We start from the raw sequence: 72,089 nt of genomic DNA, 5'->3' as shown, positions 1-72,089 counted from the left end.
TTTTTGAAATATGGCAACCCTACCTCATGTATCATGGGATCATTTGTGCAGTCCTCTCATTAGTTATTTGATGGAAAGACTGTGGTACCTCGGGTTACAAACACCTCAGGTTACAAACACCTCGGGTTACAGACTCTGCTAACCCGGAAGTAGTACCTGGGGTTAAGAACTTTACCTCAGGATGAGAATAGAAATCGTGCACCGGCAGCATGGTGGCAGCAGGAGGCCCCATTAGCTAAATTGGTACCTCAGGTTAAGAACGGTTTCAGGTTAAGAACAGACCTGCAGAACGAATTAAGTTCGTAACCAGAGGTACCACTGTACATGCATTTCATGCATGTTTCATTTGTAAATTGCTTTGAGCATTATGGGAAAGTGACATACAAATATTTTAAATAAAAAAAGTGTCATTATAAAATAACTCTATACTAGAGCAACATAATGATTCACTTCACCTTCACTATATTATAAAACATGAAATGGCAAAGAAAGACAAAATAATTATTTATGCAACAATATTTCATTTGTCCTTATTAAAGACTCCCTCCACCCAGTTCCTGCTCAATAACAGCACATCATAATTTCTCCTGAATAAAGCAAACCCAGAATTCCTGCCAACACCCACTGTAACATATGTTGTTGTAGCATATCTCTGAATTTCCTCATTTTTCACATCTTGGTAATGATAGTTAATAAAGCTAAAAGTGCAGAGGGTGTAGAGGTTTGTGACACATCAACTAAACTCTAGAAACATGTCATGGCAGAATTGAAATCTGGATGAAGTTGTATAGCTTCTTTAAGTAGCTCATTTCCTCCTTCATCCACCAGTTCCAATTCTATTTTTCTGCCTTTATGCCCCAGCATGAAATGAGCAGTTGGGAATAATTAAATTCCTTTTGCATCTCCGTGAGCAGAACTCGTTGAAAGCACCCTAGGAACCCAGAACTTACGTTTGCTCCCTCCCCACATCGTATCACATTATTGTCATCTGTACAGAGAAAAACAATAAATTTCCCTAGTAGATATTTGATTATCTATGCACGTCTGTGTGCATAATTCTCAGATACAACAACGAGAGCAACTAACTTTGTTAGTTTGATGGATGTCCTCAAAATTCCCATACCAAATAAAAGTAATGTTCCTGTTTGTTTTGTTTCTTGGGAAACATGAATTGAGTTTTCTCTAAAACTTTCTCTCAAGATTTAACTGTCCTTTGAGGCAATCAGTATACTGCAGCCATCTTTAATGTATGTAAACTTGGCTACAAGAGATTACTTCAGAACTTGTAGATTTTTCTCATCACAAACGCCTAGGAGATACTTGTTAGAATTGCAGAAAATGCATTCGCAAGCTCAAGGACATTAATAATAATAATAATAATAATAATAATAATAATAATAATAATATATTATTTAAATCTCACCCATCCGGCTGGGTTTCCTAGCATCTGCTGATGTGCTTTGCCATAGTTAATTATGGGGTTCACCAAGTGCTTCAGTTTTTAACTGTTTGCCAAATGGAATTAAGCTATTCCAAGGAACTGCAAATCTCTGACTAGTTTGTTATAGCATATTATATGTTTAAATTGTTTAAAAACAACACTGCTTTGTTTGTGTTAGGATGTGGCTCATTAAATTGTGGACAGAAACAATGCCAGCCTGGCAAAGTTTCTGTATACAATAATCATCTATCTCTCTCTCTCTCTCTCTCTCCCCCCCCCCCTGCAAGATTCTACCTGACTGGTATATTTCTGCACCTGAATGCCATTTCTCACCGTTTCTGGCATTTGTCACACATTTCTAAAGATCCAATGTTATTTTGGCTTTTTGGAGCACATTAAAGCAAATTCCTGGATGTGTGGGAACTGTATGGGTTCTCAAAGAAAACAAACAAAAAAGTGCATAGAGACAAGGAGGACTATGGACCCAGACACTGGAGCTGCCAAAAAACAAAGCCTTCTATGAAGGATTAAAGTATGAATATGACAAGGGTGATGGTGACAGTCCTGACTGCTGGACTGTATAAATGTCTTTTTCCAGTTTCTTCAATGGACATCACTTCCTTTCAGATGCTTTAGATATCAGAATGAGGTAGGGGTAGGGGGTGGACTGGGAGAAAGACAGGGAGAGGGGATGCATATTTGAGTTGTCAGATTTCCTTGCTGCCCTTGCAGCATGAAAAGACAAAAAGCTTCATTGCAGTGCAAACCATGCTGTCATTGTTCCATAAAGGACGACAGAATGAAAGTTAACTAATGTTTAAAATGAAGTACAATGAAAGGAAGGATCAGGCAGTGATTGGAATTACGGCTCTTTCCTTTTTTATGAGCTTTGCACTGTTTATATGGGCAGCGCTCCCAAGTCTCTCTTTATTATGGTTCAAAGCTGACACTAGAGGATTTCTTAGGATAAAGTGACAGGACAATGAGTGGGCTGGCTTTCTTCCCTTCAGCAACACATGTATCACTTCCTATGAGTTTTGCACATCGAAACCAAGGTCTTAGGGCCATTGCTTAGGAATGATTTCTGACTTTCTTTATTCATAAAGGGAACAATCCTGTGTTTCCCCACAGGCTGTCTATAGCAACTAAATCACCACCCACCAATCATAAGCACCATTTGATTTGCTGTTCCACAACTTGGCTGGCTCCTAAACTTTGCCTGTCATCTGAAATTATATTCTGTCGCCTACAGTCCAGTATTGCTCTACATTCTGTTCAAGTATTCCCTGCAAGTTCCCTGATCTTTCCTTATGTTATTTCCCAAATAACTGTAACAAACTTTTATAAGCTCCTTCCAGTTTCCTCCTCCTGTGTACTTGAGGGAGAAAAGGGTAGGCACCCTCAACTTCTCATGACTGTGGGAAGAGATCAGAGGCTTTGTGGGCATTGCATAAGACCTCAAGACACCATTACGTCCATGTTGGTGACCACCGGATTGGTCAGGATAAAATCAGCTTTGTGTGCTTGTGGCTGCATTTGACTGTAGAGTTATTCAGAATCCATTCTTCAATGTAGCTATGAAGGAGGAAACAGAAGAGCCCATGGGCACAGTCTCCCTGAGCTCCCCATTGACATTTATGGGACTGTTTCAACCAAAAGCCAAGCTAGACATGATGGTGCAGTCTTTGTTATATAAATGGCAGTGGTGGGGAAACCTGAGCAGCCTTCATACCAAAAGAGCGGGAAAAGGAAGTTTATTTCTATCCCTGCTGTGGCTCTGCAAATGGAAGTTTTCCCTGAAATGCAAATGGCAACCTAGGAAATGCATTATTTTGTTGTTGTTGTTGAAACTGTGGTAGAAAGAGAAAGAGTTAAACTCCTTGTCCCCCACCCCTAGCCATGAATACTCATAGTTTTCCTATTCTTTTTTCTTCTTCTAGCAATGTGTTTTAACTTTGGGGTTGCGGTGAGCTTTGTTTTCTTCTTGTATTTATGTTGCTTTTGATGTTATGCTTTATTTTATATATTTATATTTTATAAAGTTTCCATACTTATCTGTTGCAAGCCGCCCAGAAAACTTTATGCTATGGGGTGCTGTGCAAGCATCATCCACATAATCAATAAATAAAAATGTGGGCATTTTCACTTTCACCTGCACTCCATCTGAGCTTCTGGCACTCAGGAATGCAACAGCAGCCTGACAAAAAGGTGGACAGGCTGTAAAGTTTTTAATTATTATTATTGCCCTTCTCTCTAGTAATCCTAGAAAGCGGATATTCTTCATCTGAGCAACATAGGTCATTTGGTCAGGTCACTGCCTGTGATATATTAAACCAGTATTTTTCCAACTAACCTGCTTAACAAGGTTAACTGAAATGTGGTAGGGAAAGTTGGACACATGGCATTTATTATTCTGTTTAGAAATCAAGACTTTTTGGCTGAAGGACACCTCCTGTACATAAACACACGAAAATGCTGTTTTGACTAGAACTTGGCATCTCAATTCTGCAAGACCATCAACCCCCTTGAGAGATTTAGTAGCCTCCTCCTGTATTTCAACTGACTCATCTGGGAAAGTGCCAGTGTAAAAAACAGATTATATATTCACCATAGCAATGGAACTGTCAGCATGCCCCAAGTCATTGTTGAATCTTAGTGGCTTGGCTCTGCTGTGGACACATTTTGTTGGGATTAATTGCATTACCAATGGCTTTATGGACGGTGACACTAGTGAGCATTGCCACTTACACTTTTGTATCATGGGGTGAACGCCTGTCCTACATCGCTTCTATAGCAGGAATGAGGGGCCTTTTGGACCACCAATTCTCATCAGTCCTAGCCAACATAGCCATTGGCCAGGGACAATGGAAGTTCAGAAAGATCTGCATTAGGTTTAAGTTTAGGGGGAAATATCAGATCGCCAAACTAAAACCCCTTTTCCTGTTTCAGATCACCATCAGTCCATAGGCTTCAAAGTACAAATATCCACTCTTTTCTTTGGGAATAGCATCTCTCTCTCTCTCTCTCTCTCTCTCTCTCTCTCTCTCTCTCTCTCTCTCTCACACACACACACACACACACACACACACTTCAAGATGACCTGTAGACTTAGAAATCACTTAAGTAATCTAGCAGAAGTCATATTTCCCATATTATTTCTGGCCTGTATGAACACTCGCTTGAATCGTATGCCCTGTAACTGCTGCAGGTCCACATTATGAAACGCCCCCTGCAGAATGCTCTTATTTCATAACCAGCTACTCTATTGCATATATGCAGTACATCTGCCAATATGCTGGCTGTTTTTATGATGAAACAATGATAGGAGCTCCAAGAGTCCCACCTATCTGATTTTTTATGTTCCTCTCAAGATAATTTGCACACCTCACCATGAAGGAGATGTGGGAGATGTCTTTTTTTCAGAAGTCCAAAAAGAAGACAGATCACACATGAGCTCTTACTACAATGATGACAAGTTGCAATGCTAGCTTGAGTAAAACTGTGCATGAGTGTGCCTGTGGGGAGTGGGATCAAAAAAGGACTTTGCTACTGAATGCCTTTCAGATAAAAGTTTTCTGGTTAGCAAGAACCAAATGAAGTTTACCAAAGTGCCCAGGTCAACCATTCCGCTATTAACTTTCTAAGACACCTGTGGAAGTTAGCATAATGGAAATGGCTTTTTTTTCTTTTTGGTCCTGTTGAAATATACTGTTTTTATTATTGTATGGTCTTTCTTTTGGAAGATCATGACTAATTTGTATTCTAAAAAAAGCTTGTTAAACTTGCTACAAATCCCCCCCCCATTTAATGACTCTAGCTGAGTCATGGACACATTGTGTTATAAAAAGTTGCAATTACTAATTTTTTATCTCTCAATATCAGCGCTAGTAAACATGGAGGAGCAAGTGGTGACCAGGGAGTTGCAATTTGTTACAGTTCCCTTGCACACAGACATTTACAGATATGCTTCTTTTCTCCACACAGTTTACTAACAAAAATGCATCTGTTGAGTACAGTGTGTATCAGATCTCGATCTACACATGTTTTCTTCAACATTTTTATATACTGAATTTCCTCACCCATTTTGTGTATTGCAGAAGGAAGACTAAACCTTAATTCTGCAAAGCAGCTTTTGAACCATTCATTATTTCCTTGCCAGATACTAGCAGTACCTGGGCGTGGTGGTTGAAACACACATAGAGAGTTTTGTGAATAGGTATTTGTGATAAATCCTGAATTAATAAACGAACATTTGTGCATGTTTCCTGTTTCTGCCAAAAATCACAGCTGGCCAAAGAAAAAGTGGTTTGAGTACCAATGTTCCTTCTAGTGGAATATTTCTATTTTTAGCCCAGCGAGTTTTCTCTTCTAAGCCTGTGTACACACTCCAGCCTTTGAAGCACTGTGGATTGGGGTTTTCTAAAAGCACTTTTGTAGGCATTACTTTGCAAGTGTCTATACTTGCGCACAGTGAAGGCTGATGTCCATTGAAACTGGTGGGGCTACGAGTTCACAGAGGTTTGGCCAATGAGGTCACAGAGGTGTGGCCAAATTGCTCTGATTTACTCCCCATCCTATGATTTTTCAATGGGGCATCATGATTCTAAACCTGGCTACACACATACCCTACCCCACTTCAAAATCAGGACAGGCAGGCTGGAGATATACTTTTTATTGCTGTATTAACCTTCTTTAATTAACATTATTATTATTATTATTATTATTATTATTATTATTATTATTTAGAAGACATCTGAAGGCAGCCCTGTTTAGGGAAGTTTTTAATGACTGATGTTTTAATGTATTTTTAATTTCTGTTGGAAGCTGCCCAGAGTGGCTGGGGAAACCGGATGGACAGGGTACAAATGAATAACAACAACAACTACTACTACTACTACTACTTATTGAGTTTGTATCCATTCCACCTTTCCTTCAAGGAACTCAGAGTGGTATTCATGGACCTCCTCTTCCCCATGTTATCCTCACAACAACCCTGTCTGGTAGGTTAGGCTGAGAGACAGTGACTGGTCCAAGGTCACCCAGTGAACTTTATGGCAGAGTGGTGATTTTAATTTTGATCTCCCAGCTCCTAGTCCACTTAATATCCCCCCATTTTATTCTGCTTCCTGGAAAGAAGATGTAGAGGTGAATAAACTGGAGGAGGGCAGGGTAATCTTTTCCTATAGGTCTAGAAATTGTGTGTACATGGCTTAGACTGATTGTGTACAGTATACAGAGAAACCCAGGGCAAATCTGATTGACACATTTTCTTCAAGGAATGGAGAAAACACAATCATTTTCACTGTTGGGTGAAGATGTGTCTGTACACACAGTGCTAGCAGCAGTCAACTTTTTAAAGTTGGTAGACAGCGGCAGAGCTTGTATTAACTCTGAGTAGGATGAAAGAGTATACTGTCAGAGAAATTACACACAGATGAAATATGGGTAAGAGATAGAAAATTCCCACTGTTGATATCAAACGCTTCCAAGTTATTTTCCACAAGTCTTCCCCTTCAATTATTAGACATAATATTTCCAAGCCAAAGAGCTTTCTACAAAGTCTTTGTATGTTTAACCAAGTCAGAGAATCAGCTCTGCTGCTTCATCAACACCTTTCTCCTACTGCAACTATTTTCCCACTCCCTACACCACAGAACAGAAAAGGGAGTCCCTCTATTGCTTTCCCTAAGTGAGGTAATTCATGAAATCTGGTAGCAGTGGGCTTTCAATGCCAGCTACAGAGTGCTGCTTCTGTTTTAATTAAGTAGTGATTTAAAAATAAAAAAATGGAAACAAAAGAAGGGGAATGCCCAGAGCTTCTCCTTGTCCCAAAGAACCCCCTCCCTTTCTTGGGTGGTCCATAAGACCAGGTGTTTCTGGGAATTTTTTTGAGATGGGACTGCCTTACAACGCCTTGCCTTGCAGCCTCCATATAAGGGCTCCCAGCTTGCCTCACTTGGAATTTGCTGGCATGCTCCTAACCTGACTATCAAGAGCAGGGCCCTTCTATAGTGGAAATCTCATTTCCCCACTCTCTGGGACTCACCTGCTGCCAGTTTCCCAGGCTCTTTCTGCTGGCTCCACCCCTTGCTTTAGCGCATGAGAGGTTGGCCCACTAAACTGTGCTTGTCCTCAGGAGAAATGGGTGTGGTTGCCACAGTTGTTGCTTTTTTACTTTGTAAGTTCCAGAATGCCAGTGGCGTGGGAGTGTGCTTCAGAGACGGGTCAGTGCCATCTTGCAATGACTGCTTCAGCAATGCACTCAGAAATTCTTTCTTCTGTTCTCAAGCCTTCATCCAGGATTTGTCCTTTCTCTCCCCCCCAGTCTTGAGTCCCTGTGCATTTTATGATTCCACCTCCTTTTCCTTATTTTGTCTCATTGTACTAGGCTCCCTCATTCCCAGTTTATTTGAAGTGGCAATGAGTAGCCAAATGCACTTAGCTTATGCACAGGAAAGTAGCACCTTCTATTTCTTTGCGCTTGAACTGTTCAAAAGCCACCTACATATCCTCCAACATTTCTCCAGTGAAAATAGGGACGTCCCATCCCATAATGATTATTTTATTATTTATGCCCCACACATCTTACTGGGTTGCCCCAGCCACTCTGTGCAGCTTCCAACACATATAAAAACAGAATAAAACATTAAACATTAAAAGAAATTTTCCTATACAGGATTGCCTTCAGATGGCTCAGGGGTCGGATAACTTCATACCCTCCAACATTTGTCCAGTGAAAATAGGGTCATCCTAAGGAAAAGTGGGACATTCAGGGATCAAATGAGAAACCAGGATGGACATCCCTGGAAAATAGGGGCACTTGGAGCATAGCTGCCAACCTTCCCTTATTTGGTGGGAAAGTCCCTTATCCCAGCGCTGTGCCCCTAGGCTGTCCCTTATTGATGATGTACCTTAAATTTCCCGGGTTTCAAAGGAAGCAGTTCCTCTCCTTCCCTGCCTGCCAGCCAGGGAGGAGGGAAGCTCCAACTGTGTTGCTTGGCTGTGTTGCTAACCCAATAAGGAGTCTTCCCTTACTGACTTTCATTGGTGTCCGGAAGTCAGTTCTGTCCCCAGGCAGGGGGACAGATAGTCTTAACCAATGCCTAAGCAACCACTCACATTTATGTATTTCAATAAAGTTGTGGCCAAAATTATGCCAAAAACCTTAAACAAAAATTATGTGTGTGTTGTGAGTTATTTGAGGGGTGGCTTGGGGACCTCGACACGCAAACCATCTTACAAGCGTTCCTGATCATGAAGAGATTTCTAAGCAAGTTCAACAGAACATGCTTAGGAAGATCCTTTAAATGTTCACACTAAAGACATGAGGATCTAACTAGGAGCTCACATGTTTTCAGGCTGAAGCTTAATTTCTCCCAGGACAGGTAACCAGGGACATTGGCTCTGTTTACTGATAGCCATCAAAGATAAAACAAAACGAAAACAACACAAAGAGGCAACAGAAAAGTTCACTGTTCCTTTATTGTAATAACAAGACATGCCCTTTCTGTTCTGAACCTGTCACACTCATTGCTTTTCCAGGATGTTACCTGCTGAGGGGCAATGCTGTGTAAATCAACAAGGTTAGCCGCCCCTGACAGGCTATCATTCACAGGCCTCACTCAAACCCACTGACTTTTATAAGACAAGGCAATGGCTCAGCAGGGGAAAACAGACAAATGAGAGAATGTGGGGTCAAATATTTATAGCTGAGCACAACAGGTCTGAACTCCCATGGCAAAATGGAACATGGTGGTAAAGAAAACATAATATGGAGAAATGTGTAAACATAACACCATTCAGTCCAGAGATCAATTGAACACAGTATCAAATGGCAAAATTAGCAATGCTAATGGTGGCTAGTATGAAAGACACAGTGTCTATTGCCTTTAGAGCTTTGTGGTTTAAAGAAATTGGCCTTAAACTCGACAGGATCTTCTACGACAACTTCTCGGCATCAGGAACTGGCTTGTATTCTACCATTCAAACATATGAATGGCTATTCATTGAAGAAGAAGAAAACTGTCATAGAGGAATTTACAATGGGCATGCACAGCAATCTGTGTGAAACTGGCCAAGTTACAAGTCACATTATATTTGCAGCAAACTGCATTTTATACGTTGGAGATTATATACTGTGTCTGTGTTTGTGTTTGTGTGTATTCCTACAGATTTGTCCCCTTGGTACAACAAATAGTGTTTGGGAACAGAAAAGAAACCTTGATTTAATTGGGATTGGTCAAACTGGAGGGAAAACTCTTCCAAACTCTTGTTCCTAGGCACCTGATTCTGAGAGGAAGATACTACCAGTACAAGAAGCGGTTGTGGAGAGGAGTAACAATTAACCCACAAAAACCCAGCTCATACTTCTAGGCCAACTGAGCTAATGGATAAAATGGTTGACAAAGATTCTATGTTGAAGTAGTTGATAAACCATCCAGAAATCTTTCTCACTGACTAGGGAAGGCCTTCTGGAATTATTTGTTGACTCTTGTGGTGTCTGCAAATGATGAAGGACATAAAAAGTTATTCTACCCTGGCACTTTTTTTTTTATTAGGTTAGTAGTGTTTTCACTCTTTTGGCTGTTGGCAGACCTAAGCCATGGCTATTAACTTGTGATATTTGAAAGAGCCTTTTCGGATAAGTTTTCAAACAGGAAATTTCTGTTGCCAGCTTCCCTTTGTTATCATCACCTTGGTCTTTATCAGTTAATTGGAGCCATTCTTCTATAACTTATTCTTCCTAGACAGTGTCTCATTATTTCAGACAATTAGCTGAAGCACCTGGTAAAACCTGTCCCATTTCTGAGAAAAAATGTTCTCTTTCACAACATGGCTCTTTTTCTTAAGATGGATGAGACTTGGTTCAGGCTTTTACGAGGAGACTAATGATGGGAAACAAAAGACAGTTTTTTTAAAATATTCATATTAAAGATAATATTTGCACATGATGTGAAAGCAGATGTGCAAGTGAGTCACATATCATAGTTCTATAAACTGAGTGAAAAGGGGGATTCATGTATCTTCCCTATAGGCGATGAATGATTTTCTGTAGGGAATTGATGTGGGAGCTACTACTTCATAAGACTGGGGGAAATGATGTTTCCATAGTGCATGTAAAGTCACACAAAGATACCAAGAAACATAAATGAAGGGGGATCTGCAAACTGATTCCCAAGGTTGACTTGGGTTGCCAGAGCTGGCAGCAGCAAGCAAATCTAGGAAGGAATAATGCACTTCCGTCCTGTGAGGCTTCCTCCAGGCTGATCTCCCCTGATTTGTTGAACAGCTCTCGCTGCAAACTGTTTTAAGGGTTCCTCTTTTCACCATGCTCTGTGATTTGGATCTATCCCTACCACAGTAGCCAAAGACTAGGCTAGTCAATTCAAATAATTGTGTGAAATTTAGCATCCCCAGTTCTTTGGGATTCTCACCAGCTCTGCTTTGCACCCCAAGTGTTTGGAAAAGTGTCCTTGAACTGTGAAAACACCTCTTGCTAGTCCGTTTGGAGGAGAAAGAAGGATGTGTGAGTGTGTGTCAAACTAGCTTACTGCACAAAAGTGAAATGTACATTCGTTGCTTCCTTCCCTTTTGCCTCTGTTGGCCCCCACCACTGTTGTGTGGCCCTCAGAAGGTTGCACAGAAGGCAATGTGGCCCTCAAGCCCAACCACTCTCTAGCTAATATCACAGTGCATCACATGAAAATACTAAATTACAGTGCTAGAAATAAAGTGAGGGTTTTATTTCAAAAATGTAATGTATATATATTAAATGTATTGTTTTAAAATCCACACGGTTGGCCTGAATAGGTCCCCCCTCCGTAAAACACATGCAAAGAAGTATGCAAATAATAATTATCATTTCCCTTTCAACAGAGTTATCTGCTCAACTTCAGAATGACATTTGAAGATGACACTTTATTCATCATTGCCACTATTGCACACTAATTAAACTAACTGAGGACCTCTATAACTCTACATTGAATTCAACAGGAATGACTCCCCTTGATTATTAATGATCTTTTCATTTTTAGGGAAAGAACAAAGTTATCGTCAGGAAAAACTGGTGATTAATTACAAATCTATTTGCCCAGAAGCAACAGAAAAACAATAGAAGGCACCTTTGCCAGATAGCAGCAAAGCTATTCTTTTAATGGTGTCAGGAAAACTGTGAAATGAAGACTTCTGGGGCTACAGATCCTCAAACGTCCATCATTCTACTCAGCATATTATTTTTTATGCTTATATTCTAGACCTTTCAGGTTTACATGTATTTTGGCATTTCTGTTATACTGTGATACTATTTCTCCAAAAATGAAATATTAAAATTCACTGCTGCTCTTCTAGGGTACTAATGGTTTTTGTCCATGAACAGCCAGAAGGACTGCAGACAGATGGGACATTGGAAGTAATCACATAACTTCTGAAATTCAGTTTTGCGGGAGGAATACAGAAAGGGCAGCCACATAATTCCTACTTTTTAAAAGACCCACTCCATAATAAGGTACATTGTACACGGAGAATGACCACAACCCAACATAAAATTAAGAATGTTTAAGCCCATTGTAATGAATAGACTAAAGCCTGCTTAATCCTGTATTAGACTGTGGCAATTCCAATGCTCTGTCTCTTTTCAGTTTCCAGCTTCAGCACAGACCAAAACAAATGCTAGATTTTGGCCTATTGTTCTCCTTCCTACAAAAAAATGACATGGTCTCCAGACAAGTTTGGAGGGCTAGGGGAAAACCTACCTAGTCATTCTTATGGCAATATGGCCAACTAATGTAGATTGGGTGCTTGTCTTGGGCTATAAATTTAACAAAGAGATGATTTGACCACTTCAGCAGTCCTTTCTTCTACAAGCTGCAGCCTTACAAGGGCACAGGCTTGGTCTGGACCTCGGGTTAAGAACTTCATTTGTTCTGGAGGATCGTTCTTAACCTGAAACTGTTCTTAACCTGAGGTACCACTTTAGCTAATGGGGCCTCCTGCTGCCGCCGGAGCACGATTTTTGTTCTCATCCTGAAGCAAAGTTCTTAACCCGAGGTACTATTTCTGGGTTAGCAGGGTCTGTAACCTGAAGCGTATGTAATCTGAAGCGTATGTAACCCGAGGTACCACTGTATTATAGACAAAAGAGGGACACAAATATGGATACAAAGTGATCTCTCTCTCTCTCTCTCTCTCTCTCTCTCTCTCTCTCTCTCTCTCTCTCTCTCAACAAATTTAGTAAAGCCAAAGGGAATATGCCTGCAAGATGTAAATCCTGCTTGCTACTTTGTTAGAATATACTGGTAGTTTGAAGTTCTAAAACTAGCCAAACCCATTGCTTCCAGTCCGTGAATTATGTTTACTGTTTAGCGCTTTTGCATCCCACCCCTCCGCTACACAACTCAGGGTTGTATACTTTAGGGTAATCCCGGCTGCCGAATCTCATTTTATCCCCACAACAAACCTATGAGGTAGGTTGACAGTAACTTGCCCAAAGCTACCTAATGAGCTTCTTAGCTGAGGAGGAATTTAAATCCGGATTACTGAAGTCAAAGTTTAGCAGTCTATCAACTATATCACATTGTCTTGCAACATGTGACTTTGTAAAATACTTCTGTCAGCTAATCAGCAGAAGCATGCTACAAGTGCTTTTTACCTGCATTTCCCATATCGTATTGATCTCTTCAAAATGTTGTCATACGGGTGCTATATTTTAAGCGAAAATGCTTCATCCCTCTTCAGCCATAGTGAAAGGCAAAACTTCATCATCACTTCATAAAGATTTGGACTATAGGTTAGCACAAGAGTCTGAAAAGTGTTTGATTCCATTGAAATAAATACAAAATCCTTAGCATGAAATAAAACCTAACTAGATTACTCATTCCTAGGCCTCTTCTCATGATGATCCAGTAATAAAACTTGAATCTTCCCCTCATAAGAGATTAATAGAGTAGATATTTACCTAGTAGGCTTAATTTTTATATAATACAGTTTAATTGATTTTGTTTCTGTCATGTTTCAATTAAAGTGTTTATCCATGATTATTTACTTTGGTTTAATTATTCCCTTGCTCAATTTAAAGTTCTTTAAGGAGTCACATCTAGTGCACTTAAAGTGGGGTTATGGACTTCTAAGAGGTTGTTCACTGGAGATTTTCAGTAAAAGGTCTTCAAGTTGCCACGTAACCATTTTTAATTCTCTCAAACAGTTGGGATTTCTGATAAGAAAAGATAAACTGGGAATGCGGCAGCTTTAGAAAGCTATGATTTGTGTGACAGATCTAGTAGGGCAAACATGATTCTCACATCTTCAGAATACAAAATTGCTGGAACTGAAAGGCAGTGACAATGAGATCAAGAAAATCCTGGTCCTAGTTCAAGGAGGGATATTCTCATGTAACACATAAGGAGTGTTCAAGTGCTTACCTGAACATGTGAAGGTGAATCAGGGGCGCACACAGAACCTTGCCCCCAACATCCTGGTGCACATCACCCTATGTGCTCAATCTCCTGCAGGAGAAATTCTGCAAGAGACTTTGACCCATATCTGTCTACGCAATCTGAGAATCTGATAAAGTTGTGTGACATGTTCCTCTCACATTTAAGCAGATATGAATGGGGACGCAGAAACTTAGCAAGAGATAGCTGACTTATTCTGAGTCCGACTACTAATCTAGCTCAGGATTGTCCACAGTTATTGATCATGGTTATCCAGGGTTTCAGTTTTTCTGGAGATACTGAACCTCAAACCTGAGGCCTTCTGCATGAAAAGCAGTTGCTTGAAAAGCAGTTACTTCTGCATGCAAAGCAGCTGCCAAGCTGTCGCCAAACATATTGCTCTGCTTTCCTTTGAACCACATCTGCAAGGCCAAGAGAGGGAGGTCTTGTCATCTGGGCAGCCCGGGACCTCTATTCACGCTGTCCATGCTTATGCCTGGTGTAGGTCCCTTCTGTGCTACTAACACAGCAGTTTGATGTCACCCCTGGAGGCACACTCCATTGCCTCTTGAGACAGACGGATTCCAACACCTGTAATTTCTAATGGGTGTTATTGTAAATCGCCTTGAGGTGCTTTCATAATTGGCAGCATATAATGGGACACGGATGGCGCTGTGGGTTAAACCACAGAGCCTAGGACTTGCCGATCAGAAGGTCGGTGGTTCGAATCCACACGACGGGGTGAGCTCTCATTGTTTGGTCCCAGCTCCTGCCAACCTAGCAGTTCAAAAGTACGTCAAAGTGCAAGCAGATAAATAGGGAAGGTAAACGGCGTTTCCGTGCACTGCTCTGGTTCGCCAGAAGTGGCTTAGTCATGCTGGCCACATGACCCGGAAGCTGTACACTGGCTCCCTCGGCCAATAAAGCGAGATGAGCATCGCAACCCCAGAGTCGGTCACGACTGGACCTAACGGTCAGGGGTCCCTTTACCTTTAACTTTACATAGGTAAACTAATTAATTAAATAATAGATGTGATAGCCAAAAAGTATAATCTTCATGCTTAGGAACAGTTCACACTGTTTTAGCAGAAGCAGGGGATGAATTTTGACACTGAAGCTAAGAAGAATGCGTCAAAAAATGGTTTCCCCCTTACAAAACATGGTTGAGTTCGTTCTTTTAGGCAGTTGCTGTTCACATATCAGGATAAGACTGATGGCCTTTCCCCATCCCGATGTTTTACCTGCTCAGGTGGTCTAGCATCCTCCTGAAAACAGCACAGCCACACAGTCAAGAGACAAGATTGATTCATGCTTCTCTCCAAATAGATCACAATAGATCTACCCTCCACAGAATGGAGAATAGAAAGTAGAAAGGTGAATGGACTCTGAGTGTCTTTTCACTACAGCTAGCAGTATAAAGTTGTGAAACAGAAAAGAACTGAGAGTCAACCCTCTACACTTCTGTGTAGTATAAAGGTATCCGGTATATTGCATAACCTGGAGAAAATTGCACTGCTTGGTCCCTGCATTCTTTTATTGTACTACACTGCCCTCTGCAGGAGAAATCCAGAATATGTGTCACTGAAAATACATCCGTTTCATAAGTGCCATCCTGAAATGTTTAATGCTACTCAGTTTGTGATAAAATTATTTTTATCATATATATGCCAGCATTTCATTTTAACTTTATTGCATTTATTTATTGCATGTTACGAAATCACATGCATAAATCAAATGATAATAGCATGTTATATAAAATTGATAGGTCTGGATTGTGTGTGTGTGTGTGTGTGTGTGTGTGTGTTACCTGTGCTGGGAAATGCAGAGTCAGACTCAGGTAGAAAATCAAATATTTTAATCACCACTGTGTTTCTTTTGTTTCTGCAAAAATAACCTAGAATTAATTAAATTATTATTGTATTTGTACAAGTATCTTATAACGGCATATTTCCCCTCGGAGTTACATGATTTAAAAATAAAGAAAGAACAAGCAATACAATTAACCATTTACCAGTTCTCACCAAACTGAAGAATCTGTGCCACTCTGAATTTTGATATTTCAAATGCTTAACTGCAAATAAGGGCTCACATGTTGGTTGAAACCAGGAACGGGGTCCATGGTGCCATCTTGTTTATGTAAACTATGCCCACCTGTCACCCAGATGACATCACCTAATGCCACCTGTCAATAACCATGGAGACCCCCTGTTGAACTTGATGATCTACACCTCACTGCAGTACTTACCAGGCTACCTCACCCCTAGTTTAAACACTTGTCTCTGTCATTTAGCATTCTATGTGGAGAATACACACACACACACACACACACACACACACACACACACACACACACACGGGTGGGTGTGTGTGTATGTGTGTGTGTATGCACAGCACTTTTTTGGGGGGGCACATTTTGTGAATCTAAGTTTGGTCTCATTAAGGGGCAGTATTTCAATATGAGTAGGAAAATGAGAGTACCCCTAAACTTTTTTTAATATATATATATATATAAAAGCACTGTATATATGCATTCTGTCATGTGAGGCCCTACCACCAACTTGTGCCAATAACTGTTATATGTGCAGGAATTAGAAGCAGTGGAAAGCTTCAATTGCTGGTCCCCCCCCCCCAATGTTAAAATTGTGTTGAAAACACAGAAGGAAGCGAGGCCTTTTTTGTTTTCTGTTTTCTGGCCACCTGCAGTCAGACATAGCTTTCCTGCTTCTTCTGTGATACCAAGCCTCCAGTATTGCTTGTTCTTGTGCTGCACCATTCCTCTCAAAGGTTCCCAGGGTGGCTAACTATCGAAACAAAAGTACAGTCTTAAAAAGTAACTGTTAAAAACCCGGATCCACGATAAAATACAATCGGACAGCCAGAAGCAAAGTAGTACCACTCTCCCTAGGTCCCAAACATCTGTGAAAACAGATAAGTGGATGTAACCACTTGGCTGGCTGCATAGGATCATGTCAAGCGGTGAAGAGAATTTTACCACACAGTTGGACACAAAGTGAGGGAAGAAAGTGATAAGGTTCTCTCCACACTGGTCTTCAGCCAGTACTTGGCGGTGTTTGTTATTAAGTCAATGCTTTCTTCACAGCCCTGATTTTAAAACATGAATCACAACGTCATTTGTGATGGAACAATAATTAGCAATGGAATAACAAAAGAATGGGGGGGGGGAATCAATCAACCTTGGCTTTGTTTTTGTAGAGATCAGACCCATTTCCCTCTCTCAAAGAGTTCCATGTCCCTTAAGAGCTCTTTTGTTCACGTATGTTGAACGTACACTGGTTCATTTAAACGTTTTTGCTTTATTGAAAGTGTAGCCTCTAATTAGAAATTAAAACTGTACTCAGCCCTAATACTGATCATTCTTGTTGTCTCAGGGCACAGTCTTCACCCTGTGCCACCACTGGGATCCTGGCACATGAATATATTCCTTTCTGCCTCAGGACATCCAGACTTCAGCTGTGAGGGTCTTTCTGTATCTTTCTGTTTCTATCTTCCTTCCCTCCTTGTTGCCTGTAGGCTCTAGCATACCAAATCAGCATTTAAAAACACTTACATCTAATCAGAATCTGAGAGGAGATAGGAGCTTTCCCCAGGGTTTTAATTTGTCTGTTAAATAACAACATGCTTGGCAGCAGAAATGTACCCTTTTAATCTAAGTTTCCCTTGGTACCATGGGAAGTGTTAAAATTAGATTTTTTACATTTACAAAGCCAACAGGCCTTGACTTCAAACTTGCGAATAAGTGGTAATTAGCATGACGCCTAGCTGAATTCCTGGGAGGACGCTATTATTTTAATTCACTGTTCTAATTTTAAAGTTATTATTTGAACTCCCATATCAAGTCGTTGTAAACAATTAATTTGGAAACTTGCCTTTCAACTACAATGGTACCTTGGTTTACGAACTTAATCCATTCTGGAAGTCCATTCTTAAAGCACAGCATTCGTAAACCAAAGCGTACTTTCCTATAGCAGCTGGGGACTCAATTTACAAATGGAATGCACTCAACATGTTCTGCTTCCAAGGCAAAGTTGACAAAGGAAAACATCAACTTCTGGGTTTGCAGCATTCTTTACCCAAGTTGTTCATAAACTAAGCTGTTCTTAAACCAAGGTACCACTGTACTTGACTGGTGCTCATGTGCAGACTGTATTTGTATTTCATAGAATCATAGAATTGTAGAGTTGGAAGGTATGTGTGGGTCATCTAGCCCAACCCCCTGCAAGGCAGGAATCCTGGCCATAGTCGTCCCTGGCTGGGCTCGAAGCACCAACCTCCTGGTTAACAGCCAGACACACTACCAGACCTATCTGGTATGAGCTGGCCTTCTTCAGGCAGAAATTTCTGGGCATCATTAAAGTGCAATAAATTGTCAATTGCTGTCAATGATTGAGTAAGTTATTATGGAGTATCTTAACCCACCATGGAGGTGAAATTTGATTCTCTCTCCCCCCCCCCCCGGGCCCCAAAGTATCTTGGGCTGTCATACTAAAAGTATTTGATTTCATGAAACGTAATTACATAACATTGTGCTAAAAGTTTAATACAGCAGGCAACTCCCCCAAGACGTCTACGTGCTTGTGGGATGCAGAAACATTTGCATCTGTTTTTTCTTCCCCTCTCCAGGCTCATGCAGATCCCCAAAATCTGCTCCACAGGGTCTTCTCCCAACACTCAGGTTTTAGGTTTAAGTTGCACACTTGCACTACGTTGGACATCACAAGGAGAGTGTAAGAAACTTCCAGGAAAGATGTTTGGAAATAATGCCAGTAAATATTGAACTACAAGAGAGAATATATTTCAGGTAAAAGGCAATGTCATAAACTTTGGCAGGTAAACTGTAAGAGCAAACAGTGGCTGGATGCTCAGAGATGACAAAGAAAACAGTAAAAGCACTTCCAAAAATGATGGGGAAATAAGATAAATTTAACCTGTGTCAAGAGAACCAGCCATCATGGGGAAAAGAATAGAGTTGTAAATGTGCTGCATGAATGCTGAGGAACACATGAGTAAAATGTTGTTCTAATCCTATGGCTCTGCTAACCTGGCAGGTGCTACGCCACAGGTACATCAGAATTTTGTAGTCACACACACCTAGCAGCAAAGTGTTTTTTTTTTAAGTATAAGAATATAGTAGTTGAAACAAGAGCTAATGTAACAGCGTCATGCTAACTGTGCCACCGCCTGCCAATTACATAATTGTGCATAATTATTAATAAATAAATAAATTAAATTTGTATACCACCCTCCATCCAAAGATCCTAGGGCAGTTCACAACAGAAAAAATGCAACATGAGAATACAAAACACACAATAAAACCAAGAAAACGAAAACAAACCAATAAACCCCCTCCCACAAGCACATTTTAAAAGCCATAGAGTGTTAATCAGCCTGGTTGAAGAGAAACATTTTTACCTGGTGCCTAAAGATATGTACGCAGGACACGGGTGGTGCTGTGGGTTACACCACAGAGTCTAGGACTTGCCGATCAGAAGGTCGGTGATTCGAATCCCCGTGATGGGGTGAGCTCCCGTTGCTCGGTCCCTGCTCCTGCCAACCTAGCAGTTCGAAAGCACGTCAAAGTGCAAGTAGATAAATAGGTACCGCTCCGGCAGGAAGGTAAACAGCGTTTCCATGCACTGCTCTGGTTCGCCAGAAACAGCTTAGTCATGCTGGCCACATTACCCGGAAGCTGTACCCCGGCTCCCTCGGCCAATAAAGCGAGATGAGTGCCGCAACCTAAGAGTCGGCCACGACTGGATCTAATGGTCAGGAGTCCCTTTACCCTTACCTTAAAGATATGTAACAGAAGCACCAGGCGAGCCTCCCTAGGGAGAGCGTTCCACAAATGGGGAGCCACCACAGAAAAGGCCCGTTCTTGTGTTGCCCCTCCAGGCCTCTCGTGGAGGAGGCACATGAAGAAGGGCCTCAGTTGATGAGTGCAGGGTCTGGGTCAGTTCATTTGGGGAGAGGTGGTCCTTGAGGTATTGCAGTCCTGAGATCAAAACCAGCAATTTGAATTGGGCCTGGAAACTACCCACCCCTCAGACAGCCGCTCCAGACGGATAATGGTGGATGGTATTGAAAGCCATTGAGAGGTCAAGGAGAATTGGCAGGTAAATCTCCTAGGTGCTGCCCATTTGACCTCCTAGGCAATTGACCAGGTCTAGGTTCAATCAGCTTCCACTCATAATAGGTTAAGGTAGGATGTGCCATTCAGGAATGCCTGAAATGGCATGGACACCACCTTTCAAGGAAAGGAAGAATATAGGTCTAAAGTTGTCATCTTTACCATGATCTGAAGTTGCAAACAAGGCTTTTTCCATATTCTCTTTGGGCTCATCCAGGCTCGCCCTTCTCTTACTGCTTTCCCCCTCAAAACCCAATCTTTACTGCTGAATCAGTGCAAATGTCAACTGGATTTTCTCTAGATTGACATTTGCTCAGATTTATCACTAAAGAGTGGGTTTTGAGAGAGAAAGCACTGAGACAAGGGCAAAACCGCTTGCACCCCATGTCCAGAAAGTGTGGGACAACTGCCTGGACCCCTGCTTTCTAGCCAAGGGACGAGCACAAATCTGGATGAGCTTGTCCATGCAGATGAATGATTGGCACAAATAATTTGAGAATACCCAGTGCAGTTTTTCTAGAAAAAGAGGTGCTGGAACTCACCATGAGCATGTCCCTCGTTCTCTTATAATGGCAATGGCCACCCCCGAGAAGTGCTGGGTTCCTGTGAGTTCCACCTGAAAAAACGCACAGGAAATATCAATACACAAAGTTGTCTCTAATTTGCAGAGGATAGTATGGGCTTCATTTGTGTGGAGCTCTAAATTGATAGTAGAGCCCCCGTATCCAGCGCCTGACTCACTGTAACTGTCTTGCCGAAGCAAAAAGAACATAGTCAACTACATTTTTAAAGAAAAATATTCTTTCAGATATTGTAAGCTGGAAGAAAATGCCTTGTTACCATCTAGAGCCAGGTGGATTAAGTGGTCTGTAAAACAATCCATCATCTTTTGCCATAAGCTTATTGTTATACTATCTCATTACCTGCCATCCTGATACTGAAACAGTGGAATAATACTGAGATGGTTTTGCTGCTTAGTTGCTTATGAACCCTCAAAGGTGAAACCTGATCTAAAAATACTTCTCTCCCTGTAAACACACATTAAAATGTCAAAGGCCTTCCAGTATAATCTGCCATTTTATAGCAGTTTTTAAGTGCGGGAAACGATGCTCGGCTACTTTTGGCAGACATTTGCATTAAGTTCATGGGACCTAAATAAGCTTAGTGCTGTAATATTTGGCCGCCAAAAGCAATGCCAAGCAGATTTTTTTATTCCAACTTAATTCCCAAGCTCTCATTCCTGCCAGGAAGTGTTAACTATAGAAACTAGGAGTGAAATAATGGCACCGTAAAATATACCATATGTGCAGACACTAAGCTCTACTGTTTGAATTATGAAAATATTTCTGTGCTGACAAGTATGGAAGGCACAAAATGAGTAGTAGTAAAATCCCATAAATAAATAAAACCAATCAAATCCTTATTTTGCAATGGCTCACCTCTCCAAAAGGGTATGGGAGAATGTGATGCTAATAACCGATACCAAGGTAAAGGTTTGAAAGGCTTGCGTGTTGAGCACTCTGCTTTATGGAAGTGAATCACGAGCAACTGATACCTGGCAGGAGTGACACCTCCATGTCTTCCACATGCACAGCATCAGGAAGATTTGAGGACAGAGTCTCAAACAAAGATGTGCTATCCCCAGCATGTTCACAATCCTGTCTCAGCGATGTTTACATTGGCTTGGTCATGTTCACAGAATGGAAGATGGCGGCAGGATACCCAAGGATGCGCTGGACAGGAAGCTGGCTTCAAGCACCAGGCCCTTTGGCCACCTTTTTATTTTAAAGTTGCTGAACTAGTAGTGGGAGAAATTCTTTCATTTCAGAACATAGGCTGGAGGCCACACGTAGAAAGCGTGAAGAACCATAGCAGCAGATTCAGAGGAAGCCTGAAATTCAGACCCAACTACCTTCCAACCTTACCTGTCACAAAGCAGATTAAAACATTGGTTTTGCATTTCAGAGACCGAGAAGGCACCTTATTGCCAAGTGGGAACTGTGCTTTGCCAGATCTACCGTGTGCTAGATCAATGTGATGGTGATGATGATTTAAATTCAGTTACTTGGCCAAGATCATTAGATTTGTTAGAATTGTACAAAGGTGCCCGGTGGTTTAGCTAAATAAGTAGTAAATTATGATGCCTTAAATCTCGAGACTGTTGGCTCCATTTTGGGCCTTGTTAGCGATGCCTTAAGAACAAATTGTGACTGACACTAATAGGCACTTGCTGTGTACAAGACCAAGGCATATTGGCACTAGATCTCTTTTTTTCTATATTTCTTGTCAGTCAAATACAAAAAACAATAAGGAGCAGGACCCTCAAACTTCCACCTTTCCTACACATAACACAGTAGTAAATCCCACTTCCCACAGTTTTGATAGTATTGCCACATCTTTTAGGACTGCCTTCAAACGATGTTTGGCAGGCAGAAATCTTATATATGATGAGTCCTCTATATTGCGTTTCCCTGAGGAAGTTCCCATGTTGAATGGAGCCTGGGTTTTTTGGAGAGTAGGGAGAGAGGCAAGCCAAGGTTAAGAAAAAATAATGTAATATTCTCTTTAGCATCTGTGCAGTATATTTAAAATGGCAAAATACGCATTCCCAACTATATTGTTTATGCTGCTCACGGGAATAGTTTAGTTTTGCTTTTGTAGTTTATGATTTTTAAAGTGGTACATTCTGCTCCTGAGCAATTACCTGGAAGTAAACACCACTGTGGGTAGTAGCTTTCAGAGTAAAGTGTTAGAGCCTCTGTGGTGCATGCAGCCCTTTACACACTTACCTAGTAGGAAGTCCCACTGAACTCCAGAGCACTTCTGAGTAGACCTGTCTAGATCGTTCTGCATGTGGATCCTAATATTTGTGGCTGCTCAGGTGTGACGCTGTCTAAATGGACCTTTTTTTTTCCTTTCAGAGGAAGCGATCCAAGAATAAATTGAGATGGATTTTAACTTGGGTCACCTCCAAGGAAGGTTGGGATACAAATGTGATAATTCCCATTCACCTCCTCCCAATGGGTGGGCGGAGTTTGCGACGCTGTGCGGGGCTTGCCTGGCTGGGTGCCACCCACCTAGGAACAGGGTGTAATTGGCCTGCCAATGGGCTGCAGGCAGGGGTGTGGCCTGGGACAGGTACTGGGGCTGATCCCTCAGCCAATGCTCATTCTTCTTCCTTCTTTTTCAGGATCACCCACCCAACCCTCCCTAAATAATAAATTTGGCTTTCTTGTCACCATTTTCTTCTTTTGCAGCTTAACCTTTTGAGTTCCAGGTCAGCGGGCGCTGCTATGGTCGTAAGATGGTTGCTGTATTCAGAACTGGGAAGGAATTTTTCCTGCATTGGCAGGTTTTGCCTTCCTCGTAGCAATTCGTCACAACTTTGGTGGTTTTTTTGGGCCTTGTTAGCAGTGGCGTAGCGTGGGGGGTGCAGGGGGGGCGGGCGCACCGGGCGCAACATCTGGGGGTTAGGGGGCGCAAATCCATGGGTTAGGGGGTGCAAATCCACGAGTTAGGGGGCGCAAATTACTTGCCTTGCCCCGGGTGCTGACAACCCACGCTACGCCACTGCTTGTTAGGTATCCTTTAGTCTATCTTCGAGTTTGGGGTAGAGAACATCTCATGCACCCCTATGCAGCGGCATCTGCAGGGCCCGTTAAAGGGTGATTGCGGGAGTCACTGGCCCTAGAGCGGTGGCAAGTAGGTCAAACTCCCAACTTAGGTGCAGTGCGTGGGCACACTGTGTAAGTTCATGCTTTGCAGTTCCCTCACACGGCACCTCTTTGACCCTGTACATCCTCAGCCCCAGTGGGCTGAGAGGGAAACCTTCCAAGGCCAAGGTCAAGTTTCCTACATCTGAAGTTCAATAAAGTTGTGGCCTAATTTGAACCCATACCTTGGTGTCTAGTCTCTTTCTTTGGGGGGGGGGGGAGGCTCCAAGGACAGGGTTTAATGCATGGGCCCACAAATAAAATGTATAGCTATAGCAGATGAGGCAAATGGATGTAGAAAGATGCTGAAACACATCCCAATAAAATCCCACAAAAGTGCCTGTTAATAAACATACAAGTATTGCCATCTATCAGGATTCAAAATCATTAAAATCAGCTACCTTTTATCAATGACATGTACTTGCAAATTAATGCCAGCATATCTGTGTGCATACATACCTATCTTCAGGATACTAGTATATGGATTACGATAGACTGTGTTCACCTAAATAAAATCAAATAGTATTGGGTATTTCTTATAAGAATTCTTTGTTTATGTGCAGAAAAATATTCTATTCTTATTCCGTATGATATGATAACATTTAGGGCCATTGCAGGTGTGTATGCAATACACTGTAAAAATACTAGATGGTAAAAGTTCTGTGGCAAAACATTGTACAATAGCCCAACACAGAATACAGGCTGCAGTTTTGGGGGTAAAGAAAGCCTGTTTGCTAGGAAGCAAATTTAGCAATTTGTTGCAGCTTCAAGATTGTTGATTTTAAAAAACAAAACCCAAAAGAGTTGCCTGATTGCTTTGCTATTTTTTTATTTGGTGTTCTAGGGTATTCATGACCTCTCTTACTGCATGAATAGGTCTCACACGTTCAGAATGCATGGTTGATAATGGATATGGCGATAGGTGTCTAGGCAAGGCAATGCAATCAATAACAAAACACCCAAGGCACCATGTGATGGAAGATGAGATGGAAGGTATTCAGTGAACACTGATGAAAAAGTGTGTCACTTAAAAAACAAAACTGGGATGCCCAACTTTTTAAGGACCATGGATTTTTGAGCAAGTTCCATGGTTGCCACCTCCTCTGCTCTCCTCTCCCTTGTTCTGAATCAGCACTCCTTCCCATCCATGTGGACACGAAAACTTTGATCTCATCTCCAGTAGAGTTAATATGTGCCATGAAAAGTGCATAGAGTTGAAAGTGGGAAGGACTGTCACTCTTTCAACTTCTTCCTTAGTCCCTGTGTACTTTTCAAGGCAGAAAAAGAGAACCACATCATGATCAGCAAAAGGGTGGGGTCACAAGTTTTGTGGGCACCAGGGAAATAGTTGGCAGCCCCACAGAGGGAGAGTTAAACAAAACAAGTGCCTCAGAATTCTGCTCCCCTGCCCCCACAAAAAGCCCTTTATTGGAAATAATGGTCCAGCCTTATCAGGCATATTTGCAGCATTTTGTGTTTTAATGGCTCTGTCACGCACAACCCTACTTGGAAGTCAGTCCCAATCAGTTCAGTTAGATTTCCAGCACAATCCTATGCATGTCTACTCAGAAGTGAGTCTCCTTGATTCACTCCAGTTGAGTGGGATGGGATTCTGCATGGATTGGACTGTCGGGCTTTGATCCTATACAAACTTATCTTGCAGTAAATCTAACTGAATTCTATAAACCTTACTTCTGAAGGGCTTTAATTTCCTTTTGTATCTGCAAATTCTTTGGGTTTCCTCTAAGCTTCTTTTCTTTGTCTTTTAGTTGTTCCAAAATTTTATCTTTTTTCTCATTCTGTGTCTTTTTCCTAATTGAATTTTGTTGAATGAGGAATCCTCTCATTACTGCTTTGCTGGCATCCCCAATAACCTTAGTTTCCATTCCCTGGTTGACATTAAGTTCAAAATAATCCTTCAGGGCTTTTTGGGCTTTATTTACAATTGGAGTACTCCTCAACAAATCGTCATTCATTCTCCATCTGAAGGAACCTTGTAAGAAAATTTTCAGTTCCACAAAAACTGCATTATGGTCAGAGCAAGTTTTAGGGCAAATTTCAGTTTTTAGCACTTTAGGAACCAAGTCTCTGGATATCCATAGGTGGTCGATTCTCAAAAATGATTGGCTTGCCTCTGATAAAAAAGTAAAGTTTTTTTCAGTTGGATTTCTAACTCTCCATACGTCTGACAAATCGAATTTGTCAGTTATATATATAAAAAAACCTTAGGTAATATAAACCTTACTTCTGAATAGATATGTATAGGATTCCAGCCTATTTCCTCACCACCATCTGCAACTTGATTTCCACCCCCAGCCGCATTTCATATTTTATTCAATTACCCTAGCCTAGGCGCTAATTGACTCTTTTATGTAAATTCTATGGAAGAAAAAAACAGCTGGCTCAATATGCCGGATGGGTGGTATTGAGTAACCTGTGTGGGTCATGCTTAGTTTTAAATGGTAATGCAATTGTCTTGTATTTTTAGAACTTCTTCAGAGTATGCTGAAGGCAAGAAAATTAGTCTCAATAGGTTTATTAGAAGAGCTTATGTTTTAATGCATCAACGGAGTGGAAATTCAGGTCTTTGAAGGAAAGCTGTTGGCAGGCTCTTATCAATGCTTGCCAACTTTTTCTTTTTGCTGTTTCCTAGATGTTCCTTGAAATTGATCACTATTTGGAAATCCTGGAATGCTGTCCCGATGCTGTTTACTGAACATTTTTCTTCTCAATAGACAATAGCTAGCTTTTTGTGTGTGCTCAAGGTGTTTCAAATACATAATCATCTTGCAATCATAGAATCATAGAATTGTGGAATTGGAAGGTACCTCAAGGGTTATCTAATCCAGCTCCCTGCAATGCAGGAATCTTAACTAAAGCATCCATGACAGATGACCAGTCAACCTCTACTTAAAAACCTTCAAGGACAGAGAGTCCACAAACTTCTGAGGGAGACCGTTCCACTGTCGGACAACTCTGACTGTCAGAAAGTTCTTCCTAATGTTTAGTCCAAATCTCCTGACTAAATATCAGAACAATCCTAAGTGAAGGATAATCTGCCACTTCCAAAACCTTCCTAGTATGGGAGGCCAGGTTCCCCCACACCTCTTACCTTTTAAAGAAAATTTACGTTGGCTTCAGGCTGGCACACTCAAGGAGCCCAGTACAGTTGAGGAGCAAAGGTTTGATGGATCCAGCAAACTCTAGAATGTTCCTGATTTGGCTGTGCCATGGAAGCACTGGTGGAACTATATTTTTGCCCACAGAGTTTTCATGAGAGTATTTGGTGCCTTCAGAATGACTGCTCCCTGCTGGTGGAGATGTCCCTTTGCTTCTTCATAGCTCCCCTCAGCCGACATTTGGCATGGATAGGATTGCTCTGAAAGAAAATGGTCTTGTTTAGAAATGGTGTTTTGCCAGGCAATATTGTGCTTTTCGCTGCCCCAAGTCACAGTTCAAGAGAAGTCTGCCGTTGTGGTCAAGTGATCTTTGACCTTTCTTACTCAAAAATATTTTGTTTGACTAACTGCTCTGACTGAATTCATTGGCGGAAGCTGCACTCTAGACAAGTAAATAAATATCTTTTTGAAGATGGAAATTCTCTCTTTGATGGGTATTGCAAGGAAACAAAATTAGTCCTGATCTTTGTGTTTCTGTTTTTTGTTTCATTTCGTTTATCACCTTTCATTTTGCCATGATTTACTAAGTAAATGTTGCAGTAAATCCATCCTGGTGCATTCCAAGGACAGATGGTGGACATAGTTTCTGGATTTATGATGATTTGTGTGATCAAAGTATTTAGCTTCCGTTTTCTAAACAAGAGCTTGAGATGCTTACTAGGAAGCAAAGGGTATTCAAATACTGGACTTGTTGGATTAGATGAAAAACCTTCAGATTCAAATGTTTCAGTTTCTCTGTCCAATGCTCTATTTTATGTTGAAGCTGTTTTTTAATTTTATTTACGGTAATTTTATTCAATAAATGTGAGCGTACTGCAGTACCGCAGAGTTGTTGTCAGATGTCTACATTAGTTTTCAGTTTTCTTTATTAAAATACTCTGACAGTTTGAATTCCGCCCCCCACTGCACCCCCTGTATCAATGAGCTTAAAATTTATATTTCGGTACCTTGTCAAAATATTGAAGATATCAGCCAGGGTACTTCTGGAGTGAATACAGACTGACAGAATGAAAATTTGTCTTGATTAATCTTTTTAAAAAATTGTTCTTTGCTACATTTTTGCAACAAACTGTGGCCTAGTTCACACATCACACTAAACTGTGATTTAACATTATGAGGACAAGATGTGGTTAGTGCCCCTGCCCCACAATATGAGCACAAAGAGGCGCTTGGAAACTTTCACTTCCAATTTAGACTAATAGAAGCTTATTATAGCATCTCAAGTGGGGGTTTATATTAGCAAGGGCTGGTGAAAACTAGTCAGCTTCATTAGCTATGGTTTGATCTTGGGTTGCTTCCACCAGCCATAGTTAAGACTAACTGCAGTTTTTCTGGATCTAGATAGCCCAACAAGCTGCAGTTAGTCTAAAAAGTAAACAAAAGCTTCCAAGCTCTGCTAGAGTAGAAGACAGTATGGCTGCCTTTGGTTTGCTGCGGATTGGTCCTGTAATGCTAAACCATGGTTTTACCATTACATGCAACTGCAGTATCCATATACAAGTCTTAGGCTTGCTACGGCTCATCCCTTTAGCAAGAAAACAAGAGTGGATAAATGTTTTCAGCTTGAGGGCTACATTCCATTCTAGGAGGTCACATGCCAGAGTCTGAGGACACATTCAAACTAGGCACAAACACTCAAGGAGGGTACAGAACCCTTATGTACATTTTTAGATGTATGGTCCTTCTTTGGAATGAATAAGCACACATGTATTGTATTTCGTACATTGTAAATTTGCTGTTACAGTGGTACCTTGGGTTAAGAACTTAATTTGTTCTGGAGGTCCGTTCTTAACCTGAAACTGTTCTTAACCTGAGGTACCACTTTAGCTAATGGGGCCTCCCGCTGGCACCCTGCCGCTGCTGTGCGATTTCTGTTCTCATCCTGAAGCAAAGTTCTTAACCCGAGGTACCTTTTCTGGGTTAGCGGAGTCTGTAACCTGAAGTGTCTGTAACCCGAGGTTCCACTGTATTTTTATTGATTATAATTTAGTAATGATTTATTGAAATGGTTGAAAGTGAATTTCTGTTAAATTATTATTTGCTGTTATTTTGAGAGTTAATTTAATTGTGTGCTATTATATTCTAATGGACTATTGAATATTATTTTATTTGATATAAGTAGTTTATTTAAGTTGTATTTTATTATTATCACTTATCTGTACTGGATTGGATTGTTGTAAGATGATTTACCTTTCTTGTATATTCTGTTGTTTCTTCACCTATACACAAATTGTCTTCGGTATAGCATTTTCAATTCTACAGTTCTACGATTCTTTTATTATAGAAAGGTGGTATACTAATTAAAAGCGAAATGAAAATGAACTGAAACTCTGAAGCCACTACAATCCTGATTAAGGTTGCTGCTCTTGGTTCCTCTTTTCCAGGACACCACAAAAGTATTCTCAATATTTCACTTTGCAGTGGAGAGAAAGACTATTGTAGGGACATGGTTGTATGCAGCAAAGCTACCTTGTTGTTATAGGGACTTTTGCCTGCAGAACTGGGCTTCATCTCTTTCCATGTCCTCCCCCATTCTCCCCCTGAATTGCTCCAGAGGGTTGAGGGAGCCCCAGAACAGATTCTTTTGAGGAGAACAGGGAGGTGCATGAGGAGAGGGAGAGGAGAGGGCAAGGGAGCCTCCTACAGGCAAAAATTATTGCGCTAATGGGATGACTGTTGGGCACAGCTCTATGTCCCCACCATGGCATTTCCCTCAGCTGTATCGTGAGAGAACCAGAATAGGTTTGTGTTGTCCTGTAAAAGCAGGCAGAAGAATCTGCACTCTCAGTCAGGACAGCAGTGGCTTCAGATGTGTGTTTATCCACCCCGAGGCAGGACTGTACAGCTAAAAATATAATGTACAAACTGAACCTTATTGACAGGTTAGCCTTTGGATATTTTTCTTGGTCTTTTTCTAACTATGGTCCGATTTACTCAGTTTGTCCGTTGACAATTCCTTTTATCTTCATAGCTTAATAGGCTGCAGTTCGCATGCAGAGCACATGAAGTTTTAATTTGTTCCCTGTGATATTTCTGCAGTCTTTCTTTTTTTTGTTTTAAAATAGGCATTTCCAATTCCTTTTTTTTTGTCTTCTTTTTCGTCCCCCCCTTCTGTCCACATAAAATATTCATATTATTCCATTACCTCTCTCTTACATGTTGCTTTACTTGCTTGTTACATGGTTAATTTAGTCTGCAGTCTGTCTCAAGAATCATGCCTATTAACTTATAAATTATAATTTCATAAGTGTTGCTTTTCGCCCTGACTGAATATACTGCTGTTAAACGTGAGGGGTGGGGGTGGGGTGGGCAGGAGGTGATGGACTCTATCATTTCAAACTGCAGGTGGAGGAAATGAATGTTTGCATCTTCCAATTCACCACATTTTCTGAAGAAATGGTACAGCCCAGCAACAGACACTTTTTTGCATGGGGACTGACTACTTGGCTGGGTTTAATTCTAGATTTCCATAGTGCTTTATTGTACAACTCTGTTTAGAAAAGAGCATGCTTCCAAGTAATTGTAACTAATTAATGTCATATAAATATTTCATCTTAATTAAGCTAGGAAAATGGTGGAAACAAGCAGTGGTATTTTCTGCTCCCTGATCTCAACTGTGTTTACATGGAAGAGAGTAATGGTTCGTTTCCTTTTGGAAGCTGATCTTTCTTGGGTTCTTTTACAAAAATGATAAGCGATATCAGCATTCCTTTTTTCAAAAAAAATCAACACCTGTGCTTATTTACAATGTTGCAAATTTTTTGGAAGGGTATGCTTGCTCATTACTTCAAGATGAAGTGTTTCCTGTGAATTTGGGGCACATTTTATTTTTTGATTGCTTGATTAACATTTATACGCTGCCTTCTTTCTGTAATGGAACCCAAGGCAGAGTACCTGAAGGTGCTTTCGATGGTTGTCAGCCATGCAGACAATGACCAGACCCGGACCCTTAGCTTCAACTAGGTGTTAGCTTTGTTAGTTTCTGTTTGCCACTGAGCAGCTGCTTAGAGTCACAGGACTCTGTTTACATTCCAGAGGCAGTCCAGGCTGTTGGAAGTCTCATGGGAGAAGGGAGACGGATGTGACGTTAGTGGGTTTCCTGTTCCTTTGTTGCTCAGTTGCTCTCTGCTTTCATAGAGGATGGATATTTCTTTGCTCTCTGGGTAGTAAGAAATAAAGCATAGTGATGTAGCCATAAATCTCATCACTTCTGCTGCTTTGAAACTCTGCTGAATGGGGGAACATGCCCGAGGCCTTATCAGAGGCTCAGGTCTCTAATTATTCGTCGGAGGGCGATTCTGAAGGACTCGGCCGGAAGATGAGCTTTATCAGCTTGGCCGAGTGGAGATTCCAACAACCTTCACATACCCTCAGATCCTGATATCATATAGAATGTAATGGATCATGTCAGGATAAAGTCTGTAGGTTCGGACTCTTTGGGCTCCCCCCCTTTAAATGCCTTAGCCCCATCTGTACCCTTTTAACAGAGATGCTGGCAAAGCTTGCCTCTCTTGGGCCTGGACATCAGCTTTGGGGTCTTAGGCCCAAGCATTGCTGAAGTTAAACAGGTCTAGTCTGGTCAATGCCTGGATGAAAGACTGCCTGCAAACCACATAGGTAACCCCCACAGGATTCCAGGTTGGAAGAAAGGTAGGCTACAAGATGTAGTAAATAAATAAATAAATAAATAAATAAATAAATAAATAAATAAATGGTCTTGTGATTCCCCAACCTGGAGTACTGTGTCTAGTTCTGCACATCACAGTTTAAGAAGAATGTTGACAAGCTGGAACGTATGCCGAGGATGGTGACCAAGATGATAAACAGTCTGGAAACCAAGCCTTATGAGGAATGGTTGAGGGAGTTAGGGATGTTTATACTGGAGAAGACACGACTGAAAGCCATCTTCAAATATCTGAAGGGCGGCCACACAGAAGAGAGAGCAAGCTTGTTTTCTGCTGCTCCAGAGGGTAGGACCCGAACCAATGGATTCAAATTACAAGAAAGGAGATTCCAAATAAACATCAGGATGGTAAGATGGTAAGAGCTGGACTACCTTGGAAGGTGGTGAAGTCTCCTTCATTGGAAGTTTTTAAACAGAAGTTGGACGGCCATTTGCCAGGGATTCCTACATTCATCACCATTGCCTTTGACTTTATTTATGCTGGTGAGACTTGGAGAGTCATGATGTGGTTGAGCACCCACGCTTGCCTAATGTTGTTAGTGTAATTCCAGACAATTAATCTTGAAAACACAATGCAGCCCAAAATGATTAATTTCTGCATTTGTTTTATATTACTTTTGGATTGGAGAAAAAAATGTGCAGAAGACAGAGCGGTAAGTGGATTACATCGGGAAAATTATATATATTTTTAAAGCTTATTATTCTAGTGGATTTTGGTAATACAAGCAGCAGCTTTCACTACAGGAAATATAAAGATATACTTAATTAGATTTACATATCTTTTGTAGACTGCTATATTCTCTGAGCTAATGGTATCTGGAGACTTAGAGAGAAGCGTAAACCAAACGCTGCCTTCCTCTCCCCCTTCCTCCCCTCTCCCATCACAGTTTACATTTTTTGCCTTAATCCAAGTTTCTTTGCTGGTAATTTGAACTCACATGAATTAGAATAGGGAATGCCAACCTTTTCATCCAACTTTTTAATCTAATGAAAAAGTACACCTGCAGCAATTTTTTTATATTGTAAGTTTATGTTGAGAAATATCTATGGGAATAGGGCAGTATACAAATTTAATTAATTAATTAATAGCAATAGTAATAGAAATACAGTGGTACCTCGGGTTACATACGCTTCAGGTTACATACGCTTCAGGTTACAGACTCCGTGAACCCAGAAATATTGCTTCAGGTTAAGAACTTTGCTTCAGGATGAGAACAGAAATTGTGCGGCAGCAGCGCGGCAGCAGCAGGAGGCCCCATTAGCTAAAGTGGCGCTTCAGGTTAAGAACAGTTTCAGGTTAAGTACGGACCTCCGGAACGAATAAAGTACTTAACCCGAGGTACCACTGTAGTAAAAGGTAAAGTAAAGGTACCCCTGCCCGTACGGGCCAGTCGTGACCAACTCTGGGGTTGCGCGCCCATCTCACTTAAGAGGCCGGGGGCCAGCGCTGTCCGGAGACACTTCCGGGTCACGTGGCCAGCGTGACATCGCTGCTCTGGCGAGCCGGCACCAGCGCAGCACACAGAAACGCCTGTAGTACTGCAAGCAAATATAGATGCTCCAACAACCTAATACTGCATATTCCTAATTCTGGAATATGCAATGACTTTATGGAGACCTACAATACTTTTGCTCAGACATTTCAGGAAATTTTCACATTTTTTTGATGAATGTGTTGTTTTTGAACTGTCTGTTATTTTGAGTTTATCTGACCCCGCCCCCACAAAATACTCCATTTCTAGCTCTTTCTGGCCAGCCATTCAATTTTTGTTCTAAGCTAAGGTAGCGGATCTTGTGCCTTAATGAAGGCCATTCTGTGACTCCTCCTCTTATCCTATTATTTTCTGATGTGAAATGCATGATGCTTTGTCATCGCACAAATGAGTTTTCCCACTGCCACTCCACACAATTTGCTGCCACTCCACACAATTTGCGGTCCCATCTTGCTGGGTGGGAATTGAAATATGACAGCGTAACATCATGCGGTTTGTATTGGTAATCACTATCAGTAGGAAGAGAGAGGTAATTCTGGTGGCTGCCCAAAGTCTACTTCCAGCCTGTGACTTCATTTTATTTGCTGTGATCCAACTAATGTTGACTATATGTTGGCTGCTTTTCATTCTTATGAATGAACAGCCAGTACCTGCACACAAGGGCATTTCACTATTGACACAGCTGAAAAGATTAGATGTTCCATGCTGCAATGAAAATGTGAATCAAGCCTCAAATCTAGATCAGCCTTCTCAATCTGGAACCATAAAGATAAAATTCTCATCAACCCCAGAGCTAATGGCCACTGCATATGTTGTTGTTGTTTAGTCGTTTAGTCGTGTCTGACTCTTCGTGACCCCATGGACCAGAGCACGCCAGGCACTCCTGTCTTCTACTGCCTCCTGCAGTTTGGTCAGGCTCATGTTTGTAGCTTTGAGAACACTGTCCAACCATCTCGTCCATTGCATATGGAGGGCACCATATTGGGGAAGGCTGATGTAGGTGGGATCTAAAATGCAGAAACCCTAAGCTGCCTTGCAAAGATCAATACATAAAGATAGAAGTGAACCTCATTGTCTTCAGATAAGTCTCACTAAGCTCACTAGGACTTGCTTCTGAGTAAACATGCTTAGTGTCTCACTGCACTGCCAGTTATGCAATATTTAGTAGCAAGTGGGATCAGTTTTAATTGATTCTTCCAACCAACTCAGCATGTTTGATTTCTTTATTAGATGAAGATTCCTGTCTTTCTAGATGGAAGTTGTTAGAAACCCTTATGTTACCATATTATCATTTTGTTGTCATACTGACAGAGACGAGAACTTTTGTGTCTTCCAGTTAATCTAAATAAGAAAAAGTTCATTATAATTTTGTACAAGATGCTGATTGTAGCATTTTTTAATTCAAAGAAACATCATGAAAATTGTGCCATGGGTGAGAAGCTACATCTCTCTATAGATGTGACATTCAGCCCCCTAATATGTATCTTTACTTGGAAGTAAGTCCCATTGCATTCAGTGGGGCTTACTCCCAGAAAATTTTATATGCGATTGCAACTTTAGTTGTTCAATATAAATGCTTAAAAGGAATTGAATGACCAGCTGAATTACTGGAGTAGCTAGGGATTGTAAGCATTTTAGCCAGCACCAATCGTTCCAAAATATTTTGGGTAATGTCTGCAAGTATTTACAAATTTTTTTGGTTTAAGACACCTGCTTGAATAAGCAGCTAAGTGGTTGGAGGTATGAGTAAGAACTGGTTTAGTCTTACAGTAGAATATGAAAGTAAATTGTCAGAGTGAATTTTAAAGATAGAAAATAAAGTTACAGTTAGAGAAGTAGAAAAAAATGTAACACTTTGTTAAATTGTATTTCAAAGCACCTCTGACAAGAGCCTCAAAGGTATTAATGCAAGTTTCCAATTATTTTTGGAAGCTGAACTTAATTGTATCTTTTAAAGATGAAAAATGTCCTGATGAGTCTAAGCCTTATGTCACACATCGGAGTGGAAAATTCTTTTTTTTTTTGGGGGGGGTGTGAAAAATCTTTCACAATCCTTTCTAAACTTTCTTTCCAGAGCAGAAATGAATCACCTCAGCTTGTTCTTTGCAGCTTGTGGGTTTCTAGAGATATACCACTTGGGGGCAGCATATGCTCTTTCCAAACATGGCAAGAAATTACTGGAGGTTGTGAAGGCCTTTGCAGGAGCTTCTTCAGGATCTGTGACTGCCACTGTTCTTTTAACTGTGCCCGAAAATATAGAGGTAATTGAAAAAGAACCTGCAAATCTTTAAAAGATAGCTTAAATCAACTCATTTGGGATGCTATCAACTGAAATCATAATAATATGACCAGTATCTTGCACACCTACAGTGCAGCTACATGCTTTTCCTAGCATATTCCAAATTAAACATTTTGGAGCAGTGATAGATTTATGAAACATACTCTTATCTTTTACTGTCACCCTTTTGCCTATATTGTGTGTTGCAAGATTATATGTGGGGAAATGGGCAGCGACAGTGAATCATTTTTTTTTTTGACCTGTACAATTACTTTTCTAATTCTTACTTGGTTACTTTGTAGTATGTATGCAGAAGTAAGTATTTGTGACAATGGGCAATGTAGGCGCAATCTGTTTGTAAAAATAATGAAAACATTATTAGTAATTAGTAATTGTAATTGCTTATTCCTGGTAATTAATGATTTGTCGTTTTCAGTTTTCCTAATTGGTAGCTAGAGATAACTAAGAAAGCAAAGCCATCTATGACATATATCTTTTGATGATGATGAATATATATATATATATATATATATATATATATATATATATAAAATCATCATCATCAAAAGATCTCATGGCGGATCACAGATCTTCACAGTGGTGTGAAGGTACTCATAGAAGCCAGGAAGATTAGAAGCAGGAATGTGTAAAACCTCTCACTTTGTTTCTGAAGATTCTTCTCATTTTCTGCCCCACAACCTTGCATATACAGTGGTACCTCGGGTTAAGAACTTAATTCGTTCTGGAGGTCCGTTCTTAACCCGAAACTGCTCTTACCCTGAAGCACCACTTTAGCTAATGGGGCCTCCCGCTGCAGCAGCAGTGCCACCGCCACACGATTTCTGTTCTCATCCTGAAGCAAAGTTCTTAACCCGAGGTCCTTTATTTGGGTTAGCGGAGTCTGTAACCTGAAGTGTCTGTAACCTGAAGCGCCTGTAACCCGAGGTACCACTGTACTTGGAAGCCAGCAGGGATGGAGAGCCTGCCGCCCATCCAATATTGTTGGATTGTGGCTCCTCTTGGGTCTGATGGGAGATGTAGTCCAACCACATCTTTAGAACCTAAGCTGTCCCACTCCTTCTCTAGTGTGAGCCACCAGCTGGTTCTGCAAACTGATGGAGATGATGGAGAGCAATCAACCTGCAACTGTATGGATGATGCCAGTGATCATAGCTATCCAGTCATCCAACTGCTCGCTTGCACATTGTGGTGTTCCATTGACCACCACACAATGCTTGTAGTAAAGGGCGGACATTTTCCTCCTCGCTCAAATGCTCCATAGCAAAGCTGCTTAACAAGCTGCCCCTTGTGTATATCTTTCCCTTAAAGAACTGCGGGAAATTGCGTTTAGGCATGCCAACATGGACTCTCCCTGATAAGCTCAATGGGACGCACATCTGAAGGAACATTTCGATTCACATCCTGATAATACGACTACTCAGTGTAAATCTACCCTAACAATCCACCAGCCCCTGGAACAGAATATAAATCTGAATGAATCTGACACGAAGTGGGTTCATGATAATTATCTGCACTAGTGGAACTTCAGTATCTGCTTCAGAAATCAGAACTGCTAAACACAGCATCTATAATTAGAAGTGTATTTTTTAACAACACAGCAATTCAGTGACTCTGTGGAACGTGCTGCTTGTAGTACGTGCTAACAATGTTTGTGACTCCGCAGTTCAAGGCAAATGCCATTTTCTTTAAATCGCAGTACAACAAAGTTTCTGTTCTTCCTCTTTCAGTTATCTCAGTGCTACTGCTGCTGGTTCTCGCTGAAGCCCAACAGCAGTTTATATCTGATCAGGAGTCATCTGTTGAACCTGCCATGTGATCTGAAAAACACACTACCACCCTTGGTTCTCTGTATCATATTTTCCCCAGGCCATTGCCAGTACCCTTGGTCACACCCTTTCAAAGGCTTTTGCAAGTGGTGGGAAATCACTGCTGTTTAACTAATTTTCTCTTAAATTTCCACTGCCGTGGGTATTGCCCATATGCTACCTGCAGCTGTTTAAGCTGTTTTTGCATTTTAATGAGCATTCATCTTAGTAAATTACAACTCCTAGTCTGTGGCATTAAAAATAACTGAAAATTGTCACCCACAGCTTTCTGTGATTTAAATCTGCATGATTCTTTCAGTCTATTCAACGATGTTCTTTGCTTGTGAAGGATCCGATAAGAGTTTCCCATTCAGTACATGGTCTTTTGGCTGACTAGAATTTCAGGTGTCACTAAACATTTTATTAAAACAAAGGTAGTGATTTGTAGGTAAGCAGAAATGAAATTGTGTGTGTTTTCAGATTAATTTGATCATGAGAGTCCTAAGAAATGTGGATTCAATGGTAATAAAAACAAATACAAAAACTGCCTAATCTTTCCCACTCAACTAGCTTATTATGCTTATTATGGTACAAATGTTTTTATTTCAGAGATATGTTTTGTAGGGTTTGTAAGAAATGAATAGAAAAATAGCATTGTACATAACTATATTTTTTATGGGGGAGGGGTCTTTTTCAGGAGTGTACCAAAAATACCTATGAATTTGCAGAAGATCCTAGAAAACTATACTTTGGACCACTAACACCAAGCTATGACAAAACTTAGGTGGGTATTTCTTTTTACAAATGTCCTCTTAAATTTGGTTTCATGTAAAGCCCCAGAGAAATGCTGCTGAGAGGATTCTGTGTGGATGGCGTCTTGTAATAACTGTGGAGAACCAGCGCTTTCCATCCTTCCTAAATTATTTAGATGGTGTTTAATTATTAAGGCTGACTAATGTTTATCATTCTATTTTTCTGTAGGGGCTGCATTGATTCAATTCTTCCTCCTAATGCTCATGAGATAGCAGAAAATCGGCTCTTTGTATCAGTCACTAGTGCTAAAAATGGAAAAAAATCATTTGCTTTCAAATTTTGCCTCCAGGGAGGATCTTGTTAAGGTAGGAGAGCTGCAGATCACGTCTATAAATGGAAATGAACGACTGTCTCCAGGGTCTATGTGTTTGGTTTTTTATTAACTGTGTCCTGAGAACTCGTCATTCAGTTCAGTTGAGTAACTATGTTGCTTCAAGAAGGACTGCTGACCTGTTTAAAGTAAGAACTGCGTGATCTAATGCTTCTGCCATGCTCACAATTGGCCCTATTTTATTTCCTTTAAAAATAATGATTCCCCCTGTGATTTTGTAAGTGCGTAAAAGAACTGGTTCTTATGTCAGAACAAAATGCTAACAAAAGGCCAAGACAGGGCTTGATAATCATTCCAAGAAAGCAAGAGACATCTACCATATGTTTCGCTCTATAAGACGCACCAGACCATAAGACACACCTAGTTTTTGGAGGAGGAAAACAAGAAAATAAATATTCTGAATCTCAGAAGCCAGAACAACAAGAGGGATCGCTGCACAGCGAAAGCAGGGATCCCTCTTGCTGTTCTGGCTTCTAGGATAGCTGTGCAGCCTGCATTCACTCCATAGGACGCACACACATTTCCCCTTACTTTTTAGGAGGGGAAAAAGTGAGTCTTATAGAGCAAAAAATACGGTATATGTATCACAATGCTCATCCAGCTTGTAGGACTTCCTATTTTCATCAAAGAAATGTTGGAGGGCATGGAATAGGATGTCCTCACTGCTATTTTTATAGAAAAAGAGATGCCGGAACTCACCATGAACATCACCCTCTTTCTCTTAGAATAGCAATGATACCTACCTGAGAGATGCCAGAACTGAGTTCTGGTGATTTCCCACTGAAAAAAGGCCCTGGATGTCCCTATTTTTGCCGAAGAAATGCTGAAGGGAATGGAATAGGATGTTCCTATTTTCATTTGACAAATGTTGGAGGGTATTAAAAAAATTGTCCAGTAGCACCTTAGAGACCAACTAAGTTTGTTCTTGGTATAAGCTTTCGTGTGCATGCACACTTCTTCAGATACATTGAAACAGAGGTCACCAGACCCTTATATGCGTCAGACCAACATAGCTACCTACCTGAATCTAGAATTGTTGGAAGGTATGTTCTTCTTCCCGATTTAGTTATGAAAAATATATAGACTACTTAATCAGAAGAGATGCCCCTTTAGCCACAGCATAACTCTTGACACCCCTGTAGCTAACCTGGCCTGCTAATCTTCAGATACGAATGGTATTTTTAAAGTGGGATTTTGTCGCAATGGTCCTCTGCAAGGCTGGAGTGCTCTGCTGAATGATGGTTTAGAGGATGAGAAAGACAGACCTTTATTCATTTACCCATCCGCTTATACTTTGTGTGGTTGATGAAGCAACACCGGGCCCTCTAAAATGAATGAGCGCAGCATAGTTACATAGATTTAGATACCTGAATTTACTTGCAGGTGTATATTCCATTAAGCTTAGTCTTCATGCTTCATGTGCCTCTTTTAAGTGGATTTTAACTACACCCTATTTCACAATATCGCTCCTGCTTGTAATATATGTGTGTGGATTACGAGAAATAATGTCTCAAAATCCAATAGCCTATGAATTATTAAGGAGTGCGTTTGAGGGTCTGGTGCAGCAAGAGAAAGCAGAGTAAATGTTATTTCTGGGGGGGGGGATGAGAGAGCATCTTAAATGGAGAGCTAAGCTATCCCTGCTACTGTTGCAGCCACAGGTAGAGAGTTCTGAAACACCCAAGGCTGCTTTTCCCTTCTTAGGGGGTCACCCTGTCTAGCTTCAGCTGGATCCCTGCTGGCCCATTAATGCTCACCATCCCTTCCTGAAGACTTCTCCTCCTGCAGCTTTGGATCTTTAAACCTGCAGGAGGACTCCTTTCTCATTCTGCTCTGGAAGTTTTGTCCTTGATCACATGGATGTCAAGAAGCCACAGATTGTAAACAAAGAGAAGAGGCATTGGGGAGTTGTTAAGCAATCCTGATGTAGGAGATTCTGCCATTCAGCTTAGCTTACGGTGATGTGTGTGGGATAGACTGTTGCTTGTCTTGCTTATATACTGCTCCACTTAAGGGTATCTATTGAACTTTAAAGTCAAAATAACAATAAAATAAATATAAATACGACCACCATCTCTGGGCTCTGACCTCTGATTTGGACCTGTCTGTCAGTTCTAATTTTTGGCCGCCTAGGAAGTCAGTTATCTTGCTAAACTCATTATGCTTTATTGGCACTGTTGGCAACCAAATCATAAAAGCTCTTGTTACGCTCTGATGGCTTCCAGTGAATCATTCACACAGCTTGCAGCACTCAATAGGTAATAAACACTTTCAGGGGCACCTTAAGAATGGCGTTGAGAGGATGGAGAAGGGAAAGTGGGGTAAAGAAGCAAGGTGTTCTTCACACACAAAAAGGTTCATTTGGAAGTGCAGCAAAATGTTATATCTGATTAGCATCTCCAAAGGGAAATTTTGAAGTTTAGTGACAGCAGATCCTAGATTCATGTAATTTCAAATAAACAGTTGACTGCATGGCATGCACTTGGATGATAGATCAACAGAAGACAAGCACAAGTAGAATAATGAGACAGAGGTTGATAGAATGTATCTGGATGGTTTTTGTTTCCCACTTCAATCAATCTGGCCCTGCCCCTCTGCTTTTTTGTTTTGTTCTTGGCATGTGTGCAAGTATTCCTCTGCCTGGAGAGGCACACTTCTTTAGAAGATCCTGGAAATGTGCAATAATGAATCTTATCATTCTCAGTTATCATGCCATGCTTTTTCAGGTGGGGGAGATGGGCAGTATGGAATATTCATTTCAATTATTCCCATTTTTTTCCTTTCACATTTTTTAAAAATGCTGAGATATTGTGCAAGAGTGATATCTACCTATCTGATTAAGGCTTGCACTAGAGGGATGGAGAGGTCTTCACAAGACCTCTGTATCAAAATACTTTTTGAGCCCCATGCATGTATTTTGATTGGTGTCTTAGGTAATCCCTCACTTCTACTATGTGAAGCTCTTAAGAGCACAGCTCTGCCTAACTGGATTGCTGAAATTAGAACGTGCCTTAGCAAGTTGCCATTGGCGGAAATAGACATGTTTGTATTGTTTGGGCTGCAAGAAACAAAATGGCTGCAGGGAGTTTGGGGGGAAGTAGGAGTGTAGTATAAAACACCACCCACTGAAAATATCATTATATGAAGACAATGTGCTAATGAGCTTCCACCCCAACACTGACCTCAGATTTTATAACAGGTTATTTTTACTTACTGAATTTTCTGCAACAAGGGAAATCTGGATTTTTTTTTAATGTTTATGCTGGCATTTTGATGTTGTGGTGGTGTTGTCACTGCAAAAAACAAGAGGCAGTACCAGTTCTACCTTGTTATTATTGTTTTATTTATTAGATTTGTATACAAAAAAACTTGCATATGTGAGGCAGTACTGATTCTACCATGAACTTCCATCTGGAAGCCCCTTCAGTCACTCACATGATGGCACAAGGAAGATGCAAGGCTTGGTGTGTGGTGTTCTGAACTGTCTATATACACAGAACTGAAGTGAAATAATCCCAAAGGGTACCTAAAGCCATGAGCTGGATCCAAAAAGATCAAGAGTTTCAGCAGAAAACAATGTCTTCATCTTTGAAATATTATTGCTATATTTGCACTCTGTATGTTCATGGCATTACAAATTTGATGTTAATTTGAAGCCAAGACGTTGCACTCACTCAAAACAACACCAGTGATTAAGGGCTGACTTTGTCTTATTAGGAACAGACTGTTCTGATTAGAAATAACAGCGACAATTAAAAAACCTAAGAGTCTAGTTATATTATAATGAAGGTTTGCCAGTATGGTACCTATGATGCTGCTAATCTTCTGAGTCCCTGCCCACCTCACTGTTCCTTTTGTTATTAGGTGGCAAGGATGGTTAGGATTTTTTTATCCCCCATTTGAAAAGTACATAGAGCTGAAAGAGACACTCAGAAGACTGATTATGTTTCCTACTTCCTCTTTCAACTCAGTGTGCTTTTCAAGGCTCAGACTGGGACCTGAGCTGCTAAATTGACAGCAGAGAGTTGGGGGGGGGGGGAGACGCAATCCGAGATGCTGTAGGAAGGGAAATGGTGTGACTTTGGGGAGGAAGGAAGAGGAAATAATGACCCCACCAGTCAGGAGAAAGAATGGAATACCAGATAGATAGATAGATAGATGATAGATAGATAGATAGATAGATAGATAGATAGATAGATAGATAGATAGATAGATAGAGATAGATAGATGATAGATAGATAGATAGATAGATGATAGATAGATAGATAGATAGATAGATAGATAGATAGATAGATAGATGATAGATAGATAGATAGATAGAGATAGATAGATAGATAGATAGATAGATAGGAGAGAGAGAGAGAGAGAAAGAGAGAGAGAGAGAGAGAGAGAGAGAGAGAGAGAGAGAGAGAGAGAGAGATTAAATCCATTAAAATGTGTGGGTTGGCTTTTTTGTTTTTGTTTTTGAAATTGCATCTTTTTGCACATATTTCACCTGCTCATCCATCATCAAATCACAGATCACATCTGCCCCCATTGACATTACTCTAAAAAGTGTAGAACTGGTGCTTTCTACCAGTGCCAAAGTGTAAAAACATGGATGTGAGACATGGACCTTTATAAATCAGAATTTTTACGTAGGACCTCCTGAATACAGTCCTCAGATTATAGTTCACTTCTGTGTCCACATTTGTATTCTTGGTGGTTTTGTTGTCCTCCTATGCAAAAATCATGATATATGAAGATCAGTGTTTGGTTTTTTTTGGTGCTGACAAGAAGCACACCTGTGGCATTTTCTTGTACTGTGTACCAGTGTAAGCTTTGATTTTATGGTGGAGAACTCTTTCTAAAATCATGCAAATTTAAGAGGATCCATTTTAATCCACCAGACCCAGCTTTTACCAAGATTCCATGGTCAAGCAAATTGTGTGTTGCAAGGTGGGGGTGGGACTGAAGGGGAAGAAGTGGCCAGGGAGAGGGGCCTAAGAACCAACCAGAGGGGGCGGTTCTCATGGCATTCTCTTAAACATCACAAATCTTCCCATGGGCCCCCAAAGGTTAGAAATCCAGGTCCAGATTTGTTTATAGTCATGACACTGGCGGATACTGATCAATTCATTCATGAGCAGGCAAATGAGACTGTTCTGCTTTGGTGATCACTCATTGTCAGGGATCAGGCTGGGGAGTACTATTCTGATGAGGAGTGGTAGGAACCCCTCTCTCTCCCTGCTCAGAACCAGGATCCTGGGGCTCCACTTGAGCAGGAGAGCAGTACTGACCTGGTCATAGTTCGGAAGACGGGAGTTGGACAGACTCGGGAGGCGAACAACAAGAAAAGACAGAACAGGAGGAGTAGTAGATAGGTAGCCGTGTTGGTCTGCCATAGCCAAAATAAAAAAAAATCCTTCCAGTAGCACCTTAAAGACGAAGAAGTGTGCATGCACACAAAAGCTCATACCAAGCTCATACCAAGAACTAACTTAGTTGGTCTTTAAGGTGCTACTGGAAGGATTTTTTTTATTTTAGAACAGGAGGAGAGAGAGTTAGCTGAATCTCCCTCACTGGAAAGTATACAGCCTCTTAGTCCCAGGGCTAGAAGATTGGAATAAGATAACTTCTCAGAAGGCTAATTGTCTGAGAGATTGGGTCCTTCTTCCAAGTAGCTCAAGTCATGGCAAATGGGCTTTATCACATATTTCCCTCTAAAAGTAAAGTGGGTGACCATAGTAACAGCATAGCAATAAAATCAGGCCATCCAGAAAGATCGGGGTGGTTTCAACTTTAAGGATTGTATACTACGGATGTTGGTTATCATTAAAAAAATAATAATCCAGCAACCCTAAAATTAGAAGACCAAGGGCTGTGAATTTACAACTGCCCTCATCCAACCATAGAAGCTTGGAAGCACTAATGGACACACTATTATGACCATGTTCATGGATGGGCATATGGTCCGCTGCTGCCTCCCACTTCCCTCTAGTCACTTCTGTCTTCCCGTCTCCTATAATGATAATAAAACAGTAAGTGTTGGATAGCACCCTTCATGAAAACTTACTATAGTTAAGGATATGTTACCTCAAAGGAAAACTAGCCCAAACAAAAGAAATGGTCCCGATCCTTCATTTGTCTTTTTCCTTAGAGAACTTTGCAAGACTCCACCAGGCTCTTTTCCCACCAAGCCAGGAGAAGATGGTATCGCTATACCAGGAAGGATATGATGATGCCATTCAGTTTTTTTACTAAAGGAAAATTGGTTTGAATAGATTATGTGTGTCGGAAATTAACAAAGTCTGATGGCTGTCAGAGCAAAGCTACAAACACTCCAACAGAGCCGAAGGGATTGCTGTCACAATTTCTGTTTATCTAAAATGAATGCCATAGGAATTGCATCTGTCGCTGTCAAACAAGTGTTTATATATAGGTGTATTGGATGGAATTTGTAAACAGGTTTGGATGCAATGGAATTGTGCTTGCATAGTAAGAGAATCTGTTTAATAGGGCAGTAAGAAAGAAAGAAAATCAAAGGATTTTTATTTTTCTTGCCATGGAAATGCTCAAAAATGATTTGCTGACATTAATTAGATTTTAAATATATGTTCAGTTTGTGGCTGGAAAATATACCCTTTCTACACAGAGTTGCAAACTCACGTTCTTTGCAAGTAATCCTGTTTGTGTGCCCATTAATTGACTTAATCATTTTCATTTTTATTGTTTTTTTCCCTGTGTACTCTGAAGCATGAACTCTAATTATAAAGAGGCACTGGGATACAAAACAGCTTAATTGCATATCTTTTAATTGTTATGCATATGGATTTTGCTATTAGTACATCTTGTTCTTCAAATAAACTGCATAACTTTCTACATTTGGATTTGCGTAGTGCAGTGCTTCAAATGACTAATTCTTGCATTCTGTCACGTATAATTCTTTGCAGAAAAAAAGGTGGCAGTTAAATTTATTTATATTTGCTGACAAAGTTCCCCCAAAGGAGGGAATTTGCCCAAATTGAAGTAGGAGTCATGCAGGGCTTAAGTTTCAAGTGGCAATTGTTCTCCCGGTATAATGTCTGAAGACCCGGCTTCCTGTGGTTAGCAGGGAGGGAGCCAATCAGCCTTCTTGGTTGAGTGAGGCTGCCATTTTGTGACCCAGGTAGTCCTCAGGACCTGTCTCAGTGTGTTCATTGCTTCTGACCATCACATCTTTGGGGCACAAAAGGAATGATTTTGCTCAGATTATATAATTTAATGGATTATGAATAAGTTTCCAAGCACAATTCAAAGTGTTGGTGCTGACCTTTAAAGCCCTAAACAACCTCGGTCCAGTATACCTGAAGGAGCCTCTCAACCCCCATCGTTCAGCCCTGACACTGAGGTCCAGCTCTGAGGGCCTTCTGGCGGTTCCCTCGCTGTGAGAAGCCAAGTTGCAGGGGACCAGACAGAGGGCCTTCTTGGTAGTGGCACCTGCCCTGTGGAATGCCCTCCCACCAGATGTCAAAGAGAAAACAACTACCAGACTTGTGGAAGACATCTGAAAGCAGCCCTGTTTAGGGAAGCTTTTAATGTTTGATGCATTGCTGTATTTTAATATTTTGTTGGAAGCTGCCCAGAGTGGCTGGGGAAACCTAGCCAGATTGTGCTCTATCAGTCATTCAGTTGTTTCCAATAGCTGGTTTGAACTTAAAGAACTCAATACAAAGATGCTCTGTGTACACACATAGGAGAATAATGTGTACAGCCAATGAGAAGAGCTGTGGACTGTTTTTCACTTTACATTGTAGTTTGGGTCCAGGGTTGTTCCTTCCCTCTCTCTCTCTCTCTCTCTCTCTCTCTCTCTCTCTCTCTCTCACACACACACACACACACACACACACGAGAGAGAGAGAGAGAGAGAGAGAGAGAGAGAGAGAGAGAGAGAAATTTCTTTTATAAATATGTATGTTAATTTCCCCCACAATTTAGCATTTTGGGAATGATAGAAATGGGACTTACTTTAGGAATATTTCATTCCTTTCATCTCCCTGTTGTTTGCTCTGCTTCTCTTGAATGCTCGTTTAACCAGGAGAATTTCTAAAATTAATTCTAGAATTGATGCATGCATTTTTATTTTTGCTTAAGCTTCACCTCTTTCTTCCTGTTCAAAATTCTTTGGGGTAGTGTTTTACTCAAGTTGTCATGTACTGATAAAACACCACACAAAATCTTATCATCAGATTTGGTGCAGTGTTTTAACCATGCATGCAAGGGCACATGCACACAAAAATATACCGATGCAAGCACCCATAGAAGGATTGATGAAACATTGTAAAACAGTGTGCATTGATGATTAAGAGAAAAGGAGATAGACTAAGCTAGAGGCTAGAGCAATTTCTGTAGTAAGAGCATTCAGCCCCCACCCCCTAAAAAACCCACAAGGCAAGTTTTTTGGGGGAGGGGTATTTAAAGTTATTGTTGGAAATGGTGAATTGTTTCCATGGTAGATTTCCCACTCCCCACACACCATTTTTTTTGTAGTAACTGCAAAACTGACTGCAGGTTTCGCCTGAATGCCACCTTGACCTGGAGTGACACTGCATTAAGAAGTTGCATCGTTCTTGGGGCAGGAATGCCCCAAACTCTTATCACTTTGGTTGTCGCTTTTTCCTCTGCCTTTTCCAGATATGTGCTATATATGTTCGAAATGAAACGACCCGTGCTGTATCCTGCATTCTTAAAATGGCTGAAATGAAAATTGGAACGAAGAGAATTTGATTTGATGTAAAGGGCAAATTTACGAAATGGACTTTCTGAGGTGTGGCAGCGGTGATGTATAAAACTATGACAACTTGTGTTGAATAAGCAGTCAATAATGCCTCATGCTGCTTTGTTCTTTCAGATTTCTGTTATGTAGTTGGCAGTTCCATAGTTTCTAAAGAATAGTCCTAATGTGGTAGGTCATGACTTCAGTGCCAGACATTCCTTTTAAGCAGCTTGGCCTCCTTTTTAAAAAGGCTGTAAAGACCTTGATTTTGACCTGATCTTCAATAGGCAGATAGCAGTGTAGGAAGATCATTGAGGTCATGCATCTTCAGTGACCTCTATTACTGAAAAGGTGATTACTGCAGTCCGAAAACAATGGTCTTCCAAGACTAGGGCATTCGTTTCAAGATGGACTGCATGGAAATGCTCACACCTGATTATTCACTGTCAAACTGCATGCAGTCTCTCACTGCTGAGAACTGATCTCATCAGGCTTTTTGTGTGCATTACCAAATTCACTTGAAAGAGTAAATAACAGATGGCTATTAACTGATTATTATTTTTTTTAAAAAAATAATCCACCAGTGATTTTATACATTTGGTACAATACCTGCTCACTACAAAGCTTCCTGAATCCCTTCTTTTCTAGGCTGAAAAATTCCAGTGCTTTCAGCCACCTCTTTGAATTGCAGCTGCATTTTAAGTAATCACAAGAAAAGTCCTGCTGGATCAGACCAAATGCCTGTTTTTGTCCAGTTTCACACAATAACCAACCAGATGCCCCTTTTCAGGAGCTCACAAGCAGGGTGCTAATTAACTTTGTGCATGCAATTTGTACATGTTTACCTGAAAGTAACATACCCTCCAACATTTCTGTGATGAAAATAGGGATGTCCTATTCTATCATCCTCATCCTCATCCTCATCCCCATCCCCATCACCATCACCATATTTAGACCCTGCCCAGCTGATTGGGATGCCCCAGCCAATTTGGGTGGCTTCCAGCATATATGAAAACATAATAAAACATTAAACATTTAAAAACTTCCCTATACAGGGCTGGCTTCAGTTGTCTTCCAAAGGTTGTATATTCTCTTATCTCTTTGGCTCCATACGCTTACCGCCTCTTTAGCTGGTAAGGGAGAAGACATTCACAACTTGTCTATAAATGGAATTGCCCATGACATGCAAAAACCTTTTCATGTAATGAAACCTCTTAGTGTAATGAACCCCATTTTTTTGTTCAGTAACTGAACAGAATTTCAGTCCGTTTCACAAAGAAACCATGTTTCTCCACTTAACAACAGTTTTAGAAATGAAAACAAGAGGACGGATTTTCCTAACTACTTCATGAAAAGAATATTGTTTCTCAGCTTGCTGTGGTTCCTAAGAGCTAAGAGGTGGATGGGGGTATTTCTCCACTTGTGAAATAGATGACTTGTTTATTTCATAATCAGAACAATGCTGCCACCTCTTTCTCACTGAAGTATTTTGAGATATCAGGAAGAACTCTTGAAATTCCAGTTTGTTTGTGACAAGAATGAGGAGCAAACAAAATTTGTAAAAATGCACACAACTTATAGAGAAGATGGAGAATTGCAGATGCATTTACAGAAGAACATCTATGCCTTGTTCCCAGTGACAAATCAGTTGAAATGTGATTGTAAAACATCTGTGAATCAGTTTAAATAACTGATGGAAGCACATTTAAAACCACTGTCTTTCACACATGCACACCAGCCATGAGATTGTGGCTCCACATGTTTCCCCCTTTTCTTCCTAATGTAACACTAATGTCTCAACAAATGAAATTGATCTGTAGAAAATGTAACTTGGAAAAAGAGAGATTGCACATATTTGTAACCAAGAAATCTTTAATAAAAAATATTTAAACAACAACAACAATGTAAGTGACATGTGTGAGATCAGTCTTGCTCTATTTGATGAGACAGGTCAAAATCCAAAGAGACGACAAGCAAATCTAGTGGCAGCTTGGATGAAACGTTTTGAACTCATTCAAGATTGGCAGTCAATTGGAGCATCAAATTTAGCTTTTGTACAAAGCATAATGTTGCATTTATGCATCATTTTGGCAATAAATCAGATAGTTAAACTAAAATACGGCAAGTAATTTCTTGCTCTCGAATTGCAGGCTCTCTAATGTCTATTGTTTGCCAGAGTAGGGAGAATATAGTTATGGTGGAAAAATAGAAAACAAAAACATGTTCTTAATTTGTTTCCTCTAGCTGGTTTTGCTGAAATCCTGACACTTTTACTGGGAAATTAAATTGCATAGATATTCCCCCCCCTCAATGTGCAAATAGGCCTGGATCAAATGTATAGAAAAGCATATTCCCTGAATAAACAGCCAAATCACAATCTATTTTTTCCATGAATCATGTGCTTTTAGGCCCATTCGGGGGATGTGTTCATGCAACCTTATTGGAAGATAAATTGTGTGAACATTTTTGTTGACTCTGAATCTGCAATCTTGCAAAAAATGAAGAATTTAAAAAAACCAATTTTTTCAAAAAGCATCTCTACCTGACCCATTTCAATTTTACTGTCTTATTCTTTATAAGACATTCAAATTCCTATAAATGAACAAAGCAGTTGGAGAGACTGATCCATAGGTGCTACTGTTTTAGACAATTAAGTGCCATGTTTGAAAGGATCTGGGTCTGGTGTCCTCCAGCGATTGCCTGCCTACCCTGGTGTGCCCTACAAAGCTTACCAGGAGGTAGACACCAATGAGTGGCAGCAGGAAGCAGTGGAGATTGCTAATAAATTGGCTTACACAATTGCAGCCAATACAACTAAATATCTAAAGGACTGTTACATGGAGGACGGAACAAATTGCTTTCTCCTGCTCTGGAGGCCATGGCCCAAACCATTGGATTCAAGTTAAAAGAAAGGAGATTTTGACTAAACATCAGGAATAACTTTCTGACAGTAAGAGCTGTTTGACAGTGGAATGGACTTCCTCAGTAGGTGGTAGATTCTCCTTAATGGAGATTTTCAGCAGAGGTTTGATGGCCATCTCTCATGTATGATCTCCTAATGCATTTCCTGGCTAGTTACCTTCCACTTGCTTGTTCAGAGACCAGAACAATCTTGGAAACCATGTGCAGTTTCTGAGTCACAGGAAGCTCATAGGTTTTTAAGGAAGCTCTGCTTTAAAAATAATAATTAAGCAGGATGAATAAATATTTGATTTTACATCCCTTTCTTTGATGAGCATTTAAAACCCTGTGTGTCACCTTTCATCTTCCAGTCATTAATCAAGGAAGAATGTTACTTGTTGCCAGCATGATTTCTTGTCCTGGAGGAAGATGCATTTTGCATAAACATATCTGAGTCTGACTCAGCAAGATGTTGGCCTCACATGCAAACAAAATCTTTAAAAAGAAAAGCAAAAACAGTAATGAGGTAAATGACATATACCGCTTATGAGGAGAAGTGTCAGGCAAATTGAAAGCTTTCTGGCCAAGTTTCAGGCCTCCTCACTATCTCCTGTCAGGTTGAACCTTCCTGCTTTGAAGTGCAAAATATATTTTCTGTCACCATTTTCTGTTGTCAGAAGCTTCAGAACTCACAGTAAGGTTCCTTCCCCAAGCTTCCAGAAGGCCTCTTTCATGTAGCATAGTAGGTGACCAGCCATGTTTGTCTTGTCAAATTTGTGGATGAGACACTTGGAATATTAATGAGCGTCTTGCAGAACAAAATTAACCTCCCTCAGTTTGTGAGTATATAGCTATAAAGCAAAACTGGCAAATAATTTTCCTTCATGCCAGATGTACTTAAGCTATTGTCAGTCAACTGAAGCCAAGCACAAATGATTCACAACCTAGGAACCAACTAGAGAGTTGAGGTCCATTTAAAGTTCAAGGATGGATTTGAATGAAATGCCGCTGAAATTACTCCAGCCTCAATCTCAATATTAGCTTTGACATGAAACACAACCTTCAGATGGAGTTATTCCTGTGCAAAAGGCTAACAGTGTTGTTACTTGTTGCTTTGTATGAAAATTATGTCAGTGCTGCAGATATACACTGTAGTATGAATCTTTAGGGCCTAATGGCTAACTTACACCTGCAGTAGAAAAATAGGATTTTCCTGGACTGTGTTGTTCAGTCTACAGATGGGGCGGAGGTATAGTGTGTCTGAATACTCCTTCACACACACACACACACACAGAGAGAGAGAGAGAGAGAGAGAGAGAGAGAGAGAGAGAGAGAGAGAGAGATTTATTGCATATACTAGCCTGCATATACTAGCCTGCTTTGACAGAAAACTCAGAAAGACCAGAGTCTGATGATGCGGTGCAATGGGATTCCACCAGAGTAGAAGAGGTTGCAAAGTGCTGAGCTGGAAAGCTCACTCAGATTAGATAGAGTGGGTGGAGACAGCACTTTGGGAGTGAAAAGAAAAGCAGTGGAGAGTCTAGGTTAGGGTTGCCATATTTCCAAAATTGTTTGAGCTTTTTAAAGACAAAGTTGTTGAACCACGATTTTTTGATTGACCTGCCTAAGATCCAGGACAAAGCACCGCCTTTCTGAAATCCTCCCCCCCCCCCCGGTCATCAATTCCACCTTTGAAATTCCAGTAATATCCAGGAAAATCTGGACATATGGCAGGTTCTTTGTGTTCAGCTGGATAGGGATATAGCTCCTGAGTGCTGTGCATAAGATCCACTTTGAGGAAAATATCTGTAGCCAGAGAAGGAAGTCTCTGAGCTTAGTTTGAAAGACAGTGATTAGTGTCTTTTGAGAGTGAAAATAAAAAAATTCCTTCCAGTAGCACCTTAAAGACCAACTAAGTTAGTTCTTGGTATGAGCTTTCGTGTGCATGCACACTTCTTCAGATACACTGAAACAGAAGTTGCCAGATCCTTCTATATAGTGAGAAGGTGGGGAGGGGTATTACTCAGAAGGGTGGTGGGAATGGGAGATTGGCAGATAGCTGAGATGAGCCTGTTGACGACTCTTAACGACTGTAATAGGTCTTACAGGAAAAGGCAAGGGGTGAGAAGGTGAGAAATGGCTTAGTCATGTATAATGGGATAAGAATCCAATGTCTTTGTTCAAACCAGGTCTCTCCATGGTTTTAAGTTTGGTAATGAGTTGCAATTCAGCAGCTTCTCTTTCCAGTCTATTTCTGAAATTCCTTTGTAGTAAAACAGCTACTTTGAGATCTTGCATAGAATGTCCTGGGAGATTGAAGTGTTCTCCTACTGGTTTCTCTGTTTTGTGATTCTTGATGTCAGATTTATGTCCGTTTATTCTTTGGCGTAAGGTTTGGCCTGTTTGTCCAATATAGAGAGCTGAAGGACACTGTTGGCATTTGATGGCATACACAATGTTAGACGATGAGCAATTGAATAGTCCCGAGATGGTATGTGTGATGTTGTTGGGGCCAGTAATGGTGTTGTCCGGGTATATGTGGCAGCAAAGTTGGCATCTGGGTTTATTGCAGGCTCTGGTGCCAGTGTCCGTGTTAAGTCTGGTTGTAGTATTATTGTGGGTTAGGAGTTGTTTAAGATTGGGTGGCTGTCTGTAGGCAATGAAAGGTCTTCCTCCCAGAGTGAGTTCGGGTGCCCTGGGTGGCGTAAATACCCTGAACCCGGGAGTGGGGCAAGCCACCCACGAGGCAGGGCAAGAGGGGAAGACACACTGTGTGGACCCCCATGGAGTCCGCAAGCCCCACAATGCTGTTTTAGGCAATGCGGAGCCTGCAGGTGCCCAAGCCACCACATCACTCCCCAGGAAAGATGTGCGGCTCGGGCGCACTGCAGGCTAGGCCCTGTGGTCACGCCCCCTCAGTGATGACACCCTGGGTGACCCGCACCCACCACACCCCCATTTGTATGCCACCATGGGGAGTACAGTGGTACCTTGGTTTAAGAACAGCTTAGTTTATGAACAACTTGGATTAAGAATGTTGCAAACCTGGAAGTAGGTGTTTTGGTTTGTGAACTTTGCCTTGGAAGCGGAACATGTTCCACTTCCTGTTGAGTGTGTTCCATTTGTAAATTGAGTCCCCCACTGCTATGGGAAATCATGCCTTGGTTTAAGAACACTTTGGTTTAAGAACGGACTTCCAGAACGGATTAAGTTCATAAACCAAGCTACCACTGTATACAGACAAGAGAAAAACTGGAAAGCTAAATTGGAGACAGGAGAGGTAGAATTCTTTGGTAACACTCTACTTGGGTCTCATTTCAGTAAGGAGGGGATGGAACAAAAAGAAGAATCCCAAACCAGTTGGAGGGGTGTGGTGATCCCCTGGTCTGATATCTGTAACATCCACTAAATTGTGTGTGTATACATATTATTTACACACATACACACACAGTTTCTTGCAAGTTTTCCATCTCCTGACACATCTTTTGTTTTACCAACTTTGTTCTGTAAATTAAAACCTTTTTTCCCTGTTTAACTTGCTTAAGTATCCAAGTAACAGAGCCTTAGAAAAAGCAAAAAAAACAAAACAACCCCCCCCCCAAAAAACCCAGTACAGTGGTACCTCGGGTTACATACGCTTCAGGTTACATACGCTTCAGGTTACAGACTCCACTAACCCAGAAATAGTGCTTCAGGTTAAGAACTTTGCTTCAGGATGAGAACAGAAATTGTGCTCTGGCGGTGCAGCAGCAGCAGGAGGCCCCATTAGCTAAAGTGGTGCTTCAAGTTAAGAACAGTTTCAGGTTAAGAACGGACCTCCGGAACGAATTAAGTACTTAACCCAAGTTACCACTGTAGTTAAGAGGAGGCACCATCTCACCTCCATATACTAATCAGAGAGCTATATAGCCTAGAATCCTTCTCCCCAAGATGCTAGGAATCCAGTATGGCTGCTTTGTTTAAGTGTGTCTTGAAAGTGAAAGATTTGTGCAAAGGTGAGAAGTAGGGCTAGTAAATAGCCACCTTAATTGAAGCAACAAGATCAGTTTTAAAGCATCAGTAACATTTAAAATGACAGTAGCAGATGTAAAGTAATAGCAATCTAATTAGTAGGGTGATGCAGAGGGTCTCTGATCTCATCTGAGGCCCAATTCATCTCTGCCTGCATTAAAGTCCTTAGGAAAATCTCATTGTTTGCATCCTTCATAAATTGTTCTGTATTTGTGGAAGCGTAAGATTAATTAATATACAGCAAGAAATAAAAAAATACACAAATCAAGTGTTTGAGAAGCAAAAGCATATTAAGTGCCTCTGTGTGTGTGCTTGTCCATCACTCTGCACAGAATTAGAGAAAATTGGAAAAATATTTCTAAATATGCAGCTGTAACTTAACTTATCTTGAATAACTTAACACAGGCTTATCAAGCTGGATAATTTATCATATGAATTTTGAATTGCCCAATAAAGGAGACAGAATAACAGTCAACATCATTTTTTCCTCATCTTGGAGATTTCTCTTTCCTATCCCTTATGAAAATAACCATATTTCTCTGTTAGCCTAAGGCTTCTTCTCGCACACACAGGCCATTTCTCTTTTCACCACAGGCAAGCTGATGAAGAACATCTTCATTCTTTCTATTAAAAGAGGAACAGATGAAACATTTTTTAAAAAAAATAAAATACAAATTAAATTGCATCTAAAAACCCTTATGTGTGTCTCCAAGGCTCTATAATTCTTTCAATCAACATAACATTTCAAGTACTGGCCCAATTTCTAAAAATTGTTACAATAACTTGTGACTGATTCATAAACAAAAACAGTGATTCACTTGATGAAAAGTGGGGGAAAGGGATGAGATTTAGAAGGAGGAATCTTGGTGTTTTAAATAGGGTTCTTTCCCTGCTCCTGCCATGACTGGGGGAAATGGGGGGGGGGGCGGCGGCATAGCTTTAGTGGTGTTAACCTATCACCTTTCTTCTGCACTAAATTCAGCTTAACATAAATGAGGCCTAGAAAACTAGTATCATCCTTTCATGCATTCAACTCTATAAATATGTCCTCAGCTACAAAATCACAGATGTTCAGGAGTACCAGTTGAATATCTAGTTTCTCTCTATGTAAGGAAGCCAAGAGGAAGCTAAGAAACAGATGGTCCAGAAGCGAATGTAATTCAGATTCTTTAACATGTGTGTCAGAATTAAGTAAATTGCAAATAGCTTGGCTCTCTCTTTTTCCTTGAGTGTATATAAGCCCATGTAAACAGCAAACTTGTTGCAATTGTTTAGTCACAGGAGTAATGCATTGGTTCTTTCGCCGTCACTAAATTAATTCTGTTTCAAGCGCACCAGACTCATGTGAATTTGTTACCAGAGTCCTTCAGCAATGCAAAAGCTGAGCTGGATTGCATGAGAGTGTGGTTTTAAATGTTTAAATGCAAATGAAACCTACACCACTAACAAAGGAGTATTTATTGCAGCAATTCAAGGTTTAAAATTATCTCCAACGACTGCTTCAGAACTGCAGTGACCTAGAACTGGATTCAAATATCGCCTGAGCAGAATTCAAAGATGCAATGGAGGAAGGTGTAATACTACGGTGGGTAATGTGTGATTCATCCTGTTATTTTGTGCAGGTATGATATATTGTCAGCTGAATCCATGATGCTGCCCAGGTGCAGCCATGGAAATCTGGACCTCTTCTGGGTGCGCCTGCTCTTAAGGAGCTGTTCATGACCAAGAAAATGAATAGCAACCTATACTCTTCCTTTGCTTCAAACTTTCATTTCCCTGGTATCACAATTCATTTTGTTTACCTTTTGCTGATACTGTTACTTTATCTACTATCTCTTCTTCACCCATATTTTCTATTGTAGTCTGTGTGGCAGAGACACCTTTGTATTGTCATTCCTCAAAGGGTTCCCAATGCAGCATCAAAAGATGGACATGTTAGAGTAATATGTTGGCCTAGTGACTATTTGGTACTTTATTTAACCCCAAGGGGATTATTTTCATTGACAAACCAGTGGTCTTTGTTTTGCATCATAGGATAAGTTGTTTTCTCAGAAAACAGAGGTTTTTTAATGTATATTTTATAATAAAATACCTCTTTAATAATCTAATCCAAAGGACCATCTTAGACTTCTACACAGGCGTAGCTTTTTGGTTTTCTCAGTTCTGGTTTCTGTATGTATCTTCAGACCACATGTCTTAATGTGGCAACAGATGACTTGAACATACAGTAAGCAGTATAGAGATTTATTTCTTTGCCCCCCCCACTTCTACCTTTAGAAAAGTCTCCGGTTTCTTGAGTTAATGAGGAGTAGCCCGGTGAAATGCAAGGTCTTCTGCAATAGTGAATGAAAAGGAGATTTCCATTCATTGCACCCAAAATGATGCACCTGACCAGTGATGACACCTGGCATAATGATGCATCAGCAGTTTAATACTCCCAAGTGAATATCCCCAAAGGGTGGCAGATGGTGCCTAAACTAGCTGTCAGATTCCAGTAAATAGAGGTCAGAACAACATCTGCCTTGGCTACTATGCTCTCGTTGACACACAATGAAGATCATTTAGGTTTTCTGTTCATTCTGTAAGATGCTGTCTTATGATGCAGATCAAAATCATTCATTGCGAGTGACTACTTCCTCGCCCAAATTGTGATTGTCATTGAGCATATGGCTTTTAAATGATAGAGTTGTGAATGCTGTTGGGATATGCCGTGTCAAATAATCCAGTGCTTTCCTCTTGGTTTTCCTTAGCATCACCAGGGCTTTTTTTTCAGGGGTATCTCATAGGAACTCAGTTCTGGCACCTCTCAGGTGGGCACCATTATAAGAGAACAAGGGTGACATCCATGGTGAGTTCCAGCACCCCTTTTTCTAGAAAACTAGCACTGAGCATCGCAAAGGAAATTCCAGAAGGGTGTTAATAGCCAATGGATTTTTTTCTTATGTATAGAAGAGCCAAGATATCCAGTAGATGTGTCAGCCAATGAAAACTTTTACAAATCATTATATAATTGATATTATAATCCAGCACAGATACAAAGAGTGTAGGGACATAGAAAGCTATATTATATTGCGTCAGAATGGAGATCCATCTTGCTTTCCAAGATTTCCCGCAGGAGTCTATTCCGGCCCTGCCTGGAGATACTGGGGCTTAACATGGGACCTTTAGCATTTAAATCATGTGCTGTAGCACTAAATATATTTAACTGGACAAATCTGTGGTCCTTGTTGGAATTAAGACTGGGCTAAGACATTTTGCTCACTAGAAGGACAGATCCTGAAGCTGAGGCTCCAATACTTTGGCCACCTCATGAGAAGAAAAGCCTCTCTGGGAAAAAAACCCTCTGGCGTTGGGTAAGATTGAGGGCACAAGGAGAAGGGGATGATAGAGGACAAGATGGTTGGAGAGTGTTATAGAAGCGACCAACATGAATTTGATGAAACTCCGGGAGGCAGTGGAAGACAGGAGTGCCTGGCGTGCTCTGGTCCATGGGGTCACAAAGAGTCGGACATGACTAATCAACTAAACAACAACAAGAAGACATTTTGGGCCAGAGGCAGACGAAATGCCCTCTTCAATTCCACAGACAGAAGAAAACCAGTAGAATTTTACTTTATGACTGTTAATGGCATGACAGCATCCTTCACTGCACCTGAAAGCAACACACTAGCACAGAGAGAGAGAGTAAGGGAGGCCATTGGGCTCACAGAGCTCTGCCCTTCAACATCTCACCAGTGCTCCCTGCTCTTCAGTATCTGTCATTGAGGCAGCCACCTCACTTTGCAGAATGATATGGTCAGCCCTGCTAGGGAGCAGCTTCTCACAAATGCAGTGCTCATAGAGTTCATTTTTCTGGCAGCTACCATGCCACTCAAGCTATGAACTGGGCTTTAAAGTGGTGTTGTCTAAGCTGGCGGACACCTCAATATAATTTCCAGTAGATGGGCACTTGGCACCCATTTTATGTGAACACATGGCAACTGGTGTCTTTCCTCTATAGCAGCAATTAATCAACCTCCAAAGTATTAAATGAGCAGCCATTTTATTCACTAATTGAATGTTTTGAACAATTTCCCCTGCCCAGAAGTGACACAATATCATTATATTTTTCTTCATTGTAAAATGCTTTTCAGCCATGGAAAGCACCGAACATCTGTTTCTGTGGGAAAGTTCCATACTAATCTCCAGTTAATTGCACATCAAATATTTATTTCTCATCCAATAAATTAATGAAGCAGGCTTGCAGTGAGGAGGAAAAAGTCATTGGCAAACACCTATAAATATATATTGGCGTGTATAACATTTTTTTGGCAGGAATCCTTTAAGGCGGAATTGTAGCGTTTCACTGGGGATAGCGTAATTCTTTAATTGCAACTTTATTTTGGGTTTCTTGATTGTAATAAAGAAAACAATCACTTTTCTCTAATTATTTTCATGACATGTCATGGGTGAAATATAACTTTCAAGGATTAAAGAGATTTTGGAATGCAGTCAGTGGGCCAGTGGGGTTAGGAATGATCTGTGGTGCAAATAGTATATTGGATGGGTTTGATTTTTGCTTTGAACCTAACAAAAAATTATCTTGGGAAGGCTTAAGAACAGTCTGTTTCTTCATACTAAGCTGCCCAACTGATTGCTATGGCAGGAATGTGCTTGTGTGGTCCTATCAGTAATTTGCCTTCTTTTGTTTCACAATTATGTGTCTCCCCGGAAAATATATTTGGGCCAAACTAGATGTTATCTTCTCATCTCTTACTTATATGTCAATAGGCCAGGCACATAAACAATGATGGCTGGCCCCAACTTGTCTTGAATGCCTCTTGGTAGAACAAAAGGCTATGGGCATAAGACCCATTTGCTCTATAAAACAGTAATGTGCCATTTTGAACAGTCAAAACCAAAACTGTCAAAACCCCAAACCCAAAATTCTGGGAACAGTAGTTTGCTAAGGGTGCTGAGTTGTTGGGAGACGCATATTCACCTGAGAGCTAAAATTTCCAGAGTGGTTTAACAGATGATCCCTCTTCCTCTGCCTGCCTTGCATCTAGTATGGAAATGCTGCTCATGTCAATATCTTCCCCGAGACTCTGTGTATTCTTCAGCCAATAAAACCTTTCTTTTTTTTTTTTTTAAAAAAAAAGCTGCACTGATTTAATATCTGAACAGTAGCCATGAGGCTAGAAATATGAATTTTCCTGCAAAGGGACAGATGATTTTCAGTTTCCCATTGTAACATATGACACGTGTCCTGACTTCTAAGAGGGAGAAAACGCTTAAGCTTATCAGGCTTTTAGAGGTTTGGAACTTTTATGTTGAAAGGGTACCCCCAGGTCATCTTTGGCAGTCTATTAGTTTTCATTTTTCTTTTCCTGTACAGGAGAGATAATGGTAAGTAAAGCATTTGGCATTACTCACCAAAGTAGGCCTAATATAATGGTCTCAATAAAAACCTGAGGCATGTAGCTGTGGCTTCCCTAACTGAATATTATAACTGTCCTAAAGCTACCTCAGTGAAGCCTGCAGAATACAGAAAAAGCCTACAGGAAGAAAAATGCATGTGGAATGGAGAGCACAAGTATATCGCAGGCTGTTCGTATCTGTATACGGAATGCACAGAGCAACTCTGTTTCTCCTTAGCTGAAGAGAGGTTAATATGTGAATCCTTTTCAGAGATGCCTTCCCTGAACCTTGCTTCCTTTGTAGTCCGTTGTCATGGTGATGTACTTATGAGATCTGTGCCTAATCTTACTCAGATACATGAAAACTCACTCTCGTAAAGCAGGCATTCAAGGGAACATAGAGGATATAAAGAGCAAATCAAGGCAGGCAAATAATTATATCATTACCTTTAGAAACAAAAGTGGTAGAAATCCGTGAAGTACGGAAATGTTTTCATTTTAAGAGAGCTTCTGTTTTTAATCCGAAAGCGGTTTGGCGCATTTCTCTAGGATTTATTTGCCTTTCTGTTTTAAAAAACATTCTGTTTGGTACAACACCTATCTTTTTAAGGACAGCCTTGTTTGTTTATTTGAATGGAGAAATGAAAGGTCTAAATGTAGAATGTATTTTCAGAAGCTTTTGAAAATATTTTACATTCATATTTAATATTTAATAAATATTTAAAATATTATGGACAGAAGCAAGAGTAATAAGCTCATATAAGACAGTATAGGAAACTTTCTATCCTTAACCACACAAGTCCTTGTCAGTGGCAGATTTAGGGCAGTGCGAGTGGTGTAGCAGCAGTGGGTGAGCAGCTATGGAGGCACCTTCTCAAAGCCCAGTATGTATTTGCCTGGCTTCTGGAAGGAGACATGAGGGCTCTGACAGGGTGCTAAAGTCCTCCTCTCTGCTTCCCAAAGCTGGGCAAGAGCGTACCAAGCTTTGAGAAGGAGTAGGGAGGGCTCCAGGACCCTGTCAAAGCCTTGCACCTCCTCCCCAAAGCTCAACAACTTTTTTACAAGGCTTAAGCCGGCACTGCGAGGGCTGTGGGGAGGGTGTCAAAGTTGGCCTTGCCCAACATTTCTCCCTATTCCTTGTGTCTGGCCTCCTCTAAGACACTGGAAACCGAACCATTAAGTTGAATAGAACACCAACCTCAGCCACCCTCCCACTTCTCTTCATTCTTACTTTCATCCAGTCCTGGGGGTGGAATGGCTGTCACCTTCCTCCTTCTTAGCATTAGTGTTGCCACCGTACGACTCTACAGGGAGGAGAATGGGGTCAAAATGAGAATTATTTGAGCATTTCTGTCACTAGCTCTGGCACCCCGCACTTTTGACCTCCCTCTCTTCTGCCCTACAATTCCCAGTGTGTACTGGGCAGCACTGTGTTGTGGGCCAAACTACAACGTATATTAAATGTATGATGTGTGAGAGAAGTGGGATGGGGTTAATTCTTCTCACCATGCAATAGTCTTGATAAAAATCCCCCCACTGGATCCAGATTCTTGCTATCAACCTATGATTTTAAAATCTCACAAAAAGGGGGTTCAGATTAACCCCTTCATACATTTCAAGAATGTGTATGGGGGCTGTGGGACTATGTGAGCAAGCCTCCATCCCCTGCTGGTGGCATGTCCATTGACCCTGTCACCCACCAATTGTAAATTTGACTAGTGGTGCATGCTCTAGTTATCTCTTGCTTGGACTACTGCAATGCGCTCTATGTGGGGCTACCTTTGATTGTGACCCGGAAACTACAACTAATCCAGAACGCAGCAGCTAGACTGGTGACTGGGAGCAGCCGCCGAGACCATATAACACCGGTCTTGAAAGACCTACACTGGCTCCCAGTACGTTTCCAAGCACAATTCAAAGTGTTGGTGCTGACCTTTAAAGCCCTAAACGGCCTCAGCCCTGTATACCTGAAGGAGCATCTCCACTTCCATCGTTCTGCCCAGACACTGAGGTCCAGTGCCAAGGGCCTTCTGGCGGTTCCCTCGCTGTGAGAAGCCAAGTTACAGGGAACCAGGCAGAGGGTCTTCTCGGTAGTGGCACCTGCCCTGTGGAACGTCCTCCCACCAGATGTCAAAGAGAAAAATAACTACCAAACTTTTAGAAGACATCTAAAGGCAGCCCTGTTTAGGGAAGCTTTTAATATTTAATAGGTTATTGTATTTTAGTGTTTTGCTGGAAGCCGTCCAGAGTGCGGAAACCCAGCCAGATGGGCGGGGTATAAATTATTATTATTATTATTATTATTATTATTATTATTATTATTATTATTATTATTACTATTACTATTACTATTATTATGTGACTAGTGTGATAAGGGACCCCATGAACATACTGCATGCATGCTGATGTACACATGTAGAGCTCTTTCGCATGAAGAGAATCCTGGGCCAATCTGGATCCCGTTCATGAGGAAGAGGTCTCTATCTATATATGTTGGTATGAGCAAAGGGACTCTCCTCATGCTTGCTGAACACATACCTGCTTGTAATAGGGGCACAGCTAATGTACAGTAATAGAGGCTGGGGCTGATGTGCTTCCCCTTGCAATGCACATGGGTTTTTTATTTGAGCAGCCATAAATAAGGCAAGGAGTTAAATAAAGCCACCAGACATGTAGCTTGAGTTAATCCTGCTATTGGAGCAATAATAAATGCTGTAAGAAGAAAATGGGATACCTGAATATCATTTTATATGGAAATTTGGTGCAAAGAAGAGAGGTTGAATTTTAAAGCCCAATTTAAAATGAAAGCAATCTGGGTTAGCAAGAACAATGTAAACTTTCCCCTTATTTATTCTATGGTTTTGCATGCCTGGAAGAATCTATGCACTGAAATTTATCAGCTCACACTTAGCCTATTCTCCCCACTTGTTGATAGTGAAGAATGAAAGAAAATGGAAGTTTTCAGGTTTCACAGAGCTCTTCAGGCAGTAGACAAATTTAGGAATAAAAAACAACAACAGAAGATTCAGCCCCCTAACTAAAAAGCACCCAGACCACACACAACCAATGAAATAACCTCAAACATGCTTCTGTTTCCTTACTCGTAGCATGCACAACAATAGCAACAGTGCAGACAACAGAGAACAAGAATCTGAGCTAGCAGTGATGTGTATTACATGGAGATTAGATGTAGCAAAACAGCAGATATGATCCTTGTCAGAAAGGTTGCGCTTGGAACCAAAACCGTAGCCCTCTTCAGGCATTCCCTGTCACATAGTTACCACTGCATGCTGGAGACATGCTCCCTGGCCCCAACACTCAGTGGCATTGCAGTTCCTCCCCCCATTGTATTCTGCATGTTGAGGACTGGACTTATTTTCTACATGTGTAGGCTGTTTCTAAATCATGCAGTGAAGCCTACATGGGTACAGCAACATCTCCAGGGCAAGCATTCACTCTCAATGGGTAGAGGGCTGTGGGGGCACAGAGTTCACCCCTCCATGTGATGGTACTCATTTTCGGGGAACAATGCCTGGATAAGGCTCTTCCTTTTTCGGGGGGGGGGGAGGATCTGCAAAACTAGGAACCTGCAGTTCGCTATGCCAAAATAATTTATATTTAATGCGCACGCCCAGGATGATAAACTGTAAAAGAAGACAGGACATTACTTCATTGATTGGTCCTTTTCTTCTTTGACGGCTGAATTCCCCTGCTTTGTTGTACCAATCTGTGGATGCCCAACCCTTCCGCCACCTTCTTTTGTTACATGAGTTGGCATTCTGTTTACAGTTACATAACTAGAAAGGGGATGGAGGTGAATGCACCACTCCTGATAACGTGGAATCTCAAAGTTCGGGAACATTACATTGTGTTTTGAAACAAATGCGAGAAAGCAGAGAGCTTTCCACTACAAAGGAGAATCACAGGTGGCTAATACTGGGCTTTTTCCAGGCAAAATCAATCACTTTGAAGTCCCATTGATTTTAATTGAAGAGCTTTAAGCACATGCTTAACTCTCTCTACTAAAATCAATGGGACTTGAAATTGCTTAACTTTGCCGAAGATCATATGCACTCAAGATTGCTTCCATAGCTGTGCAGGAGTCTCCAGCCCTATCCATGTCTATTCAGAAGAAAGTTCAATTAAGATAAGTGGGACTTACTTTGGAGCATACATGATCAATCTGGAAGTGGGAAAACAGTGCCACAGAAATGGGAACAAATAGGATTCGAAAATGGAAATGGGTCTTGGTTGCTACTAGCTGAGAACTACTCCAATCTCCATTTCATTGTTAAAAGTATTGCTTTAAGATTGATGTTTTAAATCAGGGCTGGGGAACCTCAGTCCCAGAACCAATTGTAGCCCTCTGGACTCTCTATCTACCCCTTTGGATTCTCCCCAGGCCACTCACCACGTTGGTGGTGCTTCAAACTCTCCTCAAATGTTTTTGCCTGGCTGCAATGTGTCCTCAGACTCTCAGAATGCCTGGAGGGAGGATAAAGCAGGGTGTGTTTGTAGAAACTAGCCTATTGTACAAAAGTGAAGTTTAGCTTCATTGCTCCATCCACTTTTGTCTTTGGCCCCACCCGACACTGACATGTGTCCCCCGCCCCCCCGCCCGCTCTCAAAGATTGTCCAGAAAGGAATGGGATTGTTGGACTGAAAAAAGGCAAGCTCAAGATTGTGGATATTGGGGGGGGGGGGAAGCTTATAATGAATATCCTGGAGCTTGCTCATACATGCTGATTCACTTGGAACAAATTGCACGAGAACACACTGCGTTGATCTATAATCACTCTAGGCAGCATGAATCATCATAAAGGAACTATGGCATGGAATATTATCTGATACCCCCTTCTGCTAATATGCAATGAAACCTGACTTTATTGCGGGCTGTCTTTTATCCTTGCTTCTGTTGTGGCACTCACTGAATTTTGCCATGGGAAAAGCCCCGGCCGAAAAGGGAACACTAAGTAGACCTACAGGAGTTTAGATTTCTGAAACCAGCACTGGGCAAAATTTCCACATATAATGACTCTGCAAGAAATAGGCATAGACAGTGCCTTTTTCCCTTAAAAACTGTTTCGGATGCTCTCATTTTGACTCAAGAAAATCACCATTTTATAGTACACATTGGGAAAAATAAATACCGGTACAGTAAATTGACAAAAATACAAAGATTCATAAAAAATGTTTAGGGTATGCATCCCCCTGCATCCCCCCCAGGAAAAAACAACACTGGGCATAGGGCAGTGCATTGCAACCAGAACTCATTCTAATTCAGATATCACTGAGACAAAAGCAAACGAACCATTTGAGAACATAAGAGTTGACCTTAAATTAGACTGGGAGTTGTCATTTTTACACCCCCCTCCCTTTAAAAAGTCATGCTAATTTTATGTATGAAAACAGAGCTGAATAAATCATGCATAATAAACCCTTGCATTAAAATCTTTATTTAAAATTCACACAGATATATTTCTGCTCCCTGAATCATCTACCATGTAAGGACCCATCTTGTTCTAGAGAACAATGTGGATTACAGAGGGAATTAATAAAAGACCCTCTGTTAATAATAGTTTTACACTAATATAATAAATTCACTGGGCCAAATCATGCTCTCAGTTGCACAGTATAGTATAAGGCCATGAAAATGAAATGTGCAGTTAAAACAGCAGCAAAGGGGAGACATGGTCTTACTATATAATATATCAAAGAGAAATTCTTTTTATACTATTTAATGCATTATGAATACTAGAGATACTGGGAAGTAGAAGTACCAGCAAAAGTGAGCACACTGTTCAGGGATCACAAGCAGGCAAACTTAAGTCTGGAGAGCAATCTTGGCCTCCCCCTTTCCCTGCTCCAAAGGCCAGGAACTTAGCCAAAAAGGAAGGGAAAGAGTGGGCATGCTGCGGTTTCCAGTAATGTTCCATTTTTTTGCATTGCCCTTGGACTATGTGTCATTTCTACCAGGAAGAAGGCCCTTGGAGGGCCTCCTTCTTGGGAGAAATGATGTGCATAGTTGCCAGCTTTCTGCTGAGGATCTTCATCCCAGTGGCAGTAAAGATCAAAGACTTGGATACACCTCTTGCCTTCCTTTACCCTGCCCAAGGTGTGTTTCTCAGCCTTGGGGAAATGGGAAGGCCCCAGCAATGGCCCGCTTTACAAGCGCTCAGTGTGATCTTGCTAAGCCTTCATTTGGAATGCTCACAAAGGCTCCACAGACCATTGGGGGTCAAACAGTAGGATGCTTATGCATTCTTATTAGGAGCTTAGAGCTACGCATAACCACTGGTGTGTTGCTGTAAAAGAAAATCTGTTTGTTGATGTTTTTAGCATCTCCTCCTTTCCTCCACAAGTCCCCAGGCCACTGGCAATTACCATAGTATGCATTCATCATGGCAACTTTCTTTATAGTGAGGGGAGGGGAGACTGAGGGCTGTATTCAGTTGTATTCACCAAGGTTACAATCCTATACCCACTTATCTTGGAGTAAGTTCTATTGAATTCAATAACACTTACTTCTGTGTAGATATATGCCTTCTTCTTCTTCTTTGGCTATTACTTGTAGCCGAGTAAGATTGTGTTCCATAAACACGGTTTTAACAATGAGTTCATAAGTGACTGTGGAGGCCAGTTCTGGATCCACACATCCTTCCACAGTGGGGACATTGGTTTCTGGGCAGGAGTTGATCACACTGTGGATTTGCCAAGCATGCCTTCTTCTTAGAATGTTTCTCCTTTGCATCCTGAGTTTGAGTGTCTTCAAAGCCCATGACACCTTTGGTAAAGGCTGTTCTCCAACTGGAGAGCTTGCAAGCCAGTGTTTCCCAGTTGTCAGTATTTATACTGACCCAGTATAAAGGTTACCCAGTGATATATGCACACACATCACATTTCCAGTAGCTTAAAAATCAATGGGGAATTGCCTATTTAGTCATAAGCAAGAGAAGCACCTACACCTTGTTTCCAAGAACCATGTTTGTGTGTATTCGGGATGTTGAAATATAAGAACTGTAGATGCTTAATGAGCACATGGGTAGTGTAGACACAGCCAGTGTGGTGTGGTGGTTCAAACGTTGGACTAGAGCATGGGAGACCAGAGTTCAATTCCCCACCCAGTCAGGAAACACACTGGGTCAGTCACTCTCAGCCTAGCTTTTGCACTACAGAGTTGTTGTGAGGATAAAATGGAGAGGAGGGGAAGCATGCATACCACCTTGGAGGAGAGGTGGGATATAAATGTAATTCAGAATTGTTTTTTATGTTTTACTACCTTAAGCATTAGGGACATGGGTGGCGCTGTGGGTTAAACCACAGAGCCTAGGACTTGCTGATCAGAAGGTCGGCGGTTCGAATCCCCGCGATGGGGTGAGCTCCCATTGCTCAGTCCCCGCTCCTGCCAACCTAGCAGTTTGAAAGCACATCAAAATGCAAGTAGATAAATAGATACTGCTCCGGCGGGAAGGTAAACAGTGTTTCCGTGCGCTGCTCTGGTTTCACCAGAAGCGGCTTAGTCATGCTGGCCACATGACCCGGAAGCTGTACGCCGGCTCCCTCGGCCAGTAAAGCGAGATGAGTGCCGCAACCCCAGAGTCTGCCACGAGTGGACCTAATGGTCAGGGGTCCCTTTATCTTTACCTTACCTTAATCATTATAGGGATGGTAGTGCTCTTAAATCCACCCAGAGTCAGGAAAAGTATTACATAGGCCGAGCTGGACCCACCAAATGAGTGGATGTTGGAAGGTGGTGGTGAGTTACCAGCTGCCACTGATGATTTGAACAAGAACATTCCCTGTTCTAAAACCAACAAACAAAAACCCCTCTCATTCTTGAAATGGAAACTGCCTTGTGAGAAATGAAAAGGCATGGTTTTTACAAAAAGCTAGAGCAAATTTTGTAAAATCGGTGCTCCAGCTTGGGTCTTGGCACACATGGCCCAACCCTGACACAGCCTTAGGGAATATGGAAGAAAGATAACTGCATTCAGCCTCCAGTTTTTCCAACTAGACCTCAGCCAAACCAACCCATTTCACACACACCCTGTATAATAATGGTTATGTTTGAACTACAAATTGTACTTCAATCTCTTATGCTTTTGTGCAGGATTTATTCGCAGAATAAAATATAATAGAAAATATATCTAATTCCTTGAGGAATCAAATCTATGTGCCCATTTTTAGCTCGTGAAAGATAAGGGAGATAATTTATTCCACACTGCTGCTTTTAACAATATTAATGGCTTTAATAATTCTGTCAAGCAGAAGAATTTGAAACTATATCTTGAAAATACAGAAAGTCACAGAGTTCTTTTTTCAAAGGAAAAGTAAAGACGTGTGCTAGTAAAAACAGAAAACAGGCATCTGCTGATAATATATATGTGTGAGTGTGTTTGAGTGCTCTGAATTATCAGTAATCCTCATAGCAGAATTTTTCTTAATTAGGGATGTACCAGATTCTGGGAGTTTAAAATGAAGCACTTTCCAGTGAAAAAGGAGAAATAGCGGATATTTCAGATTAATAAAGATGCCCTAAATATGTAAGTTGTTCTTTAGTCTACTGCCAGAGTGAAAAATGTTCTGTTGGATCTGACTTCACCATCTCGCTGGCCTCAGTGGAAATGGGTTGTGACCTCCAACCTGTTCTTTTGATTTCCTGTTCTAGCTGCAGAGTGTTCAGGATGAAGTGTAAATAAATTGGTGCACCAGAGCAAAGTTATACCAGCATTGAAGGACATTATGATGGTATTGCAGATAGCTTTGCTAGTTGAAATATCTAAAATATAGGATTATATGCATGTAGGATTATATGCAAGTTTAATTAAAACAAAACCGGTTATACAAAAACCCCCAACTCTTTAATTTATTTTACTGGGAGTAAAAGAATAAAATAAATTACTGCAAGTAGATTTTTATATTGCACCAATTTTGTGCTTAACTTCAAGCCTGTGAATAACTGAACTGAACTATTCTTTATATATAAGAAGAGGCCTTCATTAAAGCCAGTGGGGAATTATGTTCACAAGTACTGAATGATAACTGTAGCAGCAGGTCTACCAGGCTTGCATGTTGAAAACACTGTTTTATGGAAGGGAGTCATGGGCAACTTACAACCGCTGGAGTGATGCCTCAACACATTCCATGTGCTCTGCATCAGGGAGACTTTGGGCATCACATGGCACGACATAGTTTCAAACAAAGCTGTGTTCTCCCAAGCCCACATTCCCAGCATGTTCATACTCCTGTCTTAGCAACATCTACTCTGGCTTGGTCATGCCCACAGAATGGAAGATGGCAAGATCCTCAAGGGCGTGGTCTCCAGGGAGCTGGCTTTAGGCACCATGCCTGTTGGCAGAGTTACAAAGATGTCTGACATCTGTTGTGTATCCATAGCAGTGACCAGAGGAGGAATGACTGTGAGAGGAGCACAGAGAGAAGAAATGCTATGGTGCATCTGCAGCAACACAACCTTCATCTGCCCCAGCTGCAACAAAACATGTCTATCCCAGATCCCTCTCTACAGCCACAGCAGTTGCTGCAACTTTCTAACACTTTGACCTCACCTCCAAAAGCACACTCTTCCATTGTCTCCTGAAACAAGTGGATGCCAAAAACAATAACCTTTTTTCTCCATGGTTGTGTTTCCTGAGTCTTCTTTTGGTGTGTTTTTGTGAGAACATTTAAAAAAAGCAAGCTGAGAACTCTCAATATTGCTTATATGATATTTGTTGGGAAGAGATCTCATTCAGCTTGAAGTTGTGGAAATAAAAACTAGTTTGAGAGTTAACCTTCTCATGCATTATAAATATAACCATGGAAATGTGGTATTTTAATGTGTTGAGATGAGTTTTAGTTGCTGAAGTATTATGATCATCTTTTATGGTCTCTGAATGATGCCTTCATGATGGCTGAATCAATTTTTATGTACAGTATCTTTAACTGCCTTCATATACAAAAATGAATTACAATGTGTCAAAGAGATGGTTCCAAACAGAAAAGCAAATAGAAAAGCACTCCTCTCAACTCCCTCAAGTAAGCAGTTCTATGCCCACCTATCAATCAAGATACCACATTTTATTTGTGTGGAGCTGGTTTCATGACATCAGGGATGGGGTGTGGGCAGCAGTCTGAGGAAGGCCAAGAAATGGGAACCAGGAACAAGCCAGAATGTGGAAGAACAAGACAGGCTTAGCGGGAAAGCAAGCTGGAAATCAAGATCCAGATTGATGCCTGGTTGACAATCATGCCAGAAGTCAGGACTGAAGGCTTGAACCAGGAGTTGTCATATTGTTACTGTTGTTGTGGATGGAATGGGAGGATATGTAAATTGCTTCAAGATGTCTGTTGAAATTTGAAGTGGCATACAAGTGTTGTTGCTGTTGCTGTTGTTTTATTTTTTTAAGCAGCCCATGAGTCAGAATCAACGAGTAAGTCAAAAGTCAGAAACAAAGCACATACAGGGACATGCCTGAGCTCAGAGAGACCTCTGGGTATAGGGCAGTATATAAATTCAATTAATAATAATAATAATAATAATAATAATAATAATAATAAGAAGAAGAAGAAGAAGAAGAAGAAGAAGAAGAAGAAGCCCCTTATATTCTTTTCTGCACCAGTTTTTTTTTAGAAGAGGAAATGTCCCTGTTTAGAAACATTAGTGGGAAGTGCTAATTTATTCTCCATGGTAGCATTCCAAATTCCACAATTTTGACTAGTCCAGCTCCACTGAGAGACAAGACTTTAGGCAGATTATTTTAAATTTTTGAGAGGTTTTCTAAATTTCCAACAACACAACGGTATCTAATAACGTTTCCAAATGCCCCACATGCCTTCATCAATACAATAAAAGCCCACCCCACCCCCCAATCAGCAGGGAAGTATTCAAATAATTCAGACAATCAGACATTTGTATAAATGTGCACGTTATTCCTATAGGGTTCCATTGATGTGAAGCTCCATGGGACTCTGTATGAAAAGTCAAGCAAGGATTTGGCTGAGCTTTCTGACAATGAAGGCATATATATGTGGGCTTCTTACAGCTAGATTTAGAACTCGTGTCTTTCAGGAATATAAATAGCACTTGAACCGGCATTTCCAGTTCTTCTGTGGAACTTGAAAAAAGGAATTAAAACGATTCTACATGTTTCAGTGAATCTCTTGATGCCTACAGGTCACAGCAGTAATCCTCCTGTCAGATTATGATGCACTAATTATTCTGCTTTCTAGGCTCTATTTATCATTGGGAAATAGCGCTCCAGGCACAGAAGACCATAAAATAGTCTTTTCAGCATGGCTTATAGATTAAATGTATCGCAAATGTTATTTCTAATGGCAGCTGCTGAACAACTCCATAGGGGAGGAGAAGTGCTGGGTTAAATTTATGCCAGAGGGTTAGCATGTAAATCCTAATGCTTCTGAGGACTGTGGCTTGAGCTTCTGTGTTGCTAATTGAACTGTGCAGCTCTGCCAGCAGATGAGTTTGCAAATATTTGCCATTCTGGGCAGCAACGCAAATTTTGCAGGTTGGGAGGGACAATGGCAGAGTTGCGATCTTGTAGTGTGGAGCCATCATCTCATTTAAAAAGACACATCAGAGCAGAAAGCATTTAGACACCAACCATTTTAATCACTTGGTTGATTATTCCTTTTTGGAGTGAACTAGAGGCCATTTGGCACTGTGGGTTAAACCACAGAGCCTAGAACTTGCTGATCAGAAGGTCGGCAGTTTGAATCCCCGCAATGGGGTGAGCTCCCGTTGCTCGGTCCCTGCTCCTGGCAACCTAGCAGTTCGAAAGCACCTCAAAGTGCAAGTAGATAAATAGGTACCACTCTGGTGGGAAGGTAAACGGTGTTTCCGTGTGCTGCTCTGGTTCACCAGAAGTGGCTTAGTCATGCTGGCCACATGACCCAGAAACTGTACGCCGGCTCCCTCGGCCAATAAAGCAAGATGAGCGCCACAACCCCAGACGGCCACGACTGGACCTAATGGTCAGGGGTCCCTTTACCTTTACCTAGAGGCCAGTTCACAATGAGGCCTTTTGCATATGCTAAGATGTTGGTGAAGTGCAGCGCACATTGCAGCAAATGCCTAGGAAAGGGTAATCTGATTACTTTTTCATGTACTCATTTATGCCATAGGCCTGGTAGTCCAAGTACAGTACATAGTCCACTGATCATATATGCATCTAATCACATCACCAGTTGTAGTGTGATTTTTTTTAGGTGGGATATGTTAGGTAGGTAAAAGGTAAAGAACCCCTGGATGGTTAAGTCCAGTCATAGGCAACTATGGGGTCTGGCGCTCATCTCACTTTTCAGGCCAAGGGAGCTGGTGTTTGTCCACAAACAGCTTTCTGGGGCATGGCCAGCATGACTAAACCGCTTCTCATGCAACAGGACACCATGACGGAAGTCAGAGTGCATGGAAATGGCATTTACCTTCCTGCCGCAGCAATACCTACTTGCACTGGTCTGCTTTCGAATTGCTAGGTTGACAGAAGCTGGGACAGAGCAACGGGAGTTCACCTCATCGCATGGATTCGAACTGCCAACCTTCTGATCGGCAAGCACAAGAAGCTCAGTAGTTTAGACCACAGTGCCACCCGTTGTCAGGCTGCCAAAAAAGCCCTTCCATCTGTTGGTTCGACACGGTAAGCAGAAACAGGCATGGCTTAATAGTAATTAACTGTATTGCCCAGTAACCAAGGAGA

The 72,089-nt window shown here is 41.0% G+C and overlaps 1 protein-coding gene across 1 annotated transcript; it reads left to right on the top strand.

Moving 5' to 3' along the window:
* Window positions 1–35,164: 35,164 nt before the first annotated feature.
* Window positions 35,165–44,594, top strand: PNPLA4 (patatin like domain 4, phospholipase and triacylglycerol lipase; the record flags this gene model as incomplete). The annotated part of the gene is given in 7 exon segments (XM_081196928.1): window positions 35,165–35,344; window positions 37,885–37,961; window positions 37,963–37,971; window positions 38,169–38,256; window positions 38,258–38,305; window positions 44,392–44,562; window positions 44,565–44,594. Coding segments are annotated over 7 exon segments (603 nt in total).
* Between the last annotated feature and the right edge of the window lie 27,495 nt (window positions 44,595–72,089).

Source organism: Podarcis bocagei, assembly GCF_964188305.1.
Source record: "Podarcis bocagei genome assembly, chromosome: 6".
Classification (NCBI taxonomy): Eukaryota; Metazoa; Chordata; class Lepidosauria; order Squamata; family Lacertidae; genus Podarcis; species Podarcis bocagei.
Note: the sequence above shows the minus strand (reverse complement) of the source record. Positions and strands in the feature narration are given on the sequence as shown.